Genomic DNA, 72,089 nt, shown 5'->3' on the forward strand with positions numbered 1-72,089 from the left:
GCTATAAATATGCTTCACTGTGCGCTTGATGCTACAGAATATAATAAGATATCAGGTTGTGAGTCAGCGCAAGAGATCTGGAAGAAGCTGGAGGTCACCTACGAAGGAACCAACAAAGTGAAGGAGTCCAAGGTGAACCAGCAGATGAGACTGTACGAGCTGTTCGAAATGAACGATGATGTAATTGCAACAGAAAGACGTGGTTAGGATTTGAGGAAGTAGAAGAAGGAGGGAGAGAGGGAGATATAAAATAAACTAAGAAGATAAATTTACCTCCTTTAACTATTACTATTTTAATACTATTACTATTTTTTCCCTTGTTTGCTAACAGTTTAAATCACAAGGTATCTATTTGTTAATTTTAAAACCACGTAATTTATGTCTAAAAATGATCTAAATCATAAGGTTTATTTTTATATTTTTCCTAAAAAATTATTATCATATCAATCATGTCTTGCTAGATTATTCTGAAAATTGTGTTATTGTATTAGAAAATATTATCTATAGAAACGTAATTCATATTGTAGTTTGACTATAAAGAAACTGTAATAAAATATAATTTCAAACACATTTAAAAGAATAAAGCATTTTTAATTTCTACTTAAAGGGTGTCTGATAAAAAGTTTGTCACGTATAAGTTAATCATATTTTTTTTTTGTCAAAATATCTGAAATATTTACTGTATTACTAATATAGTTACAAATAATTAACCAAAAACGTAATGTGATTATCAGAAATTGTAAAAACCTTAATTTAAACTGTAAAAAATATAATTTCAAACTCACATTTAAAAGAATAAAACATTTTAACGGAATTAGATGTTCACTACTAACTAATTTGATAAGAAAATATTTAATTAATGAGTTCAAAATTAAATAATTAAAGATTAAAATTTTATAAAGGATAAAAGAGTATTTCTGAAATTTTTGTTTAAAATTTTGAAAAGCCTATAACATTATCACCGAATGGAATAAAAAAGTGAAACCGGTAGACTAGCTACCTGTTTCACTTGAATTTAAAAAAAAAAATCGGTAGCTAATCTCCCGGGTTCTTTACCGGTTTCGATCTTAGTTAGTAGAAACCCACTGTGGATAATATGTTAAACCAATACCTATAATAAGAATAAATTTTCATAAAAGCCCCGAATGGGGGCAAAATCCTTGTTTGGTTACCAATTCCAATGAATTCCCATAAATAGTGATATTCCCTCTAATTTCATAATAATCAATTTTTATTCTCTTATTATATCATTAGGTTGATAAATGTATAGGAAAAAAAAGGAAACCTTCCAATAGAAAAGCAAAACATGAAATCCATCACATGTATAAAGCTTTGAGAAAACTAAGTATTCTTTTCTTTCTATTTTAATAGTTAAATTCAAATTGTTTTAATTTGAATATCATATAAAAATGTGATATGTACTAAATACTAGTGAATATATTTATTATGTAATTGGTTATAATTTTTTTTAAGAAATTATTATTATTGATGTTTTATTATTATTATCGTTATATTCATAAGTCTTGAAAATCATAAATCTTGATTTTGATTTCAACCTTTAAGAACCAAACACTTTGAAAAAACAAGATAAATAAATAATTATTCCAATTTTAATTTTAATTTCAAAGTCAAAATTTGAACCAAGTACCTTGTAATGATGGTTTATATAATGGAGAGAGGGAATAATAGTTTGCAGGTTTACTTAAAATTACATTTTATTTCATAGAAAAAAAAAATCACATTTGATTATATATATTATTGGTTGAAATCTGAGGGTTTTATTTTGGGTTGAAATTAGCTTAGTTGAAGAGTGGAACTTATTCTGAAAGTAGGCCTTTAGAGATTTCTAAAAGCTAATTCACCTCCTATTCACTCTTACTATTCGTTAATTAATAAATATAGAGGGTTTAGAGATTGATTGGAACATTACCTTCATTCACTCATACAGGGTAACGAACAGCAGATTTGTTAGCCAGTATACAGAATCCTTGTTAGCCATAATTTGCTATGATGTTCAAAATGGTTTAAGCTTTAATCGCTCATTTTTAGTGTAGTTTTGTTTTTTATTTCTAGGCTAGCCTCATCTAAAATAAAATAAAATAATATTCCATCCGTTCTACAATATATATTTTTCTTGAGATTTTTTTTATTTTATAATACATGACATAAGGATAGTAATTTTTTTTTTACTTAAAATTAATTATATATTTTAATTAATGTGTACTGACCTTAAAAGATGGGTATTGCCGACGGAGTAATATTATATGAAGAGCATATGCCAAACAAGGCTTCATCCCATTTTGGCCACATTATTGAGCCAATTATTTATCTATTAGTCTACTCCCAAACTTGCATCTTTCTTTCGAGATTCCCTCAACCGTTGCCCGGAAATGGCAACATCGTCGACTACTACCTGCGTGGCTGCTACTGCATCCCTCTTCATGAAAAGAATCAGTCCCTTCACTTCTCATCTGTTCCTCAATTCTTCGTTTTCGATTGAAGACGACGCTATAAAGAAGCACAAACTTACTTCTACTTCCCTCTCATCAATAACTTCTTCTTTGCGTCCAATTTCTGCATCCGCTGCTTCGCCTTTCGACCTTTCCCCTCCTCCTATCGATCATGACCTCCTTGTAACCTCCTCTCTCTCTCTCCTTTGTATATATTATTCCAGTAGTGCCTACTGTTTTGAGCTCATTTGATTCTTTTTATATATTTATTGCTTGATTCTTATGATGCTGATAGAATTCGCAAATTGAATTGATTACTTCACTACTTGCAGGAAACGGTGACGGCAGATGGGGCAAAGGTTTCAGAAGATGGGATTATTGAAACATTTGATAATGATGATGAAGCCTTAGATGCATTTGCTAATGGGGTTGTGGTAAGGAGCTGATCTTTTTACAACCAATGGATACTTTCAAATGGAAAAAAATAATTTATTTTCTTTTGGCTTTTCATTCAATGATATCCATTGGATTTGATTCTTGCTGTTTGGTCATGATAACATCCTTGTATATTAAATTAAAAATTTCTGTACATTGAAACAATAAATCACTTCTTTTATGGTTTCTGATGGTTTAGGTATTGGACCTTTCACATTTTGGACGAATAAGAGGTATTCTCTTTTGGGTCCTTAAACTTTTCATTCATTCTTTGACATCATTACGTCGGTTCTAGCTTTTAATTATATTTCACTGACTTCTGAAGCTTTCATCTCTCCAAAAGTGTGCTAAAAAGATGTAATTGCATTCTAAACTTCATTAATAATAAAGCAGAGTGCCAGTATGAATAGGCTGTAGTAAATTGTGATTCTTTCGTCCTTGATATTCTATTTTTTGAATTCTCCTTTTTCCCTAATTTAATAAGATGATAATCTTCTAGTAAAAGGAGATTCGCTTGATCTATGAGGTCTTTTAATATCCTATTCTACAACCATACAAACACCTCATGTTGACTGTGAAGAAGAAATTGCTCAAACATTATCCCTTTATTTGGAAACATTTATTTTGATGGATATTGGAGTGCGAATTCTATTTTCTCATGAAATCCATTGTTTGGAAGATATTAAACAAGAGAATTCAATAATTTTCTTTAGAAAATAATTTCATTGAAGGAATTGCAAATCATAAGGGAATTCTAATTGAATTCATTTCTTGTAAGAATTTGATTCCAAAAAGAGGGGACAGTTAAAAGAACTTAGGACAAAAGGGATTTGGAATGACTAGAATAGTTATCATGCCATGTATGCCACAAAATTTAGTATATAAGTTTGCCATAATGGTCTTTCACTTGATTAAAGATGATGCCATTTTTCTCATGTGAAGTTAGTGGAGATGATCGTATTCAGTTTCTTCACAACCAAACCACTGCAAATTTTGAATGTCTTCATGATGGACAGGTATAATGTGGTGGGATATGCTGCAATTATATTCCATTCATAAACTGTAGATTTTTTTACAATTTTGTTCTTACTTGATGCAATCATATTGGTAATTGATAGGTTTTGTTCGATTGAAATACATAGGGGTGCGATACTGCTTTTGTTACGCCAACAGCTCGGACAATAGACATTGCACATGCATGGATCATGGTAGTCTCTGTTACCATGCTTAATGCATGACTTTTGACTCTTTTAACCGTGCAGTCGTTCTTTAATAATGGTGACTAAATATAATTTTGTGCAATTTTGCAGCAAAATTCAATCATGTTGGTGGTCTCACCATTTGCCTCTGAAAACATAACTCAAATGTTGAATAAGTATGATTCCATTTCTTTTAGATGTTTTATCTATTTCCTTTGCATGACCGTTCTCTAATATTTGGTCCCAACCATTTACTTTGAGAGTTCACATATATGTCTCCTTCCTGGTTCTCATTTTTCTTTTGCATGCTCATATACCTGCTGTTAAAGTGCTTTTGAGTTATGCACGATCTCTTCTTTATCCTGCACAACTTGCCAGCATCTTTTGTTTATCTATATCATAAAGCATCTATCTGTATGTATCATTTTTAATATAAATTTGTTAGTACGTACCTATGTTGCATGGATATGGACACTGTAAATGTTATTTCTAAAACATAACCTTCATAAAATAGCCTTCAAATGATAATGGACACGGACACAAAAACGCAGAAACGCTACTAAAGAGGAGTATCCGTGCAACATAGGTTAGTACCATCCTATTTAGAAGTACCTTTTAAGTTTTAGGCTTTTGTTCTCCAAGTTCAACAATTCCCAAAAGTTTTACTTGGATTATCAATTTCTGTTATGGTATGCGCATTGATGTGGCAAATTTGATTGTAGGTGTTTAAATGAAACTCGTGTAAGTTGACACTAACATAGACTTTTTATAATTCTGTTCTTCTGTTTAGCGGCCTCATTGCCTCCCTACTATCTCTCTCTCTCTCTCCCGCTATCTCTCTCCTTTCTCTTGTTACTTTGTGATTTTCAATCCCCATTTGGGTAGAACATTGTATTATCTTGGTTACATTTTCTTGTGTTAGTATATTGCAATATTCAATAACTTCTTAAAACTGATTCAAGAGAAGTCATAACGGTGTTTCAAATGTATAGGCCAGATGTTGTTTGCTGAGCTAGAAATTCAGATTACTTATGGGGTTCAATAGACAAAGTGTTTGTTTTGTGCTTTGACTTGAGCAAAGATGAGAGACATGGTCTTTTTTACACAGGTTTACTGTATTTTGTAGGTATATATTCTTTGCTGACAAAGTAGAAATTAAAGATATAACCAAGAAAACTTCTTTCTTTATTCTGGCAGGACCACAGAGCAACCAAGTAAGGAACTCTCTTTTGACACTCACATTTTTCTTTGATGTATTATGTATATATTAAGCTTTGACTTCTTGTGCCATGCGAACAGGTGATGGTCAACTTGAACCTTGGTGATCTTGTTGGACAGCCATATGGCAGTCATCGACATTACAGTGTAAGATAACTCAATATTCTGATGTTTTTCCTTGCAATGTATGTTATCGTTTTCTCGACTGTAGGGAATGATTGAAATCTACTTTGTTTTGAGCTCTATTCAATAGTTATGAATCTTTATTCTCTCCTTTAAAAATGTGTTGAGTTGTGTCATGGAACCAATTGAACTAAAAGTTTAAGCTGATAGTTAAAGGTCCAATTCATATTAATATCCTGACACTTGGTCAAAGAGTCTCTCATACCATGTCATGGAACCAATAGATCTAAAAGCTTAAGCTTATAGTTAAAGGTCCAATTCATATTAATATCCGACAAATTGAATGCATACTTTTCTAACAACATACCAGTTATTGAATATGAAAATGTTAATGAACTAGGATTTGTCTTGGACCTTCATTTTAGAATTCTATGGCAAGCAATTATTTAGTTCCTCGGGTACAGTGAAATACACTCATTTGTAAAATACATTGCAATGCCCTTACTTTTGTCTTCATCAACTGTCAGATCCCTCCATTTGAACTATTTCAAATTTTTTGATAGTCAACTGTTCGTTAAAGCTAAAATTTCGAAAAATTATAAAATTGCCATTGTATGGACAAATTTTAAAATTCATAATAATTAGTGTATTTTGTAATAACCCAGGGACTAAATAATTATTTAACCATAATTCTATGTGTTTCTACCACTCTTTTGACTACACTATCCTACAGAATTTATTCTACCCGAACTTCACCTTCATATATCAGTCTTTATGCCAATTTACAGATAGGATGGATCAGTAACTTCTGTATCTAGTGATTTTGTTTGTCCAATTTAATAGTCTGCCTATATGAATGATGACCTGAAGTAAGTGCTCACCAAAGTACAAATTTTGGTTTGAAGCTTTTTTCCTGTTAACTTCTCTCAAAATATTTAAAGCTGTAAGTTATTCTTTTAAATAGCATAGGTAGTAAATTTCATACTTATAAATTTTAATGCATGCCTACCTAAGGAAAGCTAAAAAATGTGGATCTTTCCTGTCTAAAAGAAAAGCATAGTGTTTTATAATGCATTTTTTTTGGGTTGCATATTTCTGTTTACGGTGAAAAGATCTGACTTTTTGTTGTTGGTGGTGTTGTTTTTGTTCAGGTGAATGGAATGCCCATAACTGTGGGAGTGGGAAATATCATTTCAGAAGAAGGTTATTCCCTGTTGATGTCACCGGCTGCTGCTGAATCTGTGTGGAGAACTCTTCTATCCCAGGGGGCAATTCCAATGGGTTCTAATGCCTTGGAAAAACTAAGGATTATTCAAGGTAGACTTCCGGATTCTTAGTTTGCATGCAAATCTCAACTTGGTTATCGCATTTCATATTTACTGTCATTTCAGTCAAACATTTTCAAAAAATCTAGATTCAAATTTGACACTTAACTATACCTTGATAGTACTGTAACTGGGACAGTTGTAGTTCAGTATAGTTGTAGTTGAACATTTGTTCAATGTAAGTTTGGGAATCAGTAACCTTTCATGCCTGGATTCTGCAAGAGATGTGCACCAATCTGTTTCATTAAGCTCAGGAGTGGGGAAAAATAGAAGAAATTGAAAGATACTATTTCCACCTTTGTTTCGGAAAAGGGGAAACTAAGGGAATATTGAGGCGGAAATTTCAGAACCGATATTTTCTGGAAATTTCTTTTGAAACAAGTGGGTGTAGAAAATGTAAAAATTATCAATTTATTATGCCTTTGTAAAACAAAACATGAATAAAGTTGCCTATTACATTATAGAATAACACTTGACTATATATATGCCGTGACCTTTACGACATTGTAAAATAAAAGTTATAAATTTGTGCTTTTCCTAGCATATGTCCTTAGTTAGTGTCCTCACTTAACTAGAGAGAACAAATCTCGTTCTCCCTAATGTTCATTCTTCCAACTATCTCATTTGAATCCCATAATGTCTTTCAAACTTATGTTTCTGGTACTTGCATGCATATATGAACCTCAAATTTAATTTGCGCAGGAATACCTGCTCCCGGAAAGGAGCTCACTAATGAATTCAATGTCCTAGAGGCTGGTCTCTGGAACTGTATTTCTCAAAACAAGGGTACAACAATTCTTCACCCACAACTGGTTTCATCTCTTAAAAGTAAAATATCATCTGATCCAACTCTTAAGTTTCCAGGGTGTTACAAGGGGCAAGAGACGATTGCTAGACTCATAACATATGATGGGGTGAAGCAGAGATTATGGGGACTTCATCTATCAGCTCCAGCAGAACCTGGCAGCACCATTACAATTGATGGCAAAAAGGCAAGAGTAGTTTTCTTGTTCACCAAATCTATTTATGTTATACTGGACTTAGTTGTAAAACTTATGAAAAATCCGTGAAGGTGGGAAAACTAACAAGCTATACACCTGGAACTGGAAGAAACAAATCTGGACCTTTTGGCCTAGGCTACATCAAGAGACATACTGTTTCTGAAGGGAGCATTGTAATTGTTGGAGATGATATCGTGGGGACTGTGGTAGAAACTCCTTTTCTTGCTCGGCAATGTCCACCACCAAAGAAACCTAGTACTTGACCTCCGTTTACCGTTTAGTAAAGGTAAAATATGAATTCATTTTTGTTTCATCATTCATATGTTGACATGTGAGGGCGAGCCTTGGCGCAACGGTAAAACGTTGTTGTCGTGTGATCGAAGGTCATGGGTTCGAGTCTTAGGAGCGGCCTCTTGCCAAAAAAATTGGCAAGGGAATGCTTGCCCCCAGTACACCCTTGTGGTGGGACCCCTCCCCGGACCCTCGCTTAGCGGGGACGCGTAATGCACCGGGCCGCCCTTTTTTTTTTATTATTCGTATGTTGACATGTGCTTGTGTTTTTACAGTTTCTTGTAGTTAACATGTATAGGGAATAAGAAACATCTCTTAGAGCATCCCACTTTTTGTTTGTTACTTTAGAATATTAGTTGTAACCAAGGAGTAGAGAGTATGTCACTTTTATTGGTTTGTAACTTTTTTTTAGTTACAAACTTTCTCTTCCCAGCACAAAAAAATAAAATGGGCAGGTTTCTGGAAAGTAGACAACACGCAGGAAGTCAGACGCAGCTGTGTCAGGCGCGTGTCAGACACGCGCCAGAGATGGCGCGTCTGACTCCTGCAATTGTGCAAAAGTAGCACAATTGCCGCCTACACTTTTATGACAAAAGTTTCTTTTTTTATCCAGTTTTATTAATTAAATATTCTTTTTAACCCTACAAAATTTTATTAATTAAAGATACTCTAATGGATTGTTACTTTCTCCCTTTTACTTTCCTATGTGTCATAGTTGAAGTCACAAACTTCCTCACTTCACACTAAGGATGCTCTTATGAGGACTGAAACCATCTTTTATGGCACGTATTTTGTTTTTAAGGTCTTTTGAGATGAGTTAAAATGGTCTTTTGCACTGGCATTATGGACACACACAGGCTTTGTTGATTCCTTTACTCCATTTGCTGGATTTTTCAGCATTTTATTTTTTGTTGAAGAGTGATATGGAATCTATTATCATATACTATTCCCTTGTATAAGTCATTCTAGGGTATTTCACACAAATTAAGAAATATAATTAATATAGAATCAAATTAATATATTTACATTGGTTAACTAAAAAACACATATATCAAGACAAAAAATTTAATGCTCGGATCAAAAAACTAAACTAAAAATTCTTGTTTTAAAACTAGAATGACTTATATTTGGAGAAAATACTAATTTACTAGAATGACTTATATAAGGGAATGGAGGGAATACCATTCACAGACACATGAGATTTGTAAAATCTTTCATATTTCAACAGCTAAAAAAGTATAATTTTAATCCCTCAACTTACTTTAGTTTGGTGATATTTGTCCTCTTGGTTTTTGTTATAGTTTAGCCCTTTATGGATAGATAGATCAACAATACTTAAATGAAAGAATATATTTTTTGGGTAAATTACACCCATGACCCCTAAACTTTAGAACATGACATTATGGTCCTTGAATTTGCACTTTACTAACATAACGGTCGATTTTACCATTGCCCTAGTCAAAATAACCAATGACAATCTCAAATGAAAAAGTCTGGAATTGAAGTTTTTACCACCACATTTCTAATGGAACCACTGCTTTCGATTTTCAAGAGCTTCTCTTTAAATAATCATTTTTTCTTTCCTAACCAAATAACACCTAACACCTAGATGACTCTAAAACCAAAAAGTTCATAAATTAAAGCTGTTTAGAATGTTATTTTCATCAACTCAATAATGGAGGGTTATATGTTATTAAATTGGTCATCTCGATCAACGGTAGAAGGGACAATTTATGTTAGTAAAGTTCAAGGGTCATAATGAAAGTAAAGGCAAAGTTGAGGGGCCATGGGTGTAAGTTATCTTCTCTCTCTCTTTTTTTTTTTTTTGAATGGAGGAAAGCAATAGATATGCAGAGGGAGAGACATATAAGATGAGAATGATGAGCAATGTAATTGAATTGAATATTTACGCATATAAATGATGACTAACTCCACTATTGTACAACCTATCTATACTATACTATGCTATATTATATGTGCACATAACATGAAAATAGCTAGAAAGAGCAATCCTGTAAAACAGAGGAAGCTTGAGAACGTTGTTGGGGAGTTAAGTGGGTTGGAAATTGGATAAAAAAATTGAGACGAAGAGCACCTCTATTACCTTGTGTATTGATAGGCATACCTTGGCCTGGAAGGACCTTTTGGAATCCAGGATAAATAATATCAGAAAAGGTTAACCACATGGTTTCTTCTCCTAATAATGGGACTGAAATGGAGCAGCCAATAAGGGCCTCCATTAAAGGGATTTCAATCCCATACTCCAAGTCGTCACCTTCCCTTGTGAACAATGGATGTTGTATCTCATCAATCAAGAAAACTATATCTGCTGCTACATACCCTGGTTTTTCACTTCCCTTTGCCTCAAATCTTATCCTTGTTCCTTTTCTCCATCCTGGCTTCACATTTATCGTCAGCACCTCCTCTTCTTTCTTCATTAAACTATATTCACAAATTTCATTTCATTTAATTCCAAAAGTAGAAGTGATTTTTGTTCAATTTCTATCTATTATTATTATTTAAAGAACGGTTAAAATTTAGGTAAAGTAAAGAAACATGTTTATAGTTTGTTTGATTTAGGAACGCATACTTGTGATGTGAAAATTTGCAAATTCAGATAAATGGTTTGGTGCAGTTTGCTAATTCATACTAAAAATTAAAATAAAATTGTTATCATGGTATTAAGATTTGGAACAAATATAAAGAATGACTTTGCAAATTATCTCAATGATCTGAATTTGTAAATTAATTAAATTACGAGTATTTTTTATTTATCAAAAGTTGACTCATAAATTTGTAAATTGCACAAATTATAGGCTTGAGTTTGCTAACTAAACCCCAAGTCTGCATGCATTCTCAAATTTGACATACCACAAACATTTTATTTTTATAAATTACCCTAAAATTTATTTATGACTCAATATGACTGATTTAAAGTTTAAACCTCTAAAAGTTTAGCAAACCTCAAAATGTTTTTTTTAATAATAATAAGGGATAAGGTACCAAATGTTTAAAGTTTTTGGGAAAGTATCGATATAGGCTCCACGTATAAAATAACATCAATGTAAACTGAACGTTTAAAAAAGAGCACCAATTTAGACATTGATAACAATATGTAACGTTATTCATTTTATTCTCTCTCCACGTATAATTGACAGAACTTATCATAGTAATATGAATGATATATCACGTTCCGTTACTAAGAACTAAATTGATACTTTTTTTAAACGTTAAATCTATATTAATGTTATTTTCTACTTTTACAAAAACCATAGCCTATTTTAGTACCTTATCTCTAATAATAAAGCATAAGAAGGCCTTATCTCTAATAATAAAGCATAAGAACATTAGCCATTATTACTTGTCACCCTCATTTAGAGAGAAACAACTAGTTATCTATCTGTATGAAAAGCGTGACATGCAAAATGTCTCTCTCAAATGAATAACATGATTGTCATGACCCGTTTAAACACAATTATTTGGCACTAAACTCGTTTGAGTGTCTGATTTGATAATTAGATGAAATTAAATTTCAAGGGCTTAATGTCGTTTAATGAGTAAATCTCTCAAAATTGAGAGGTAGTCCCATGAATTATTAGAAACATACCCGTTTGAGATAACATCTCTACTGATGGCAATTTTCTTGACACATCCATGGCATAATTCCTCCAATGTGCAATCAAGCTTCATTTCGATAGCTTGAGGCGTTCTCCAAGTAGTGGATTGAGAATATAGAATAGGCGTAGGAGTTTTCAGGGTTGGATTAACTATCGTAGGAATTTCAGTCTCGGAGGCACTTCTTTTTCCAACTCCGTCATTTGATCGGCGGGATCCGCGCACCGATGACGGCGAGGTACTCCTCTTGCTTCCATTGGATGACAAGTAAGTCGGACTAACCGGAAGCGTTTGGCTCTTACTCCGTCTTCCAGTGCTTTTGGATCGTGATTTAGGAGCTGTGCTCCTCCGACTTCCATTGGATGATGAATCAGTCGGACTTGGAGGTGCCGTGTGACTCTTAATCCCTCTACCGGTGCTTTTCGACCGCAATGAATCAACCGGAGATGAGCTCCTCCGGCTTCCAAAATTAGACGATGATAAATGATTCTTTTTAGTTAAACTCTTTAACAGGATCGGAGGGCGAGAAAAGAAACTGTCGTCGAACTCCATTGACGACGGCGGCATGGTAGGCTCATTCCGATATTCAACATTTTTCTCGTTGGAAGCCTGAAATGACAATAACAAACAATGTAAGAAATTAGAAAAACATGGCAATTTGAATTTGGTGGATTTGCTATAGGTATACATAGACATACCTTTAAGGATTGATCAATTTGGCGCAATTTGCTCTGTTTCTTATCAGGATTCCATTTTGTAACGAGAGCTTTAAATCCAAAAATGCTGTAAAAGTCTAAAGTTGTGGAACGTGGTTGATCTCCCATGAGAGAGGGAGATGAATTGCAGAGAGGGAGATGGAAAAAGATGAAATTGAGGAAGAAATTGGGGGAAAGTAAAAAGGAATAAATTTGTTGAGAAGGCTTATATTGGGCAGATTTCTGTTCTGTTAAGAAAATGGATGACAATAATTCTATATTTAGAACGTTTTTAATTAATTTCTGTTATGCATAATATCCATCATTTATCCTCAACCTACTCATGTAAAAAAAAAAAAAAAAAAAAAAGCTCGTGCCATGTACTGCATGCATATATATATACACACACACAGTGGGGTTACAATGATAACTGCAGGATTTTAAGTAGTTAGATTTTAACGACTTTCTACTAATTATGGTTAGTTGGTTTTTAAAAAGATTTGTATTTATAAAGGTTATTTTGGGGGAAGTGATTTTGTTTCTATTATTATTTGTATGCCCTTTTGTGCTTCTTCTGTTGTTGTTGGATTTTCTGTGACTACATCTTAGAACTCACCACCTGTTTTCTTCTTCCCTTAACCAACTGTTCATCAGGGTTCAATAGAGACCATTCATGGATTCCATCTCAGGGTTTGAGGAGCAGATCCAGATCCAGCTTCAATAGATACCTACTCAAACCTCATCAATAACATTCTTGCAACATATTTCCTCATCAATAACTTGAACAAGCCCGATCTGGGCAGATTCTCATATGAAAAATGAATATCGAATCTCAACTTATGAAGAATGCATTTAGACGTCCCATGAACAAGAGTCAAGTCTTTGGATAAGTTGGCCATGCTCTCAAGAATTAAATTATTCAATATTCGCAGTTAATGCAATTTTATTTTTAACATCATAAATAAATAATAGTTTAATTATACGTCAGTTCCCTGAACTTGTCCATAATAGTAGATTGACTCTTTGAACTTTGCAAGTATCTCGCCAACTCCTTAAACTTGCTTATTTCATATCACCAGCTCCCGAAACTTATTCATAAAAATTGATTAGCTCCCTGAACTTTGCAAGTGTCTCACCAGCTGAGTAAATTACACCAATGGTACCTGAACTTTACCCTAATTCACACTTTGGTACCTAGATTACATTTTGTCTCAAAAATATACCCGAAGTAACAATGACCGGACAATTAAGTATATTTTACCGGTTAATGGCCGGTCAATGCGATTTTGACGAGTAAATTACACTGATGGTATCCGAACTTTACCCGAATTCACATTTTGGTACCTAGATTTCATTTTGTCCAAAAAATACACTTCAAGTAAAGATGATTCAATATTTTAGTATATTTGACTGATCAGTGATTGATCAACCCGAGTTTGACCATTTTAAATTAAAAATTGAGACCAATCATACACTCAATTAACATAAAATTATAATACTGTCATTCAGCTCATAATTGAGAATATTATAATTTTATGTTAATTGTGTATGATGAGTCCCAATGTTTAGTTCATGTTACCCAGTCACTAACCGATGAAATGAACTAAACCTTTCAGTCACCTTTACTTGTGTTATGTTTTTAGGATAAAATAAAATCCAGGTACCGAAGTGTGAATTATGGTAAAGTTCGGGTACCATTAATGTAATTAACTCATGAAACTCGCGTTGAACGGTCCTAACCAGTAAAAATATACTAAATTGTCCGGTCATCATTACTTCAGGTATATTTTTGGGACAAAATGTAATCTAGGTACCAAAGTGTAAACTATGTAAAGTTCAGGTACCATTGGTGTAGTTTACCCCTCACCAGCTCCCTAAACTTGCTTATTCTGTAACAACTAAATACACAAACCATAATACTAACTCGGATTAAGGTGCAAAAATAACCCTAACGTTTCGGGTCAGGAATAGTTTTACCACTAACATCTAAAATGGTGCAATTTTACCCCTAACTTTGGAAGCCAAAAGCAATTTTACTCATAACATTGATTAATTGGGTTAATTTGAGAAATAATTCATCAAACTGTCTTCTCGGTCATGAATCTTGTCATCTACACTTCACACGTGCATCATTTTATCAGTAACAAACCACAAACATATGTTGGGATTTGAAAAAAATAAAAAAAATACACTGACTTTTGTGCGAATTGGACAAAAAAAAATCAAAAAATTCACCAAATTTATAAATTTGTTGTTGACTACTAATGTTAGGAGTAAAATTACATCATTTTAGACGTTGGGGTAAAAATACTCGTGATCCAAAACGATGGGGGTATTTTTGCACCTTAATCCGAGTTAGTATTATGATTTTTGTATTTAGTTGTTACGGAATAAGCAAGTTTAGGGAGCTAATGAGACACTTGCAAAGTTCAGGGAGCTAATCAATTTTTATGGACAAATTTAGGGAGCTGGTGATACGAAATAAGCAAGTTTATGGAACTAGTGAGACACTTGCAAAGTTTAGGGAGTCAATCTTCTCCGGTTTTGATCACATAGACCTTAATGACCATGCAATATTTGATCATTCACCGTTTGATCTAGGCTTATTAGAATCCTAAGGTGGAGAATCGAAGCATCCTGCGGCTTAGATTTAATAAGTCTGGATCTAACGGTGAATGACCAAATTCGCTTGGTCATTAAGGTCCATGTGAATATTCCTGCAATCTACTATTATGGACAAGTTCATGGAGCTGGTGATGTATTAGACCTTAATTATATTTCAAAGTTTACAAGTCAGGTAAATTTTACCCTTAGGCGTAAATCTCGATATTTCTACTCCATTTGTATCCGTAACAAATTAAAAAATATATATACACATGGAAATAAAGTTAAAAAAAACTAATGTTTTGCATTTAATCAATAGCATTTGTACACATGATCTTTTTTCGAACTTCTTAATTTCTTTTCACAGTATATCTTTGATTTGTTATTGAAGAGTAAGTTGTCCAGAATCAGAATGCAAAGAGATGAAGAATTTGCAGGGAGAAAAGAGAGAAGAAGAGAAAATGACGATGATGATGAAACTTTTGCATATTATTTCATTGTCCAAAATAGTACATATAAAGGAAACAACAACACTATAGACAAAACTAAATAACTAACTTGATATGAAAAGATATAAAAGGACACTTAAATAGAAAAATATAATTTCTATATCCTTAATACTTTCCCTCAAGCTGAGTAGGAGAAACAAGGGAACTACTAGGCTTGCTTAAATGTTGCATATGTTGATGAACGGAAAGAACTTCAGTGAAGATGCCAGCCACTTGGTCTCGAGTAGAAATATAGCTACTTGGTAGATGACTTGATTTGAGTTGATCACATACATAATAACAATCTATCTCAACGTGCTTAGTTCGTTCATGTTAAAATTTGCAGCAATGGCCACTGCTGTCTGATTGTCACATTTAAGTAGAGTAGGAGGTAAGGAAGTGAGACCAAGATCTTTCAACAAATTAGATAACCAAGTTGCCTACCAGTTGTAAGAGTCATTGCTCTGTATTCTGCCTCAACAGATGAACGAGCTACTACTGTCTGTTTCTTGCCTTTCCAAGAAATAGGAGAACCACCGAGAAATATGCAGAAACCTGTAATGGAGTTGCGTGTTATAGAAAAACTTGCCCAATCACTATCACAGTATTCATTTAATCAAGTTGCAGACTTGGAAGCAAGAAGTATTTCTTGAGCACAAGTGCCAACAAGGTATCGAAAGAGTCTATTTGCAGCTTGCATGTGAACAGTTGTAGGAGAATGCATAAATTGGGTGAGTATTTGAATTGGGAAGCATAAGTCAGGTATTGTAATGGTTAAATAGATAAGTTGTCCGATGAGCCTTTGATATGATTGAGGTTTAGGAAGTAAATCTCCATTGTCAGGAGTAAGTTTTAGGTGACTATCCATAGGTAGTTTGACTGGTTTAGCCAGAGCCATGTTATTCTCTTTTAGTATGTCAAAGGTGTACTTTCTCTGTGATAAGAAGAATCCCAAACTAGATCTGTCTATTTCTATTCTCGGGAAATATCTCATGTTTCCCAAATCATTCATATGAAAAATCTTAGAAAGCATGTTTTCAAGTGTTCTATACTTGGCACACAATTTCCACAAATAAGAAGATCATCCACATAAATTAATACCACAATTATAGTATATGAAGTATGCAAAGTAAACAAGCAGAGTAGATGACAATTTGGAAAACCTTTGTCTATGTGCTTGTTTAAGTCCGTAAAGAGACTTTTAAAGTTTACATACCAGGTCAGTAGATGTAGCAATGTAAGTATTGGGATTTTCAACTTGAGAAATCTTGCTGCCCTGTTGAGTGTATCCTTATGGCATTGTCATATACACATTTTGCCAGTCTAGAATACCTGCCACTACAAGTAGAGTCCTTACAATTTTCATCTTGGCTATAGGAGCAAAAGTTTTTAAATATCTTCCCTTTACTTCTGCTTGTTGTCAAGTATCAAGGCTTGCTTTGTATCTTTCAATTGACCCATTAGGGTTATACTTGGTTTTGAACAACCATGTGCAACCTATAGATCTCTTCCCATGTGGAAGTGTGGTAACAATCCAGGCATTGTTAAGCTCTAAAGCTTCAAGTTCTATGCTCATAGCTTGAACCCGCTGGGAGTGTTTAACTACTACTTTAAAATGAGTAGGATCAGGTTCTTGGATAATGTGCTTAACAAGCATAAATATTCAGGGTTTGTATGAGCGAGAGCTAGATTGGAAATAGCAGGGGGCTTTCAGAACTTAGATCATAATCTTGATGCCAATTTGATGGGTGATGAGTTCTGGTGGATCTTCTTATATTAGGAGAAATGTACTGAGTAAAAGGGCTTTGGGAAATTCAAGATGAACTGGGAGAATTTCCAAGTGAATTCGCATTAGGATTGTAGACTAGGAGATCATCAGTGAAGGAAGTTATAGTGGAGTTGGTTGTAATGGTTGGAATGGTATTCATGTAGTTTTGCATAGAGGAAGCTTGAAAAAGGGAATATCTATTCATGAAACTGAACTTGAGATAAAGTCTTGCATATTGAGCAAGTTGACCTTTTTGAATGAATGGATATCCCATAAAGACACAAGGAACTCCTCTTAGAGAGAATGGATTGCAGGCAAATGCCAAACAACCAAAGACTTTCATATGTTCATAAGGGGTAGGTGTTGTATGTAATGTAGTGTAGTGTATGGTGTTTGGTTTTGTAAAACATGTGTTGAAAGACTATTAATTAGGGATGTGCATTGGTGCAAAACCGAACCGAACCGAAAAACTGAATACCGGAATGGTCAAAATAATTGATATCGACACCGAACCGAATAATAAGTACAACCGAAATAAAACCGAATCGAAATATTGAGTTTGGCTTGGTTTAAACCGAACCGAATTAAATAAAAAAATAAAAAGTTCTATATTTTCTAATTAAATTTCTTGGGCTAAAATATATAATGCAATTTCTTGGACTTGGTAAAGTACAGTATAAATATTTGAGTCTAATGTCAACAGCAAAAAAAAAAAAACAATAACATCTTGCATTGCTCAAAAACATTGCTAAAAATATGAGCAACGAGTATCAACTATGAAGCAAGTATAAAAGTACAGCATTGGGCATTAACTGAGGGATAGTAGTAGTACCAATTCAAATAACTAAGGGATAGTCATCAATTCAAACGCAGTAACAAAAGCATTTTGCTGACCTTTAAATGACAAATAATGTTCCATGTGTTGAACCCATATTCCCGAGTTTGTTCGATAGATGAATTGGTTTTAGTAACATTCAAATGATACAATGAATTCCTCACGTTCAATTCTGAAAACAAGCATCTAAACCAGGAAAAAAACACATGCCTCAAATCTAGATGTATGTTTATATATATAAGAATGAGTAAAATATGTATAATTCGATGTGGTTTTTTTATTTTTTATTTTTTTTTGTTAAACTGAACCGAACCGAACCGAATACCGAAATACACATAAAATTAAAACGATGCCGAACTGAAATTCAAAAAAACCGAACCGAAAAACCGAATTCAATCGGTTCGGTTCGTTATGCGATTTAAACCGAACTGATGCACACCCCTACTATTAATAATGTGTATAAAAGTTTGTATTTATTTAATATTTTTTTATAGAAATTGGGACGAGACAGAACTTGGACGGGGTGAGCACCCATGGTTCAAGAACTGACAAACCCGCAATATATAAAAAAAAGAAAAGAAAAAAGTGAGTGTTTAGAAGATAAAGACCCTGTTAGCTGTTAGTTGTTAGCTGATTACATTAGCTGTTAGCTGTTAGCTGATTACATTAGCTGATTTGACTAGCTGATTTGATTAGCTGTTTGTGTAGACCTGTTTGGTAAAAATTAGTTGATTGATAATAGCGGTTTGTGCAAAAAGACGAATAAGGGCATTAATTTTGGCGCAGGAGAAGAGGGAGTCTATCTATTACTATTAGGATTAAAGAAGTCCATTAATTTTAATATTGCAAAACGCTAATTGAAAAAAATCATTTTAAGAGCTTTTTCTAAATTAGCGTTTTCATCCCAAAACTATCTCCCAAACCTCTCTCCACCAAACACTCCAATTAGCGGTTTCAGTGGTCAAACCTCTAAAGTTGGTCAAAACCGCTCTTTTTATCCCAAAACGCTCTTTACCAAACAGGACTAAAGGAGAACAAACAAAAAGAAGGGTGAGGAGAAAAGATATGAAAAATCAAGAAAAACGCAAGTGTGAAATACTACAAATTTAGTTAATGTTGATAAAATTATGATTCTTATTTTCACAACATACATTTCGTTCTTAACGTTATTCCTATCTCTATAATATTTTTTAATTCTTTCAATAAATGATTAGTTTTAACTTTTAACTTTATTTGGATTATTTATTTTTTTTGGTGGGAAAGGGAAAGAAAAAACAAAAGAAAAAAAACCCCACAAACTAATCCGGAATTAACCTAGGAAAGCTAACCTCCACCATATCATCCGAAAGCAACGAAATAAGGAAGTCCGGAGGAGAAGAGAAAGTTGAGATTCCCAACGTCCTCGCATGACCCTCAGCAGCAAGGCGGTCTGCCACCCTATTCTGCTCCCTGAATACATGATCAAAATTGATGGTATCGAATGAAAAACACAATCTTTTGATCTCTTTAACTAAGTTTTGGCTACCTAAACACATAGCCTTATTATCAGCTATCATTTTGATCGCTTCAAGGTTGTCAGATTCCACGAGTAGTTTTTTCAAACCCAGATTTTTGGCGAGCCTAAGTCCAGAGAAGATCCCCTAGAGCTCAGCAGTAAAGGAAGAACCCACCCCCAGATTCTGAGCAAAGCCAGACACCCAAGTACCACCAGCATCTCTCAAAACCCCTCCAGCCGCAATTCTGCCGTCCACAAGACACGAGCCATCAGAATTTAACTTCACTATCCCTTCTCCAGGTCTACTCCAACCAAATAGATGCTCAACAGTTTTCTGGCTAGTACTAGATAAAATATCCTCCTTGAAGCTTTTAATAATAGTATTAATTTTCTTAGAGAAGTAAACAAGTAGATTAGGAATAACAGTAGCTCATTCTCCAAAGATATCAGCATTCCTCCATTGCCAAAGCTGGTGACAAACAACGACAAAGAGGATAGCACCATGCTCCAACTCAGGCAATAACAAACCTTTAGCACCATCTATAAACCAATCATACTCTGAATAGGCAAAGAAATCATGTAGCAAATGGACCGGAAGCACTTTCCTCCATACATTTTTACTCTTCGCACAATCCCTAAGAACATGTCATATGGTTTCCGCCTGAACTCTGCATCTACTACAAGTATCCACCTCCACTAAATGACGCCTTTTCCTTTCAACATTTGTAAGCAACCTATTCTTTGCACCCAGCCACATGAAGCTCCTAATGCGATAAGGAACTTTCAAGGCCCAAATATTCTTCCAAACGACTGAAGGAGGAGCATCCAAATTAAGACTGAAGGCCTCAAAAGCATATTTGCAAGAATAAGCACCGTTATTCGTAAGGGACCAACATTGACTATCCCCATCTTCCTCCTAACTACTAACTTTAACACCTCGAATCTTCAGGAGCGTCTCCAGACTAAGGTAAGCATCAAATCTTGACCAAACCCAATCTCCCTCCGAATCCACCACATCAGCGATACTCCAATTACGAATCTCCAGAGGTGGCAGAGAATTACAAACATCTAATAAAGGCTTCTCCCCAAGCCAGGAGTCATTCCAAAAACTAATTAATCTACCATTGCCCACCGACCAACCAATCCCAAAGCAAAACTCAAAGAACACAACATTAACCCCTTTCCATAAGAAAGAACAATTAATAACTCTCTCTTTAGGCCCCCCAAAAATCCTATCCTTTCTATATTTCCCGCACAATAACCGAACCCAAAGAGCACTCGTGGATTGCCACATCCTCCAAAGAAGCTTCATTAACAACACTTTATTATTTTCCCTGGCTTGTCTAATCCCCAATCCTCCCATATTCTTAGGTTGGCAAACCTCTTTCCACGGAACAAGATGAATTTTCTTCCCCTCTTCCGAGTCCCCCCACAGAAAACGACGATTGATTTTATCAAAGCCCATTAAGAACTGGCTCCGGCAACCTACACGCTTGCATTATGTGATTAGGAACCGCACAATTCACCGATTGAATCAAGGTAAGACGACCCGCAAGAGAAAGGGATTTAGCTTTCCAACTAGCACACTTACTATTAGATCTATCGAAGATCTCTTTAAAAGAAGTTTTAGAAACTCTATCACTATGGAGAGGAACCCCTAGATAGTTACCAAAAGCCTTGGTAAGAGGAATACCAGAAATCTCACTCATCCTTTTACAGACCCTTTGGTCCATATTATTAGAGCACAACATTCTAGACTTTTGGATATTAAGCTTTTGACCTGAAGCAGAGCAAAAGTTACTGATGATATCCATAATCACACCAATTTGCTACTCCCTTCCTTCAACAAATATCATAACATCATCAGCAAAGAACAAATGAGTGACCGGGGGACATAATTTATTAATGGAAACCGGATGAAGCCTCCCAGTGCTAACATCATCTTGGATAAGATGAGTTAACCTCTCCATAGCAATAACAAATAAGAACGGGCTTATAGGGTCCCCTTGGCGGATGCCCGGTGAAGGAGTAAACTCCTCGGACAAATACCCATTAATCAACACTTGGAAAACAGGAGAAGAAATACATACCTCAATTAATTTCCTCCAATTATCCGGAATCTCAGCTCTCATCAGACTATCAAGGAGAAAGCTCCAGTTAATCCGATCATAAGATTTCCCTATTCTATCCTAAAATCAAAAACTGTGACTATTTGATATAGACTGTAATAATATCTGTGTTGATTCAAAATGAGTTTGAGAAAGAAGGTGTGAAATTGTTCAACCGAATAATTTTCAATGAATCCTCAATTGAAGATTTTTGTTTAGAATGTAGACTCAAATGATGATTTTTAGCTAGTTCATGAATCTGATTGATGATTTTGATAGTTTAAGGTCCTAATTGACTTTGGAGCCATAGTTTAGGGACCCAAATGGATGTCATGCCATTAAGGTATAAGCTTTAGTTGGAGGAGTTAAATGGATGTTATGCTGGTAGAAATAAGAAAATATTGAGCGCGTGGAACAAAACCGAATCTCCATGGCGCATTTGATGTGGATCCCACCTCTGTGTACTGTGCAAGCAAGCAGCCAAAGCCATGAACCTATTACGTAGGAGAAAAAACTTTGACCAAACTGTTTCTTATTTACTCCTCAATTTCACTAAAAATAAAAAGTTTCTCCCTTTCTCGCCTTATGATTCGTTTCTATGTCTTATCGAAATCCACAACGCAGAATCAAACCATTTACATAACTTGAGAACAAAAGCTGTTGAGTAAATTGAGAGAATGGGCTTTCTTTTCTTATTAACAATCTTTCTCTGTGTTATCTTCCCTGCAAATGAAGCAGCAGCAGCAGCAGCAGCAGCAGCAGCCAGTAATGTTAATGTATCATCCACATCCACATGTCCTATGGACCTTAATTACGTGTTGAAAATTCCATGGAACAAAACTGCTTGCAAAAACTATCAACCTTCTTCAAACGACTCCTCCAATTCTCAAAACGACATCACCAATTTAGACCCTTGTTGCAGGACTCTTCTTTCCCTCTTTGGTGTAGGACTTGCCAAGCATCTCAGGAAAACTTCTCTCTTTCAGCTCCCTGATTTACCCACTTCTGTTTCTTGCCTTGAAGATTATCAAGCAAAACTCACCTCTCTTTCTCTTCCTGATCATGTATTATCCCATTGTTTTGATCCTACCCAGTTTGTTATAACTCCTAATATTTGTGCCCATGTGCAGACCTATCAGGATTGGGTTGCTATTTTGGGTAAGTCAACGGAGCTTGATTTGGCTTGCAAGCCTGATCTTGTTGATCTTACTGCTTGTAGTTCTTGTGTAGCAGCTGGATTTAAAGTTCAATCCCTGTTGATGTTGAAGGACGGTAATAAATCTCACGCTACGGATTGTTTTTATTATACAGTTTTGTATGCTGCTGGTTTTGTTAATGATTTTGGTCCTGAAAGTAATGGGGCTGTAACATGTATATTTGGGTTGGATTTGAATTCTGATTTGGGTTCAAATAGTAAAGGTCATTCTGCTAGGGTTTTTGGTTTTACTGGTGCTGGTGTTGCAGTTTTAGTTATGTCTAGTTTGTTAGGTTTGTATTACTGGTATGATAAGAAATGGAAGAAGAGAAAGAGTTCTGCTTCTGCTTCTTTTTCACCCTTTGATTTGGAGGAACAAGGGTCTAGGCCAAAACTGAGGCCGAATACCGGGTCAATTTGGTTCAAGATTCATGATCTTGAGAAAGCAACAGATAATTTCTCAAACAAGAATTTCATTGGGAGAGGAGGGTTTGGTTTTGTTTATAAGGGGGTTTTATCTGATGGGACAGTTGTTGCTGTTAAGAGGGTTATAGAGTCTGATTTTCAAGGAGATGCAGAATTTAGGAACGAGGTTGAGATTATTAGCAATTTGAAGCACCGCAATCTGGTGCCACTTAGAGGGTGTTGTGTAGTTGATGAAGGAGAGGATTATAATGAGAATGAGAGCCAAAGGTATCTAGTTTATGATTACATGCCTAATGGGAATCTTGATGATCATTTGTTTCCATCTTCTGATAATCGAATCGAAAAGAACCTATTAACTTGGCCTCAGAGGAAGAACATAATTTTAGATGTCGCAAAGGGATTAGCTTATTTGCATTATGGGGTGAAGCCTGCAATATATCATAGAGATATTAAAGCCACAAATATATTGCTAGATGCTGATATGAGAGCAAGAGTTGCTGATTTCGGGTTGGCAAAGCAGAGTAGGGAAGGGCAATCTCATCTCACCACAAGAGTTGCTGGAACTCATGGATACTTAGCTCCCGAATATGCACTTTATGGGCAGCTAACTGAGAGGAGTGATGTTTATAGCTTTGGTATAGTTGTGCTGGAGATAATGTGTGGGAGAAAAGCTCTTGATTTGTCATCATCTGGTTCCCCATATTCTTTTCTGATTACAGACTGGGTTTGGTCATTGGCGAAATCCGGGAAAACGGAAGCAGCTTTGGAGCCTTTTTTGTTGCAAGTTGGGGATTCTTCAACATCAAATCCAAAGGCTATAATGGAGAGATTTGTGCTTGTTGGAATTTTATGTGCTCATGTGATGGTGGCTTTAAGGCCTACTATACTTGAAGCTCTCAAAATGTTGGAAGGAGATACTGAAGTTCCAGCTATTCCTGATCGCCCGATTCCTCTTAGCCATCCATCCTCTTTTGGTGATGGAAGTACCTTCACCATCTCACCAGCCCTGAGTTTTCCGCAGTTGCATAGTGGAGAAATGCTCAGGTAAGTAAGTAAGAAGTTCGTCAATCTTTTGTTAAATGGATGTACACAAATCGAATGTTGTTTATATGAGATCTATTACTTCAGTTGATTCAAGAGAATGTTTGGTAGCAAAAACTGATATGATATTAGAATTCTTGAGCAAATGAACTCGATACCAGTTAGCATTCGGATGCTTCTCTTAGAACCTCAAGTTAAGAGTGCAAGAATTCGAACTTACCATTTTCGATGCAATATGTAATTAAACGCTTTATATTCTGGTGCATTAAAAGGAGCCTATACAAACACACGATGATGAGGACAAAGTTTTGACATCTAGGAGACGGACAGAAACAAAACTCTTGAACCAACAACCACCTGGTGATTGAGAATTTCTTAGTATTAATATTTTTTGTTTTTTATCTTAGATTATGTCTTGTTAGTTAATTATAGGACCAGATATAAGGGAAACAAATACAATAGGAAAATTACTATATAATTGAATGTAACATACACTTTGTATATTGAAATGTAAAGATCTTTTTCTTTATTCTTTTCATCAAGAGTTTTCTAATTGTCTTCTCTCTATACAGTGAATTACTTTCTGTTGTATGTGTCTAAAAACAAGGAGCTTGATGGCATGCATTTTTTGTTTTTCAGGGATTTTTAAGCATTGGAAACAGTTCCATAATACGACTAGTGTTTTACCTACTGAAGTACAGATATTTTCTGCAATAAGGAATTTTTTAATAAAACTTCATTGTGCTTTGCATACTACAGTGAAATTTCTGTGAAATTTTGTATTATTATATCGGACTGAGATTTTCCTTTTTTTTAATGGGGAAAATTGTAGAGAAAAATGGCCTACTTTTATAATGTGGCAGACACAGGAAGTTGCCAGAAAATTAACAAAATCCTTTTTATCTATTGCTGATGTATGCTGATTAGCGTTTACTTTATAGGAAGTAGGTAGAAATTTTCTAGTATGGCAACTGATGAATGAGTCAAATATGTTGATAAAGTTAGATAGCTCTTTCCTAGAATCTTATAAATTTAATCTTCTTTCCCATTTTTTCCACACATCATGGATTTCACTATCATTGAATACAAAAAATGCATACAAAATAGGCTTTGTCTACTTATAAGTTATAATAAGATCCTGTAGCTCTCTTGCATTGCAGTTGCCGTTTCATACTAGTACATGTACTACTACTTCCTGTTATCCGTGCATAAGGAATCTCAGATTTTTACTATATATATGTACATTCTCAATCGTGTTTCGTTTTGTTACTGTACACCCCCCAGATGCATATATTTTACACTAGCTCCTTTTTCGCCGATACATTTTCTGTTTTTCCTCATTTACCATTCAAATCCTAACCCATGGAACAGTTGAATACACAGATATTCGTAAAGATACTTGAAGTTACGGTCTTATAGATAGAAGAGAAATTCATGGAGATGCATACAGAGGCCTAACAGATGACTGTCTGTGTACATCTGAGTGTCTGAGCCTGATGTGCTTCTGCAGGAACATTAGCTTCTTCATAGGGTAGAGAAATCCGCTCGCAGTTCCAATAATAAATCCAAATACAAGTCCAGCAATGAGTCCAAATAAAAGTGTATCAGTTGAGGATTCTTCAGGAGTAATAGGACCGGTAGTCTCTGGTTGATAAGAACATGGACGCAGCAGAATTGAACCGCACAAACCTGGATTGTCCACGAAACTGGAGAGAGGAAAAGTATCAAACTGCCCTCCTGATGGTATAGGTCCTTGAAGATTGTTGTCTGCAATGCTAAACGAAGATAAGAAATGCAGTCCTTTCAACGATTGCGGAATTTGACCAGTAAGATGATTTCCGGAGAGATCCAATTTCTCTAAGTTGGTCAGGTTGGAGAATTCACTTGGAATTTCTCCGGAGAAGTTGTTGTTACTGAGATCCAGGACAAGAAGGAATTTCAATTGACCAATCTGAACAGGTATATTCCCGCTGAGGTGGTTGTTGCTAAGGTATATTGCTGGAGGTAAATTGGAAAGTTTAAGATATTGCTGATAATTTGAATTTTTTATCTTTACAAGGACAGGCATCTCTAGATAGCTCGTATTCACATGGTTGTTTGTGTTCTTCGTTGCCAATGCTGGAAGTAAGTTAATTGCTTCAGGAAATTCACCTGATATGAGGTTACTACTCAAATCTATGTAGAAAAGGCTTGGTAGACTTACTAACCAAGCGGGAATCGAGCCAGTGATCCAATTTAGTGACAAATCCAAGACCTGTAGCTTCTGGAGCTTAGCTAGCCAAGCAGGAATATGACCACTGAATTTGCAGCCACCTAATCCCAAAATTTGAAGATTTCGGAATCCATCCAATATTTCTATGTTATCATCAGATGGGATGGGTTCATTCCAAAAATTCTTCGAAAGGAGCAGAATTTGGAGGTTCTCTAGTCTCATCAGTATCTTGATTGCACCAGTGACATTGCTTAACTTGTTGTGAGAAAGTGATAGGAAAGATAATGATTTCAGAGCAATTATGTCAGTTGAAATGTCTCCTTGAAAATAATTGAAACTCAGTCTCAATGCAGTCAAAGAATGACATGAATAAAGTGTCTGTGGAATTGTACCAGTAAAATTATTGTTACCAAAATCAAGCATCCGAAGATTGGCGAGTTTAGAGAAATCAAATGCTGTAAGATCTCCTTCTAAGTAGTTGAAACCTAAATTCAAATCGACGAGTTTGCTGCAGTTTGCAAGAGATGCAGGCAAAGGACCAGTCAGATTGTTGAGATGGAGGAGCAACATTTGTAAGCTCAACATCTTGCCAATATCCGGAGAGATGATTCCGGTCAACTGATTACCGTAAAGCTCAAGACTTTTCAGGTTTGTGAGATTGCTAATGCCATGGCTGATGCGTCCAGAAAGGCCATTTGAATGCAAAGAAATTTCTTGCAGGGTAACAGCTTTGTAAATATCCTGAGGAAGTGCTCCTGATAGATTGTTAAAACCTGCCCGGAACACCTCGATTTCGGAACACTGTCCAATTTTGTCAGGTATTAGGCCAGTAAAATCATTGTAGGAAAAATCCAGGAGTTTGACAGGGAGAGAAGAATTGGAGCAGATAGAAGAAGGAATAAACCCTGTGAAGCTATTGTTGCTGACATTAAAACTTACTAAATTTTCTGCTAGCTCGAAGAATGTTGAAGGTATCTCTCCATCAAAAAAATTACTAGATAAATCTAGAAACTCAATATGCCTGGAAGGAAGGAATGATGGAAACTCACCATGGAGAAGATTGTAACTGAGATCAAGAGTCTCAAGTGCAATCAAAGACGAAAAGAATAATCCGCGGGAAAGAGGGCCCGAAAACCGGTTATGGGATAGGTTGAGTTGAGAAAGATGTGTGAGGTTCCATATAGCTTGTGGAAAAACACCAGTTAGACCTATTGAAGGCAGCCAAAGAGTGGTGACTCTACCATCGGAAGCACAACCAATTCCTTCCCATTTGCAGCAATCTTGAGATGACAACCAATTCAAGGGAATGGAAGATGAGATGTTGAGTGAGAATGACAAAAGGGATTCATGATCAAACTGGTTACAAGCTTGGTCAAGAGAGGCAAGGCAACATAGAAGAACTGATACAAAGGCGAAAACAGGGAATTGCATGGTCAAAGTAGATGAAGGATATGATCATGAATATTGGGTGGGTAGTTAGATGATAATTGTTTAGAAACTCAAGCTGATGAAAAATGCAGCAACTTGGATTAATATATATATATTCTGCTAATCGTTTACTTTTCTGAGGAACTTGTAGTTGCCAGATACGTAATTGTTTGCCACAATGTTTAATTAATAAATGGCATAAAGCCCATTAGGCCCCTTAAACTAATGACCCAAAATCAATTAACACCCTAAACTACTTGAATCAGCAATCAGGTCCCCAAGCCATTCTAAACTCTTCAATCTAGCACTCTTTAACCCCCAACTCTCTCTCTCTCTCTAACATCAGCTCTCTCTCAACGGTTATAATTCAGTATATGATAATTAATGTGTTTTCCCTTGCTTTCCTTCTTTCATCTCTTCCTTATTTCCCCTCTTAAACAATGATTGTAAATTTTGCAGAGATGGAATTATGATTTGTTTCCATCCTTGCAAGCCTTGACGAGTTATTCCTTTTTGCCCTTTTATAGTCCATCATGTTTGCAGGAGGTAAAATTAGTAGGTGTGATTTCATTGCATCATTCCTATTCATTTTTCATTCTAAATCTAATTATTCTTTCTTTTCCAACCTAGAACTCAGTGGCATTTGCATAGTTAAAAATTGCTTGCTAAATGTCTTTTTTTTTTTCATCTCAATTAGGAGATCTAGAGTGGAGGTACGATACGAGAGGGTGAAACACAATTTTTTTTTTTTTGTCATTAATGCACGTTAGATAGAGAAAGTTTGTGTTAAAAAGGGATGAATGACCAAATTCATTTGGTCATTAAGGTGTATATGAACATTCCTGCTGAAAAGAGAGAATGTCATAAGAATAAAGTATTTGATTTTTTTTTTATCTGGTTAATGGAGAAACAATTATATACTACAACACTAAGCATGCACTTTATTATAAGATTTAACTAGGGTAAAAACCCGTGATTTCGAATGCATTATATATTTATACAACAACAACAACAACAAAGCCTTAGTCCCGAAATGATTCGGGGTCGGCTAACATGAACCATCATATAAAACCGTGAAATCAAGTCGTGTCAGCAACACAAATTCGCTCCCTCCACTCCATCCTATCCACTACCATATTTTCCTCAATTCTCAGTAAACTCATATCACTCTCGATCACCCTCCTCCAAGTTTGCTTAGGTCTTCCCCTACCCCTCACCACTACATCCCTTTGCCACTCTTCGGTTCTCCTAACCGGCTCATCAAGCGCTCTACGTCTCACATGGCCAAACCACCTTAGTCGGTTTTCTCTCATTTTATTCTCAATAGATGTGACCCCTACTTTTGTCCTAATTATTTCGTTACTCACCCGATCCTTTCTCGTATGACCACACATCCATCTCAACATACGCATCTCCACCACCGACATCTTATGGATGTGGCAGTGTTTCACTGCCCAACACTCCGTACCATATAACAATGCTGGTCTAATTTCCGTCCGGTAGAATTTCCCCTTCAATCTATTAGGCATGCCGGGGTCACAAAGGAAACCCGTAGCACTCTTCCACTTCGACCAACCAGCTTTAATCCTATGAGCAACATCTCCATCTACTTCTCCATCCGTTTGGATAATAGATCCTAAATACCGGAAGCAATCCGAGGCCTGAACAACTCTCCCATCTAGGGTGATTGTCCCTGCCTCCCTACTCCTATGGCCGCTAAACTTACACTCCAAATATTCCGTCTTACTTCGGCTCAACTTAAAGCCTCTAGATTCTAGAGTTTGTCTCCATAGTTCCAACTTCCTCTCCACTCCTTCTTTCGTCTCATATTATATATTTATAATGAAAAAAAAAACTGGCTTAATAAATCAGTTGCACCCTGCATTTTCCCAAAAACATCTTTGATGCTGTTATGAACTTACACGGTGTCTTATTAGCTTTCTAAATTTGCTTAAATTGTCATTATTAAATCTCTAAATCTATAAAAACGCCATAAAAAACAGAAAGTTAATTTCTTTTAAAGACTTAAAACTACGAATTAAGCCTTTATTTTTTATGTTTTGATTTTTTTAAAAGATTTAGACAAATTGCAATTTATATCATTTTAAACAAGTTTAAGAGTCAAATGGATAATTGTAAGCAAGTTCAAGTGGCCAATAAATCACTTTAAACAAATTTAGGTGGCCAATAGGTTATTTTAATCAAATTAAAAGGGCTAACGAGACACCATATAAATTTAGGGGGCCAATCAGGTTTTTTGGACAAATTCATGGACCTTTTGATGTATTGGGTCAAAAAAAAATTGGATGATTTTACTAAAAAATATATAGTAAAAAGTAAATGTTGGGGCATGATTAGGAAAAATATAAATGTACCAAACACAGTAGTATGAGATGAGTCACTGATGAGCTCATATTCTTTAAGACGTTTGTAGAAATGCCTTCAGATGTGCAAGCAGTTGTATAATCCAGTTGCCTTTAGGATAAAACAACTCACTCAAGGAAAATATGAGTTCGTATTGCACAGTATAAATTTGGTCCAAAATATGCTCAAGAATTTTACTTAGTTCCGTTGTCAAAGAAAAAGGAATTTAAAAAAGGGAGCAAAAAATGCAGTATATAAAGAATGTGAATACCAAAGCTATTTATAGCTAAAAAAGAGTTGTTTGAGATATTAGTCAAGTGGAGCAAAACGGCAGCGACACACACGCGTTTGGTGGTCAAGCATTATGTAGATCCTCACCCTTTCATGAATGTGGGATACCCCTTGGGGCACATCTAAAAATGTGAGGAGCCTCTTAATATATTGTACTTTTAAGTGACATGAAGGGCAATTTGGATGCTTACACTACCTTTTATCCCTTTGAGGGCAAAAGAATTTTGATAAATTCATAAACCCAACAATTCCTCACTTGAATTTTTAAAAATATTTTACTGAGCAGTAACATAAGGTCGAGCACAGATAAAAGTATCTTTCGATTTAAACCTTTGCTTAATTAGTATAATTTAGATTATACTAGAATGACTCGTAGTTTTGAACTCTATCGCTGACATTGTACCACACCAAACCTTTTCAGAGTGTAGTTCAAGTAGCTCGTGGATTTATGGTTATGCACGTCTATCCCGGTATAGTGAATGCTCTAGAGTTTTACCTTTAAACTCACAGGAAGCGGCCCCACTTCCACATTCACATAGGCGAGTCTATCAGATAGAACTACTCACGGTAGCTATATACTTCAATCCAAATGGAGTATAAATCTCATTAAGAGTTTCTATTACCTCAACCTAATATCACTTTTGGAAATTCATGCTTCAAAATGTATGATCTAACTCACATGACATCACAACTTATTTTTACCGATTGAATCTATTTATTGGGATCTATGTAACTCATCAATATAAGGGGCATCAGTCCCACACTTTTTGAGGTACTTTAGGCTTTCTCTCTAGCTAATTCTTTCGTCAAAGGATCAACTAAATTCTCTCCAGAACGTATATGATCCACTATAACAACTCCTTAGAGAGAAGCTATCTAATATTGTTATGCTTACGACGTATTTATCATTTTTTACCATTATAATAACGGTTTTGAATCTTAGCAATAGCCGCAGTACAGTCGAAATGAATCAATACTGCTAGAATCAGAATTTCCCATAAATGAATCCTAGTTAACAGAATTCTAAACTAACCTACTTCTTCACTAGTTGTGGCTAGTGGTATAAGTTATGATTCCATAGTTGATTGAGCTAGAATGATCTATTTTTTAAGCTTCCATGAAACAACACCATCAGCTATACTAAAAATATAGCAGCTAATTGCATTGGAATCATCTAACAGGGTGTTCTAGCCAGCATCGCTATATCCCTCAAGGATTGCTGGAAACCTTTGGTAATGCAATCCATGTTTCATGGTTCTTTTAAGGTATGTTATGACCATTTCTATAGCATTCTAATTCTCAACATTGGGTCTAATAGTAAATCTGCATAATAATCCCATGACATAAGCTATGTCGGATCTAGTACAATCAGTGGTATAATAGAGGCTGTCAATTATGCTAGCATACGCTAATTGTCTTACACTGTCTCCGGTATGCTTAAAAAGCTTTATACTACGACCATAAGGTGTGTATGCAGGTTTACAGTCAAAGTAATTATATTTCTTTAGAATCTTTTCAATGTATGGGATTGATCTAAAGAAATTCCATTTTCAGACCTAGTTATCTTGATCCCAAGTATGACGTTTACTTTTCCTAGATCTTTCATGTCAAAGTTTCACATAACATATATTTCACAATATTCACAACATGAATATTAGATCCAAAAATCAGCAAGTCAATCAACATATAATAGTGCAAACACCATTTTCATTTTTATAGTAGATGCATTATCACTTTTATTCACCTTGAAGCCATTAGAAATAATCAGATTGTCAAATTTGCCATGCCACTGCTTAGGTGCTTGTTTTAAAGCATATAAAGACTTATTTAATTTACACATTTTATGGGCTTGATCGGAAACTATACAAAGCCCTCAGGTTGATCTATACTCTTCTTCTAATTCACGATTAAAAAATGCAGGTTTAACATCCATTTGGTGCACATTAAGATTGTGTGGCTTAGGTTAAGTTAATTATGCCTTATGGGCTTTTAAGTCCTTTCTAACCTATGATTTGAAAGGAATATAAACCTTTCTTTTTGTAATGTATGCATCTTTTATCTTTTGAAAAAAAAACACTCATTGAGAGTTAGGGTTCTACCCAATGGGGCTATTTTCTTCAAGTTTTAGCTTAGGAAGAGTTTGATTATTTATTAGTCTATGATTAAAACTATCATTTCACTATTGATCTGTATCAATATTTCGGGAATTATAATAGCTAATAAGTTGTGAAAATGAGATTGATAATTAATAAAGCATATGAGTTTGATGTTATATAAAATTAATCCAACTTCAACTAAACCTAACAAATGGAGAGCCGAAAATCCAAATTTTAGTTAGAGTTATCAATCGAAACCATTACACCTAGCAACATATACTAAAAAAGAATGCAAATATACAAAATCTTTATTTTAATCATTTTGAAAAAAAAAACATGAATAAGGTAGTGAGAGGTGTGGAACCTAGGTAATGACAGAAAATGAATTTCATATCTCAAAGATGGAACTATAACAACTATTGTTTTATAAAAATAAACAACAACACAATTGATAACAAAATAACTATTACATATGAAAAAAAATCGAATAATTACTTTTAGAAACATAATGATTTCCTGTAATTTTTGACACTTTTATGTTTTTCGATTTCAGTTGTCCATGCCTCTTCTATTTCCATCAAATTTCTTCAATTGGAGACAAAGAATTCTCCAAATTCTTGAAGAAAATGCTATTAATGCAGTTTATCAATGGAAACCGTTCCTAAATAGATCCAAATCTCTTAGTGAAGTAAAAATAAAAGGCCTAATGCTCCCCTAACCTCTTTAACTTGTCCAAATTGGTATTTTACAACCCAACTCATCAATTGGCCTATTACCCCCCTTAACTCCATAAAAGTGGTATTTCTCAACCCTCCATTTTCATTCTCGAATGTTAGAATTGTCCGGTATAAGGGACGTGCTTGAAGTCCAACTTCTCAAATGCCATGTGTCAAATTCGGTAATTTTTTTGACAGCTCAGCAGTTATATTTGAAAAGACAAGAATGACCCTATTATCGAGACTTTTACACTTCATCTTTTCACCGTGATTTACAATCTGCACTTCCTCTTTTCATTTGAAGCCCTAAATTCCTTTATCAAACTATTTGAAATAACCACAGAAATCGTCACCCTGCAATTAGAGATTGCATAGCTATCAATTACACATTAACAACATAAATCTTCACCCTATAAATGTTTCAATTAGATTAACTATCAATTAGAGATTAACCACATAATTACTTACCCCATAATTTGGACAACCAAAGAAACGTCTCCTAGGATATGGAGCTTTTCAGTGAAGCTTCAGATCAGCCGTTTCACCATAATAACATACCTTATCGCTTGCTATGACATGATTTAGAGCTGAAATTTCCAGATTAATGGAAAAGATTTGAATTGCAGATGAAGAACAAAACACGTAACCAATAAATTGAGTAATGAAGGAGATAGAACAAGAATGGAGAAGATTATATTCAACAGGAATGAAGAAGAAAGAAGAGGAATCGGGAAGGAAATATGAATTAGGGATTTGGATGTTAGATTTTAGGGAATTTTTTTTGTTACCGTTAGTGCCCAATTTTCCACATCCACGCTCTACATGCCTTTGTTGCGCGCACACACACACACACACACAACTTATTGCCACGTAAGATCATAAGGGGTGAAAAATACCACTTTATGGAGTTAAGGGGGTAAATAGGACATTCGATGTGTTGGGGGAGGGGGGGTAAAATGACCAATTTGGACAAGTTAAGGGGGTGAGAAATACCACTTTTATGGAGTTAAGAGGGTAAATAGGACATTTGATGAGTTGGGGGGGGTAAGATTACCAATTTGGACAAGTTAAGGGGGTTGGGGGAGCATTAGGCCAAAATAAAATTATAAAACTATATTATTTGAAGTAAGAACAAAATTATAAGACTATATTATAAGAGCATGAAGAACAAACCTAATATATCATTAAAATTAAAGATCGAGGAAAACTTTAATTTTTGGTGGCCTCAAAGAATATAATGGTGAACTACTATCTATCATGCTTTTATATATAGGTTTATTTATGATTTTTGAATTTCTTTCACTCAGTGTTTTTCCATCTTCTTGCAACTCTTACTTTTTTTATTACTTTGATTAATGGACTAGTAATTAATAATAAATAATGTGTTAATATAGAGAAAACCAAAATATCATTTTACTCAATGAGATCTTTTTATTCTTAAAGTGCCAAATCAGCTAAAAACATGTAAAACACTCTTTGCAAATTCTCTAAGCCTTTATTATTATATATAGTATATATTGTAATTTTACAATTAATTATGATATTTTATGTAAAACATGTTGGGGATTAGTCATTGAAAATTGACCTAGTGTAGTGGAAAACTACAGTTAGATTTTCTATAATCCAGTTAAGATCGTGTCAGACTGCTACGGAGTGAACTTCAAAACAAAATTAAAATAAAGATCCAGGAACTTACAGGTGATGTCTCTTCTAGAGACAACTGCAGGAATCCACAAGTCGAGTGAATCTCTTTAATCACGTGCACCAACCGTATCGAAACTGAACTGGTGCTAGCCGTAATCGATTCAGAATGATCTGAGCACGAAGAACACGAAGAACTTTGTGCAGGGACTGAAGGGGCCAAAATATGCAGTGGGGAGGCAAGTGATAATTAGTTTTCTAAACCTTGTGAATAAATACATGTATCAATTAGGTTTAGGTTAAGTGGCTAATGTCCAATTGGTCCCTCCTTGGTCCCTAACCATAAATATAACCGTACAGATTATATTTAATTCAATTAGGTCCAAATAGGCCCAATTTAATTACCCCACTTTAATTGGCTAATTTCTAATTAGTCTCTTCTTGATCCCTAATCATAAATATAACCTTATAGATTATATTTAATTCAATTAGGATCAAATAAGCCTAATTAAATTATCACACACACATATATATAAGGCCCAATAGTATTTAATTGCATTACGGTTCAATTAATAATTTATCCTATGCAATCTAATTAATCAATTGATTGATTGATTACATTTGGAAATTTAATTAACTAACCACAACCAAATTAAATATCAAATTGCTTAACTTGTTAAATAACAAATAATCAATTTATCCCTTTGTTAATTACTTAACAATTAATTAACATGTTCCATTCTGATTAAATACATAATGTGTATTTAAGATTATACCATTATTCAATTTTACGAGTTGTGTGTGCACGATCCTAAGGGTTCGTCATCAACTAGACATGGGCCTAAAGCCCAATGACCATAAGTTGGTTCTAGCAAACCATTAAGGCTATTGGCTGATACGAATTACTTCAGCCGCCTATTGAAGACATATGAAATCCAGTAGATGACCTTTCAGTATCTCTTACCATTTGCATATCCATATTATAAACCAGAGACATGGTGGCTGTCATTTTCTATACGGTTTATTATATTTCTTGATCTAAAGTGAACTGATGAATCATATAAGTAAACTACTTATCAGGGTGTGGCCACACACTTCTTCAGTTCCACTTATCAAGTGGCCGGTGATATCGGCTCACCGTTAGGTGAATGGTAATCCCATCACTTCATCTATCTGCAACAACGTGTTCAACGATCCACTCAACATACCCGTATTTGGAATCCTGTTACAGACCTGTTAGGCGCATATCAAAGTGAACCGCATCCCACGCCATTTACTATAATGAAATAGGTCTGGAGATAATAGAGTTCTACACTTAGAAAGATCAATGACATGTTAACCATGAATCTTTCTAGAACGGATCGGTCCAGTCCCACATTAAGCTACATCAATGCGTACCTGTATCCATATCTGACTATACAAGTGTTATCGTAGTGCTTCCTACACAACTACACAGATACTAGATGCATAGACCTTTAGTATATTCGTTCCTACGAATAGAACAGGTCTCAGATATTTCATGATTATCAATCAACGAATACTCCATACATGTTTTATAGCATAAGATATAAACATTATGAATTATTGCCTTTATTCATATAACACATATACAATGTATTCAAACAATATACAAAATGTCTAATACATATTGCATGACCAATGCCTACGAACTAGGGCACACCTAGGGGTGCACACGAGCCGAACCAAGACCGAACAGGGACAGGCTCGGCTCGAGAAGTGTGGAGATCGGGCTCGGCTCGAGCTCGAAGCTCATCGAACCTGAAAATTTAAAGCTCGGCTCGAGTTCGATATAAGTTCAGCTCGAGCTCGAAGCTCGTCAAGCGGGTCATTTTAAAAAATTTAATATACTTAATCCAATTATATATATTTAGAGTAAAAAATATCAACCCAATAAAAACTGGAATAAACTAATGAACCAATATTGAACTAGTAAATTAGAATAACTCCAATTACTTTACATTACACAATGAGTGCAACTAATTTATAGCAGGGTATTCCTTTCTTTCCTACTCCTTCAATTTATAGTAGAGTTTTCCTCTCCTACTCCTTCAAACTTTCGATGTGGGATAAATTTTCTCACTACATTCACCTTTTCTATGAAATGCATTGGGCTGGGCCAAACTTGTAAACAACTTATATTGTGGGCACGGGCCAAATTAGTTTATATTATACTAATTTTGCATATGTTACTTTAGGAATGGTTTTTTAATTTTTTTTATATATTGCGTATATTATATATTTTAATAACTTTGGTACTTTTTAATTTCATGGTAGTCAAGCAATTTATTATTCATTTGTGAATTTGATCATATATTATTTTGATTTTGATACTATAAAATAATAATTAAAAAAATTTATATACTTTAAATATAAAATATATTCATATGATACGTAATAATGTATCTTTATTTTTTTTTCATGATATATATATATATATAATATTAATAAAAAAACTCTCGAGCCTGCTCACGAGCTTCCGAACCGAAACCAATGAAGCTCAGACTCGGCTCATTGATGCTCGAGCTGATCTCGAACTCGAGCCGAGCCCAATCGATCCGAGCTTTGACCGAGCCGAACTCGAACAGTTTGCGAACTAGACAGGCTCGTTTGCACCCCTAGGTGAAGGAAAATAGGCAAATATTTGGCAGCGGAAATATAAAAATTTTACCTATTTCCTTTTCCCAAGATCCGTTAATCGTTATTTCATATAAGGAGGGATTGAACATAAATACCTTTATGACGATCAATCTACCGTTGCAAACGAAGTGCCCACAACTTCAAAAGAGATGGAAACTGTCTACCAATCTGCCCCTACCCGAACAGACTTTTCAGACCTCCGAACGACAATCCCAACGGTGGAAACGTGGAAGAATATGTCTAGAAGCTCCTGTCCAAAAATTACGGCGATCCGACGGTTCAATCTCCGGGAATCCGCGAAATCGTGAACTGGCCTGATGTAGGAGGAACAAGAACGAATTTCTCCCTTTTGTTTGTTTTCCTTCTTTCATGAACACAACAAAACAAACAAGTAAACGATTAGAAATCAACCGATAAATAGCAACCAAAATAGATTGCCTCTAATTAATCAACACAAGATCAAGGAGTAAAAAGAAAGAGATGAAATCAATTGATTCGGAAGCAAGCGGTGGAATTCCGTCCTCTACTGTAGGGTCAAAATTCTCAGTCTGCAGGGGAGACTAGGGTTGGCCGAAATTCACAGTTAAGGGGGTATATATAGCCTCTTCCATCTAAACCCTAGTTAGATAGAATTAGGTTACTGAATAAGAATTTAATTCGGAATAAAATTCTTATTGTTATTATCTATAATTATATTAAATATAAAGATAATAATAGAAGCAATTTAATCTTATTAAACCTAACTTGTTTATCCTATAATTAATTTAATTCATAATCATAATCTAATTATAATTGTTTAAATTAAATTAATTCCTTTATGTATTTATCATACATAAATCGCCCCCCTTATACTACTGGGCCTTAGTGGACTCAGTTGGGCTTCCATCAATTAATTAACATCTGTTTCTCTTTTGGGTTCCAAGTCTTATGTGTGACCCATTAGGTTCTTATTGCTTCTAGTCGTATACAACTATTAAATTAATTTTCTCAGAATTATATTTAATCTTTGTATAACGGAATGAGTATGCGAACTGTGATTGGCAGATCCGAAACATTCCCCCAGAGCTATAAGAAGACAGCTTGATTATGTCGTTGACCTTTCCGTATTAGTTACAGTATAATTCGATCCTTTGTCAACTACATCCCTGAACAGAATCTTATGACTATGGGCAATGTCAAGTCACATATAGCGAGACGTTCGTTTTACTTGTACAGGCCGAGTTAACTCCAATTAGATAGGTTAAGTGAAATCTGCATTTCAAGTCTTAAGCTAACACCTTGCAAGGATTTAGAGTTAAGTCTTCCACAATCGATCCTTGGACATATCTCCCATTTATCAGGAGTGACAAATGCTCAATCCAATGTATAACTATCCTGCAATTACTTCCTGTGATACCCAACGTCTGCCGTACACACACCCCAGAGTCATCCCTGTTATGGATCGTGTTACAACAGGATTAAAGCATCACATTCCATAATCCATAATCACTAATTAACATTCCTTTGAGTCTTAGGATTACTTATACCTATTAATACCAATGAGATGAACATGTGACAAGGATAAATCTGCCCATCTTGTTATCTCAAGTCGGGTCCTCAATCCTAATGAACCCCTTTCATTGGATCCATGTAACTGTCCAGATATCTGCATATCTGAAGCTTGTGAGATCAACTCTCTGTCTCAACAGAAAACATTGTTACATGCAAGTCTCAACAGTGTTATATCAATCCCTATTCAAAACATATCACTTGACTTGGGGTGGTTTTAAGTTTATTAGTTTATTATAATGTTTCGTCTCACTTCATGCTTGTATGAACACTTTATAATCACTTTAAATAAACTTAGGGATTTCCTTTTATTAGACTTATTTAGTTCTTTAAAAGAGGTTGCCTTTATACGGTTATGAAACCATATCTTATTAAAACAAATGACATAAAAAAAACAATTCATTTACATTAGGTTTATATCCTGGAACAATTGTCTATAGGACATTAAACCCCAACACTAGGCACACCAACAGTCTCCTACTTGACCTAGGTCCAAGTAGGCATTGCCCTAATTCCTATAGATCTAGCATGACCGTCATACTTTGTCTCTCGCAGGGCTTTGGTCAAAGATCAACGACATTGTCCTCTGTGTCTACCGTCTCCAAAGAAAGTTCACCTCTATTCATGATTTTCGGAATGGAGTGAAATTTCCTGAGTAATAATTCTGATCTCTTATGTGACTAAGGCTCCAGTGTTTGTGCTATGGCCCTGTTATTATCACAAAAAACATCAACCAATTAGGACAGTTTTACCAAGTTATAAATCGATTATGTACTTCTTGATCAAAATTGCTTCCCCTATAGTGTCGCATATAGTGATACACTCAGCTTCTTTGTAGAATCTGCAATAGTCAACTACTTTGTTCTTCTCTAACTAACGATGTCATCGTTCAGGAGAAAACGTATCCAGACTATGATTGGAATTCATCCTGACCAGACTGTAAGGTGTAGCTTGATATTGCCAGCTCATCTTGTCCTCCGAACACCAGGAATGCATCCTTTATTCGGTTAAGGTACTTCGGGATAGCCTTAACTGTCGTCCAATGCTCCCTGTTGGGACCCGACTAGTATTGACTTGTCATGCTTAATGTAATTGCAACATCAGGTCTCGTACATAACCTTGAATACATGATAGACCCTATAGCCGAAGCGTAAGGAATCTTCCGCATGCGTTCTCTGTCCTATTCTATTTAATGACTTTGTTCTTTACCCAATATCAACCCATGGAGCATAGGAAGGAATCCTTTCTTTGCTTGATCCATGCTGAACCGCTTAAGAACCTTATCTATGTATGAGGCTTGCCTCAAACCAAGAAGCCTTCAGGATCTATCTCTATAGATTCTGATCCTAAGGCCCCGTTTGTTTGAGGGAAAATATTGTGTTCTGGAAAATTTTATGCAGGGAAAATATTGTGCAGGAAAATAAAATATTTTTCTGTGTTTGGCAACAACACTGAAAAATATTTTACGGTGTTTGCCTACAACACTAGAAAATATTTTCCAACCACTAAAAACGTGAAAAAACACACAAAAAATGTGAAATTTTGTTAAAAACACAAAAAATGAAAAAATGCGGAAATCATGAAAAGTAAAAAAAAATATTAAAAACATGGAAAAAGGTGGGAAAAAACGAAAATGTGAAAAAAAATCAATATTAAAAACACGAAAAAGTTTTTTCACATTTTTGGCATTTTTTGTACGTTTTCTTGTGTTATTAACGTTATTATGTTTTTTGGATTTTTTCTTCATTTTTTCGTGTTTTCACGTTTAGTTTTTCGGTTTTTCACGTTTTCTTTTTTTTTTCACGTTTTTTATTTTTCACATTTTATTACTTTTTCGTGTTATTCACGTTTTCATGTTTTTCGTATTTTTCACGTTTTCATGTTTTGACGTTATTCATGTTATTCGTGTTTCATATTTTTGTATTTTTATATTTTTAATGTTTTTTCCATTTTTTTCTAGACATGTATGTTTTGGGGAAAATGTTTTACCCTTTTGAAAAGGGTAAAACATTTTCCCTTATTTCATCCTTCATTTTCCATTGACTTGCAACTTATTTTCCTTTGACTTATTTTCCTGCCCAAACAAACAGTGGAAAATTGGGAAAATATTTTCCTGCAGAATATTTTCCCCCAAACAAACGGGGCCTAAGTATTGTTTCAGCTTCTTTTAGGCCCTTCATTGTGAAGCACTTGTTCAACCACTGCTTTACTCTTTGCAGTGTTGCAACATCGCTTCCAATAAGGAGTATGTTGTCGAAATACAGCACCGAGAACATTCGCACGCTCCCACTCACTTTCATATACACGTAGGGATATCAAGATTCTACACGAATCCATACGCTATATAACCGTCACAACCTCCTCAAATTTCTTGTGGATCTGGTTCGGTTCCCACAACATCCTCAGCTCCAGCTGTAGGAGTTTGTGAGCTTTGAACTTTAGCGAGTTCAAAATTGCTCCCACTGTCTTCTTTGGAAAGGAATCCCTTCTTTAAGGAAACATCCGTTTTGGCTACGAATATTTATATTCTCAGCTAGGTTGTAGGAGTAATAACCCATAGTCTCCTTAGGGTAGCCCACAAAGTGGCATTTAGTAGATCTGGACTCTCGTTTGCCACCCATCAATCTCTTGACACGAGCTTCGCAGCCCCAAACCTTTATGAAAGATACATTGGGCTTATGCCCGGTCCACAATTCATGTGGCGTACTTTCAACTGCCTTACTAGGTGTATTATTTATAATGAAAGCAGCCGTTTCCAAAGCATATCCCCAGAAGGAGATTGGGAGAGACGCTTGACTCATCATTGAGCGAACCATGTCAAGCAGGGTTCTGTTCCTCCTCTCGGACACCCCATTCCATTGTGGAGTTCCAAGATGAGTGAGTTGGGATACAATCCCACACTCTCTCAAATATTCATCAAAATCTTGGCTTAGGTATTCACCCCTTTTATTAGACGGGAGTGATTTTATTTTCTTGCCAAGTTCGTTCTCAACTTCATCCTTAAAGTCTTTAAACCTTTGGAGGGTTTTAGACTTGTGCTTCATCAAATAAACATAACCATATCAGCCATAGTCATCCGTGAAGATGATGAAATAGAGATATCCCGTTCTAGCACTTGAGCTCATTGGTCCACATACGTCCGAATGTATTAGCCCCAATAGCTATGTTTCCTTTTCACCAGTTTTGATGAAAGGTGCTTTTGTCATCTTGCCACGTAAGTAAGATTCGCACGTATCATATGACTTTAAGTCGAATGACCCCAGCTCCATTAGAGTGGAGCCTAGCTATGCGTTTCCCATTTATATGCCCAAGATGATATTGCCAAACGAATGTAGGATTTTGTTTAATCTTTTTAGTATTTATGTTGTGGATATGCGCTTCTCGCCTTAAATCTAGGATATATATAACTCATTCTTAAGAATGTCATTCTCATAAACAATATTGCCACATTTTATAGATAAAACTCCATATCCAATATCAAATGAAAATATAGATTTATCTAATGTGGATATCGAAATAATATTCCTACTTATGGCAGGTACAAAACAATAATCTCTGAGCTCCAACATGAGCCCAGTAAGCATCTCCAAAGAGTGGTCTCCGATCTTCAATGCCTCTACATGAGCGCCATTGCCAACTCGAAGATCCACCTCGCCAGATCTCAGCAACCTTCCATTTCTAAGCCTCTGCACATTTGAACAAATGTGAGATCCACAACGAGTGTCAAAGACTCAAGATGTTGAAATAACTAGGTTTATTTCGATAACATAAATACCTGAAGTCGAGGGTACAACCTTGCTCTTCTGTTTCTCCCTTAGCTTTGGGCATGCACTTTTCCAGTGCCTTTTCTCCATACACTCATGGCAGAGGTCATTAGGGTTTGGTTTGAAAGCCTTCTTCGCTTTAGGATTCGGCTTTTGGGCATTGGCCTTAAACTTGGAATACCCCTTCTTAGCACCCTTAGCCCCGCTGCCCTTGCTAACCATCAGCACTTCCGGAGTCCTTTTCATGGATTGCTCAGCCTACTTCAGCATGCCATACAACTCCATGATAGTTCCATTCTGACCCTGCATATTGTAGTTCAGAATAAAATTGTTATAGGTTTTTGGGAGTGAGCCTAGAATGATGACCACCTGTGTCTCTACACTAACTGGGGCGCCCAACCTCGATAAACAATCGACGTAGCCCTTCATCTTGATCACATGCATGCTAACAGATGTTCCACCTTGCATAGTTATTGTCATTAAACCCTTGGTTGTCAGGTAGCGTTCCTGAAGTGCATGATCCTGGAACATCCTCTTCAAGGAGTCCATCATTTCAAAAGCATGCATGTCCATAAACTGCTTCTGTGGATCTGGGATCATCGTACCAAGCATGACACAGGTCACCTCTCTATCGTCCTTAACATGACACTCATACTGCGCTAGAGCTTCCTCTGTTGCGCCTCGACCCGTCGGACGAGCTCTTAGAAGAGCATCATTCAACACATATTCCCTTGCCTCGTGCCTAAGAACAATAAGCATGTTCCTAACCCAATCAAGGAAATTCGGGCCTGAAAGCCTCTCCTTTTCCAGCAGTGGTCTAAGTGAATTACTTGTTGTTGCCATTATGTCTTTGATTTAAATGATAGTTGATTTTACACATTGAAAAAATGGAGAGTTAGAATTAAGGTCTTTATCCAAATACTCAAATTATTAATATGTTACTAATTCGTTTTTGGTGATGTGATTTGACTATTTATACCAAGATCCACAACCCTTCTTTGACCGACCGAGCTAGGGCTCGCCAACCGGCCGTTGAACGATTAGGTAGGACAACCTATCCAATTCTCCAGCCTAGAGAACTCTTGGTTTGATGAGCGGATTGGCATTTAACTCATCATGCTTAGAGGCCTGCTCTGAGCTAAGACTACCCCATGTTAAGTCACACCTCCATTCACGTGTTAACTGCACTGAAGTACCTTAACACTCGATGGCCCACCAATCACTACAATGTACTCAGCTAGGGCATGCCGCACACTGCAGCCTTGCTTGGGAGGAAGTGCTGTGAATTAGGATAGCACTTTTAATCGACTCAATATTTTAATTTCCAGATTAAATTAGGTGATCGACTTAACATGTAAAGACGTGTGATGATCTGGTGATCATATTGCAAACTAATCATACTGGATATCTTACATAAATATAAATAAAGCATTAGACATCCTATGAGCCTTATAATACATCCTAAAATGATCTAAAATCATCTTGGGCTTGTCTGGTCGCTTCAGGGCTTCCACCATGGGCCTTGGCACATCTAGACTTCTTCCATGGGCTTCAGATTACAATTTGTAATTGAAAATACAAAGCCTAATCTAATTTACAAAATTAATGATGGCACGCATACCATATTTACCAAATGAAATTAAATTAAATTACAACCAAACTTCAATTAGGGTCCATAGAATTCTATGAATTAAAACACATTGCGGTAGGGTTAGCCAAATAAATAAAATGCATGATCATGGCAAACTCATCTACACTTAACCTTTTAATTTAGTTAAACCAAATTCCTTAGGGTGAAATCGCTTTCAATTTTACCAATTAATGACTAAGGCCTATGAAGGTCTAATTATGCAAAATTATCAATTCTGCTCCCACTGAAATTGAGTTGTCATTAACTCTAAAATTTAAGCACATTCAATGTCCGGTGTCACGGCCATTGAATTAATTTCAATGTTAACACCAATTTTATTTATTTCAGCATAAATATAAACTATATCTTATAACTAAATAAATAAAATGCATGTCAACCAAAATTCATTTTATTAAAATTATTCAACCTAAATAATTTTAATCTATGAATTTATCAATTAAAATTTATGAAATAGTTTTTCCAATCCATAAACTTTTAAATGGTTCAAATTTGACCTCAGGTACCACAAAAACATTTTAAAACAATTATTTTAAAAATCAACCCGGCCCAAATCAAAACCCTAGACCCGTTCCACATCTCAGCGGCTATCCGTCGCGGACAGCCACCTAGCCGGCAGCAGCCTCCGCCACGAGACGGCAGCGCGGCTGCTAAACTTCTCAATAGGGGCTGCGATTTCGCAGCCCAGAGAAAATCACTGGGGCTGCGTTTTATGCAGCCCCATTAGAGAATTGAACTGCTGTTCAATTAATTGAACAACATCTCAATTCGTTTTTATTCCATATGTATATGGAATAAAATTGGCTTCAACTTGCTGTTCAATTAATTTGAACAGCAAGTTCAATTCACCATATTATTATTATTTTTTTATTTCTTTTCTACATAAAATAAAATAAATAAAACTCCAGTCGTCTCGTGGTGAATACGAAGAACATGGATGAAAACCTTAGCCCTGACCCCGAATAAAATCAGTCCAGTCTAACCGTTTGAATCCAAAATAGAACATATATGTTTTGTTTAATAAATCCTTTTTCACAAAATAGAAAAACATATCATCAAACACAAACATATAAGGATTAATCTAAGTTTTAAAACTTTTAATTGGAAGCCAAACCACCCAATCCAACGAGCCTACGTTCTGATACCACGGTTGGGGATTAGTCATCGAAAATTGACCAAGTGCAACGGAAAACTACGGTTAGATCCAAGAACTTACGGTGATGTCTTTTCTAGAGACGGCTGCAGGAATCAACAAGTCGAGTGAATCTCCTTAATCATGTGCACCAATCGTATCGGAACTGAACCAGTGCTAGCCGTAATTGATTCAAAATAATCTGAGCACGAAGAACACCAGAAACTTTGTGTAGGACTGAGGGGGCCGAAATATGCAGTTGGGAGGCAAGTGATAATTAGCTTTCTATCAATTAGGTTTAGGTTAAGTGGCTAATGTCCTATTGGTCTCTCTTTGATCCCTAACCATAAATATAACCCTACAGATTATATTTAATTCAATTAGGTCCAAATAGGCCCAATTTAATTACCCCACTTTAATTGACTAATTTCTAATTAGTCCCTTATTGATCCCTAATCATAAATATAACCCTACAGATTATATTTAATTCAATTAGAATAAAATAGACCTAATTAAATTATCACATATATATATATATATAAAAGGCCCAATAGTATTTAATTGTATTATGGTTCAATTAATAATTTATCCTACACAATCTAATCAATCAATTGATTAATTAATTAAATTTGGAAATTTAATTAACTAACCACAACCAAATTAAATATCAAATTGATTAACTTGTTAAATAACAAATAATCAATTTATCCCTTTATTAATTAATTAACAATTAATTAACATGTTCCATTCTGATTAAATATATAACATGTATTTAAGATTTTACCATTATTCAATTACATGATTTGTGTGTGCACGATCCTAAGGGTTCGTCCTCAACCAAACATGGGCCTAAAGCCCAATGACCATAAGTGGGTTCTAGCAAACCATTAAGGCCCCTGGCTGATACGAATTACTTCAGCTGTCTATAGAAGACATGTGAAACCCAGTAGATGATCTCTCAGTATCTCTTACCATTTGTATATCCATATTATAAACTAGAGATATGGTCGCTTTCATTCTCTATACGGTTTATTATATTTCTTGATCTAAAGTGAACTGATGAATCAGATAAGTAAACTACTTATCTGGGTGTGGCCACACACTTCTTCAGTTCCACTTATCAAGTGGCCGGTGATATCGGCTCACCGTTAGGTGAGTGGTAATCCAATCACTTCATTTATCTGCAACAACGTGTTCAATGATGCACCCAACATACTCGTATTTGGCATCCTTTTACGGACCTGTTAGGCGCATATCAAAGTGAACCGCATCCCACGTCATTTACTATAATGAAATAGGTATGGAGATAATAAATTTCTACACTTAGAAAGATCAATGACATGTTCACCATGAATCTTTTTAGAGTGGATCGGTCTTGTCCCACATTGAGCTACATCACTGCGTACCTGTATCCATATCTGACTATACAAGTGTTGTAGTAGTGTTTCCTACACAACTACACAGATACTAGATGCATAGACCTTTAGTTATATTCGTTCCCACGAATAGAACAGGTCTCAGACGTTTCATGATTATCAATCAACGAATACTCCATACATGTTTCATAGCACAAGATATAAACATTATGAATTATTGCCTTTATTCATATAACACATATACAATGTATTCAAACAATATACAAAATGTCTAATACATATTACAGGACCGATGCCAACGAACTAGGGCACACCAACAAAACAACCGAAAAAGAAGGGAAAATTATAAAATTTGGTCAAATGGGAGACCCATTTACATATTTAGATCACTTACCCAACCTAATATATAAATAAACTATATTATTGCGACTTTCCCAAAATACCCAAGACCTTTCATCTTCCCCTTCCCCTTCCTCTTCATATCTTCGGTTTCCACTTTTCCAGATCTTTCATCTTCCTCTCTTCCTTTATATTGCGAAATCTGCACCAATTTCTTTATCACCGGTCTTTCTCTTATACCTCTATTTATCTCTTGATTCTTCATCTCTAGAAAATTAAGCTATGGTTCTTCATCTTTCTGTTTCTTTTCGTCTTTTGGTTTCTTTCTTCTTGTGCCAATCAAAGACATGGTTATTCTACGCTGTTCTGCTTGTTTTTCTGCGTTTATCATATGGTTATCGTCGATTTCAATGGTAAAAAACGAAAATAATGTAAGGCCCTGTTCTTTTTGGCCGAAATTAAATTAAATTAACTGAAATTAAATTAACTGAACTGAACTGAACTGAATGCTACTAAACTGAACTGAACTGAAATTAACTTAACTGAATTTAACTTAACTTAACTGAACTGCACCAAATAATTATAATTATAATAAATTATATATACAATAAAGCCTCTATATAGGAATAACCTTTATTTTGTTATAAAAAAAACTCGGTCCCAACTTGGTAATAACCTCTGTGACCAAACTCTATTTAGTAATGACCTCCAAATTGCTATACAAATAGTCCGGTCCCAAGTGTATTCCTATATAGAGGTTTTACTGTATAATGATATATTTTATATATAAATAATTATAATTACAATAAATAATGATAAATTATATATATATATATATATATATATATATATATATATATATATATATAAATAATATAATGATAAATGATATATTATATATAAATAATACTAAATACTAAATTATATAAATAATAATAAATTATATATAAATAATTATAAGTATAATAAATAATGATAATTAATGAAATTAACTGAACTGAATTGAACTGAATGCTGTTGAACTGAACTGAACTGAACTTAACTTAACTTAGCTTACTTATGCTGAAATTAAGTAAAAAAGAACATCAAATTCACTATTTTTTTTTGTTAAATTCACTAACACGGCTTATTTTCTGTGAATGTGGTTGAATAAAAAACATCAAATTCAAGTATCCCTTTTAGCTTGAATACAAGAGCAACAATCATAGTAGGTGGTGTACTGGGATGTAGGGGATGGTGTTCTGGGATTTAGGGGAGATGGAGTTCTAGGATGTAGGGGATGATGTTCTGGGATGGAGGGGAAGAAAATATAAATCATCATTATCATTCATTCCAAAAGGTCATTGATTCTGTAAAGCCTAGGGTTTAAGGTTTCACTATTGTTGCAATCTTGTTGTAAATTTTGATAATGTTATGATTTTTAATGTTAGAACTATTGTTGCAATCTTGTTGTAAATTTTGATAATGTTATGATTTTAATGTTAAAATTATTGTTGCACTCTTGTTGTCATGTTTTTTTTTGTTATATACCACTTCGCATATTTTGCAATTTGCGAAGCCTGCGAAGATAATACTGCTTAAGAACACGAGTTACTTCCCATATTGCGAAATCTGCGAAGTAAAAGTCATTCTGCAAATTAGTATTGCCTTCGCAGACTTCGTATATTGCAAAATATGCGAATTAAATTTCATGTTCTGAAGCAATATTATCTTCGCATATTTCATAAATTGCGAAATACGCGAAGTAAATTTCATGTTCTTAAGCAATTTTATCTTCGCATACTTCGTAATTTGCGAAGTCAGACGGAAGGGATAAAGAAGAAAGAATAAATTTTTTTAAGTGTTATATATATACAAAAGGTATTTTGAAAGTCACTAAAATATAGTCCAGATATACAATGAGTTAGGTAAATGGTCTAAATATGCAAATGAGACTTCCATTTGACCAGTTTTGTAATTTTCCTCAAAAAGAATTCCTCTCTTCTGCAATAAAAAAAAACCCCTTTCCTCTCCACTAACAAGCGTCCACGTTACCCAATGACGTGGCTATAATAAAATTACGAAACTATCCGAATCTTTACATAGAAAGACCAAAAGAGCCGTTGCAACTTGCAAGTCAGTTTCCCTTCGAAGTCGTCTCCTTCTTCAGTGATCCCCCTTTCCTATTTCCCTGCTAGCACTAAGAACACTGTGTCTGTCTCCCTTTGGCTTTCTTATTTATCTCTTGTTTTTCTCGTTTATGTCAATGCTCGATCCTTAAAAGCCCCGACCCGCTTCGACTTATTTAATGGAGCCTCGTTTTAGATCCCCTTTTTGTGTTTTCATCATTGTGCTTTGTGTAGGCTTTTCTGGTATTCTTTCTGTTTCTGCTCAGAATCGAAGACCTAAAAATGTTCAGGTTGCGCTTCAAGCTAAATGGGAGGGCACTCCAATTTTATTAGAAGCCGGGTATTCTCCAATTCTTTCTTTTTTTCTTATTTACTTGTTTTCATTGTTTTCCCCTCTGTCTTATTGTTAGTGTCTCTTGGTGATTTGATGAATTAGATTGGTTGTTTGCCACTTCCACATTGCTGTATTTTCAGGGTGATTTTTCTTGAAATGATGAAAGAATGGAATAGGAATAGATTATATAATAATAGGCCTCCAAGTTCCTAACACTTGAAGCAGCTTAGTTAGAAGAAACTGATAATTTTTAGCTTCAAATCGAATTTGTATTTTTAAGATTCTATAGTTCACAGGATGCAAAAAATGTATTGTGACGGTTGCCAATGAGAGTGCCTCAGTCTGTAATTGTGTGTAATTTATAGAAGCATCCTACTTGTATTTTCTTCAGCTATTATGCCTGACGGGGCAAGGAAGCTTTAGAGATTCTTTATCTGTAACCTCTGCATTATGTAATGTATGTAATTCTAATTTTAAAGATATGATATTTGAATATGCCCTCTGCGTGTCATTGTATTTCTCCTATAATTGATTTAGGTAGTTTAACTTGGCAACTAAACGTACATTTGCATTACTTTTATAGTCAAGCTTTGTATTATATTAATCTTGCTCTCCTTTGTATCCTCAACTTATTGTAGAACTTTGTTTCTTTAGTTAGTTTATGCGACTCTTCTCATTGACCAATTCGACCCAAATGAACAATTTAGGGATCTTAAAGTAATTGGGTGTGGCTGTGTAGATTGTTACCTCTATCATTAGTATGCATGATTCACACTTTTTATGTTGATAAGTGAAAAAATTAGCGTATTCACTATTTAATTCATTCTTTGTCGTTCATCATAACATGACAACTATTCTTGCATGAGAAAGTTTTGCTCATTCTTTGGAAATGTTAAAGTTGTTCAAGTTAATTGGAGATATCCTTTTTCTATTTACATTTTCTTTCACTTGGAGTTTACTTTTCCAGCTGAGCACAAATCAATTTTCAACTGCTGTTAGCAAATACAGTTTTTTATTTTTTATTTTCATTTTAACTTTCAGTTTTCTTTTAAATATAAAATCTTAAGCTTATAGATATTTTTTCCCTATGCATTGATGCTATTTTGTTTATTGTATATGAAATCGATGCCAATAGTCTTTTTTATGTTAAGTCTCTAAACAAGAAACTTCTCTATTTAAGTATGTAATTAACCATAAGAATGGATTTATCCATCAACGTTTTTCCTTAAGCTTCTAATTGTTCTTTTTACATTCAATAATTATTATTGTTATTGTCTTTCATTTCATGGTATAGTGAATTACTATCAAAAGAATGGGGAGACCATTATTGGAAGTTCATTGACGTCTGGCTTCAAGCTGAGAAGGATGAAACTGATTCTCATACAGCTAAAGGTTGCCTCAAAAGAATCTTAAAACATGGATATTCACTCTTAAGTGACCAACTGGCTTCACTTTTTGAGTTCTCTCTTATTCTTAGATCGGCATCCCCAAGATTGGTGCTTTATCGACAATTAGCAGAGGAATCTCTGTCTTCTTTTCCACTTTCTGATGATAGTATTTCAAGCAATGCTAGTGAAGGAATTGCAAAAACAAGTGAGAAAAATGTAACAAGAAAGTCAGAGCCTTTGCTCATTGGGCTCAATCCCAATGCCCCTGGTGGGAAATGTTGTTGGGTGGACACTGGTGGTGCATTGTTTTTTGATGTTCTAGAATTGCAATCGTGGCTTGACAGCCCTGCTAAACTGTTAGTATTACTCTCTCCATCTTTTGCGAGCTTTTAGTATCATATTTTAATTTGTTAATCCTTACTACAGTGAGGTTTTATTTGATTATTTCTCGGTTCCAGTGCAGAAGACTCATTTCAGCAACCTGAACTATTTGATTTTGATCATGTGCATTTTGATTCTCATACAAAAAGCACAGTTGCTATTCTGTATGGAGCTCTTGGAACTGATTGTTTTAAGAAATTTCATGTTACACTTGTTGAAGCTGCGAAAGAGGTACTACGGGTTATATTGTTTCCTTTACTATCCTTTCAATTATCTCATTTGTTTTCGTTGAGAATGGATTTGACTGAACTGATGCTGTTAATTTGCTACTTCTGTTATTAGAATGACATAGCATGCAACTTCACCATGATTGTGAAGATCCTTTTAATTTTACCAAATAGTTGCTTCATTTTTTATTGTATGACTTTTAAGGATTATCCATTTGTCATTTTTATATGACGTTTATATTATCTATGTACTTTTAGCAACTTTTTTCTCAAATATCCTTTATTTACTCTTAGAGAGAGGTTTAGTATTATTTTAAACAATCCTATACTGAAGCCATAATAGTTAAGCAGAAAGAGAATTTTGGTATGGAAAGTAGAATTTACAAGAGAAGTGTTAATGGTAAATTGGTCATTTTAATAGGCTAATTAATACTTCATTGTTTCTGACGGATAACATTAAGTGATATATAAGAAAGAACCGAGAGAGTATATGGGAAAGTTTTGTATAAGAAATATATAAATATTTGAGATTTTGATCAAAGAGTGGATCTAGCCTTTCAATCTAACTGATTCTTGTTCTTTATTGTGAAAGGCCCATAAGAGAGTCAGTTTGACTTGGCAATTTTGGATTTTTGTCATTAACAGTGGCATTTTTGGAGACATTCATTGTGCATGATTACCAGAAATTGATTTGGTGGAAGCTATATCAAATGAATCTTTGGTATCTTCCTCCGTTTACTGAAAAAGTGTGTAATTTTTCTTAAAATGAGACTTCTGAAAATGATATTAGGTTGTTTTAGTATTTATTTTTATTTGCAAATGATTTGATGGATTTTCTGGTAAATTAGAATTTGGACACATAGTTACAGTGTCAGAGAACAATAAAATATGTGTTACCAAAAATCTGCTTATTGAATTTGCAATTTGTTTCCTTTACCATGCACTTCAACAATCCTACTAATTTGACTTATCAAGCAGCTGAAGTAGTTTCTGATTTCTATGTTTTATTTTCTCTTTTTAGGTAATAATGCTGTTACATCTTTTTTCCTTATCAATAGCGGATAATGTCACAGTTTTTATGCTTTGAAACACATAATACTTCCAGTATTTCTCAATGGATACTAGAATAGTTTTAGAATGTAATTACATTTTTGCAATTTTGGAATATCTACATTTTACAACATTTATCTCGTGACATAGCATTGGATTGATAATTTGGATAATTATTTCTAGGGAAGAGTAAAATATGTGGTTAGACCTGTTTTACCCTCTGGTTGTGAGGCAAAAGTTGGTCATTGTGGTGCTGTTGGTGCCAAGGACTCCTTAAACTTGGGTGGTTATGGTGTTGAACTTGCATTGAAGAATATGGAATATAAAGCTATGGATGACAGTGCAATTAAGAAAGGTTAGAATTCTGACTTTTGCTTTCCCCTAATTTTTGTCCTGATTAGATTCTATAAGAGAAGTTTTGTTATTCATTATCGAACCTTGATTTATTTTGTCTCTTTTCTGCTTTTTAGTTGGGGATGTTCACCTTGAAGTCATTTCATAAAAAATAACTATCTACTTTCCTTTATTGATATGATAGCACTGCATTCTGGAAGTCTTTTTCCTCTATTATTGTTACTATCTCTTTGTATGTGAAAAAACTTAGAGAGGAGAGTGGATACAAGATAGAGGGTTCATTTTATGTGCAAGTCATGACCTGGAAAATTTACTGCACATATTGTATTGGCCATTGTATAATTGGGAAATGCGATACAACATGGCTGTTTTCTACAGCTAAACAAACCATGTTAACATGAAATTTCACAAATTTATGTCTTAATTTTGGTGTTTAATTATATTAATTTATGAAATAATTAAGCTTAATTTTGATTTTATATACGTTGTTGTCGTGTGACCAAGAGGTCACGGGTTCGAGTCTTAGGAGCGGCCTCTTGCCAAATAAATTGGTAGGGGAAGGCTTGCCCCCAGTACACCCTTGTGGTGGGACCCCTCCCCGGACCCTCGCTCAGCGGGGACGCGTAGTGCGACCGGGCCGCCCTTATACTTTTAACTCAATACTACCTTAGAAAACATTATTGCCGTTACATTTGTATATCAATGATAAAAACTATAATTTCTTAAGTTAATTAGTTTAGATATTTAAAATGTTCAAAATATTAATTTATTAAATCATATACATTAAAGAAAATTTTATGTTTTTCACTAAAGAAAAAAAAAGTGAGGTTTGACTAAAATTGTCCAACACAGTCCAATTTTGGGTCATGACATAGTCAAAAACCTTGATGCTAAGTAGAACCGATAAGATGAGCTCATGTCAAACTTAATCCCAAGATGTTAGAGTTCAAGATCAGCATATTCCTAAATCTCAATTTCCTTTTTCTTTTTGCATTAGAGCTCAAATTTATCTCCAATTAACTTTTAACTGCAAATTACGCTAAAATATGTAATATCCAATAAAAAAGAAATACTAAAAGCAATACAAATATATTTTTTTAACACTGTAAATTCTATTCTTATCACCAAGGCAGTGAAAAAGTCTTGAAGCATCCTAAAACATATTAGTTGGTAATTTGGCATATAGGGTCTTCTCCTTGAAGTTCCTTAAAATTATGCTTTGGGTATTTTTCATGATAATCACTGAAAACTTTTAAAGTTCCCCTTCGACAGAATTTTTCATATTACCCATTGCTTCTGGACTATGTAATGGTCCATAATTGCATGTCTGCTGGATAGAAGATCAACTATAGTTAGGGAGAGAATTTTTTACATTAGACAGATGAGCAACAAAGGAGAGTGTGTTTCATGGGTTAGAGCAATAAGATGCCATCCGAATGGAGGAAAAGAAATCTAATCCCGTTGTATAAGAACAAAGGCGATGTCCAAGATTGTGCCAACTATCGAGGAATCAAATTAATGAGTCACACTATGAAACTGTGGGAGCGAGTGATCGAACAAAGGCTAAGGAGGACGGTGAAGATCTCGGAAAACCAGTTTGGCTTTATGCCGGGAAGATCAACTATGGAAGCCATCCACCTAATGAGACAATTAATGGAGCACTATCGAAATAAGAAGAAAGACTTGCATATGGTTTTCATTGACTTGGAGAAGGCATATGATAAGGTACCAAGGGAAGTACTTTGGTGGGCCCTAATAAGGAAAGACATTTCGCGGAAATATGTTGACATCATAAAGGACATGTATGAGGGAGCATGCACGAGTGTACGCACCAGCGTTGAGAAGACTGAAGAGTTCCCTATTACGATTGGAGTGCATCAAGGTTCTGCACTAAGCCCTTTTCTTTTTGCCATCGTTATGGATGAACTAACGAGTTCACTTCAAGATGGTATACCATGGTGCATGTTGTTTGCAGATGATATTGTGTTGGTCGATGAGACGAAAGAAGGCGTGGAGAGGAAGTTGGAACTATGGAGACAAACTTTAGAATCTAGAGGCTTTAAGTTGAGCCGAAGTAAGACAGAATATTTGGAGTGTAAGTTTAGCGGCGATAGGAGTAGGGAGACAATCACACTAGATGGGAGAGTTGTTCAAGCATCGTATTGCTTTCGGTATTTAGGATCTATTATCCAAACGGATGGAGAAGTAGATGGAGATGTTGCTCATAGGATTAAATCTGGTTGGGCGAAGTGGAAGAGTGCTACGGGTTTCCTTTGTGACCCCGGCATGCCAAATAGATTGAAGGGAAAAATTCTACCGCACGGCAATCAAATCAGCACTATTATATGGTACGGAGTGTTGGGCAGTGAAACACTGTCACACCCATCAGATGTCGGTGGCGGAGATGCGTATGTTGAGATGGATGTGTGGTCATACGAGAAAGGATCGGGTGAGTAATGAAATAATTAGGACAAAAGTAGGGGTTACATCAATTGAGAATAAAATGAGGGAAAACCGACTAAGGTGGTTTGGCCATGTAAGACGAAGAGCGCTTGATGCGCCGGTTAGGAGGACTGAAGAGTGGCAAAGGGATGTAGTGGTGAGGGGTAGGGGAAGATCTAAGCAAACTTGGAGGAGGGTGATCGAGAGTGATATGAGTTTATTGGGGATTGCGGAAAATATGGTAGTGGATAGGAAAGAGTGGAGGGAGAGAATCTGTGTCATTGATTTCACGGTTTTATATGATGGTTCATGTTAGCCGACCCCGAATCATTTCGGGACTAAGGCTTTGTTGTTGTTGTTTTTGTAATAAACAGTCCTAGAACCTCTGTATATGTCAAGATAGGTAAAAAACGATCTACAGTTTCCTATTTTTATTAATGTATATGAACCTCTGTATATGTCGAGATAGGTAAAAAATGACCTACAGTTTTGTTTTCATTAATTTATATGATACCAACATAATGGTAGAAGAATCAAGTTTTCAGTTTTAAGAAAACTATCATGGGGAGTGGCAATGTGCAAGAGAGCTTCCTATCGAGATAAATTTTAACGCTATCACTTGACAAATAACTCTTTTTTCTCAAAATATTCTGTACTGAATTGTTTCTTCAGCTTAACTTGCTTATTCTTACATAGATGGTTGCAGTTGATCTCCTTTGTCGAAATCTTTCATTAAGTGGTCATATAAACAGTAAATTCTCATTCCAGAGTAAATTTTACATTCTTGTCCATCTTGTATGGCATATTGTCTTAAGAGTAGGATACCTGCATCTAGCACTCATCCATGAGTCAGCACCTTGCTTATTCCGACAATGACAGAGATCATCTGCCCATACTCCATTTTTCTTATCTTTCAAAAGCATCTTTGTTCCTGTGTTTGTATAGATTCAAGTGCCACATCTGTTAACCTGATTGAATACTTAAGCATTTTCCAAGCTTATTGGTGTAATCTGGATGACTTTGGTTATTTCTGTTATAGTTCATAAATGTAAATATTTTATTCTGAAAGTTGGTGATGATAGACGGTTTACTTTTATGGAATATTTTAGCAAATATCCATTATTGTTTCTAATGTATTACTGAAATCTTCATGGGCTTTTGATGTTAGAAAAAGAAAGTCCCACATGTATTCCATGTTTTAGTATCTTGTCACTAAAAGATATTTTTCTTAAATTAAAATCTTGAGTTTTGAGTTGCAGGTGTCACTTTGGAAGATCCACGAACTGAAGATCTTAGCCAAGAAGTTAGAGGGTTCATTTTCTCCAGAATACTGGTTTGTTAGTCTTAAAAGTTGTTTGCATTTATTTTTGTTTACCTTTTACTTGGTTGTACTATCTGTTTCATCTTTCATGTCATTGACAGCATTCCAGAATGTCTATTCCTTTCTTTTTGACTCTGTCCTCTTTTGAGTTATTTGCAAGATTCATTGAAATGGTTATCCCAATAAAAGGGAAAAAACTTGTGATTTTGGGTGATGAAGCTGTGAAGAATTTTAGAATAATAAATTAGTTCATATGAAGTCAATAAGTATGAGATGATTATTTTCTTCGTGAATTCTTAGAAAAAAATTACTTGAATAGATAGTTAGCTAGATGATGCTTTTGATTCTGCCTTTGGTTTTTGCTCTGAGCCCTAGTGCTCTAGGTAACCATGTTCATCTTGTCCTTATCCTTGTAGCCGGTATTTTTTTTCCCTTGCAAGAGAAGTTTATTTTCCCCAAGAAAGTTCTTCTTTACCTATTAACCTTCTTGTCATATTTTTAATTCAAAATTCATACTTTTGTACCTGAAGGTCAGTTGTGAAAGCAAGAAGTCAAAATGATTAATTTTTCATATTGAATGATTAGCAAGTATTTATTGTGTTCAGCTTGTTTTCCATGTCATAGAAATTGGCTTATTTACTGCAGATATCTTTATTTCTTTCATGTCCTATGCAGGAACGTAAGCCTGAGCTTACATCTGAGATAATGGCGTTCCGAGACTATCTGCTTTCATCAACAATATCTGATACACTTGATGTTTGGGAGCTAAAGGGTATTTGCAATTTAACGCATTTTCTTTGTTGTTTAAGCAATCTGCATTTTTCCTAATGTCCTTTCCAACAGATTTAGGACATCAAACAGCCCAAAGAATAGTTCGTGCTTCTGATCCTCTGCAGTCAATGCAGGATATCAACCAGAATTTTCCTAGTGTAGTTTCTTCTTTGTCTCGCATGAAGGTATACTATCATGTTTTACGCAATCGGTTTCAATAAATAACTGTTGAGTATTAACATTCTCCAAAATTTCAGTTGATTGTTCTGATGAAACTGTGTTTATCTTGATATTTTGCAGCTCGACGACTCTGTTAAAGATGAGATAACAGCAAACCAGAGAATGATTCCTCCTGGGAAGTCCTTGATGGCTTTAAATGGTGCTTTAATCAATATTGACGATATTGACCTCTCTTTGTAATTCTTCTTATCCCATTATAACTTCCCCTTTTCTTTGTGAAATTCTTACTCATTGTAATTGTGACCGTTTTTGTTGCATTAAAATCTGAAGTTCTCAAAGTTGTCAAACTAAAAATCGTACACTATTTCTGCAGCAACTTACAAACTATTGTGGTGTCTCTCTAATTTTAGCATAGTCTCATAGTTAACACTTAACAGCACGTTTTATGGCAATGAATGTCAGCCATAAGATTTTAGTGTGAAGGCTAATGCTTTGCATATACTATCAATTATGTGAGGGATGCATGTATCTGGCTGCTTTTCTTAATTGAATGGAGGGAGAAAGTTAGGATGTAGAAGCTACTTCTAAGTGATTCTGCTCACTACTGTTTTTCTTGCAATCGGCTTGAGCTCAAGCGATTTGAGTTGATTAGCCATATCGTTGTTTACCATATTAATTGGATTTCTATTGTCAGATTAGTTCTGTGTCACCTTAGAGTTTCATCTTCTAAATCTGTAGTTCCTAGAGAAATGATGCTTTTGGGCTATAATAACTGAAGTAGAAAAATTTAGAAACTTGAATATGAGAAGCCAAAACAATACCACTGTTGGTTTTTGTGATATGCACGAATGTTAGTTAATGGAGTTCTGCCCCTAAAAGTACATTCTCGGTCCTTGTTTGATGACCATTGAATTACTTGGCATTTTTTTTCATAAGGACGAGTATACTGTAATCCTAAGGGTCATTTATATGTTGTCCATTCTCCAATTCATGTATTTTTCCCTTCTTCTATAACCACTATTTTTAGTTCCTGGCATTAACTTTACCTTTCCTAGTTGTCGTCTGTACTTCGTCTAATAACAATACTTCTAATAATTTGCAATTAATGTTGATATTACTTTCCTTTTATTCTGTTTAGGTTGGTAGACGTGGTTCAGCAAGAGTTGTTATTGGCTGATCAATTTTCAAAGTTGAAGGTAAATGAGGCTTTATCTCTTTAATTGGCTGATATAATGATATAGAATGAATGAGAAGTTAACCCTAATGTTGTATATCATTTTGATAATTAACTATAATACACAACTCAATTAAGTGACAGTAGTCTACTTTGGTTGGTTATAAGGATCTTTTCCACCATCATTAGAGAATGCACTGCCTCCATCTTTCAAGTTCTGTTTTTTTATATTGTGCTAAATATGAGCATTACTGGATAGATGCAAATAAAATATAGCCATATACTTGTGCATAAAATTGGCATGATCCTCAATGTTAATGAAATATGCCTCATAATTATCCTTAATATGGCCTAGGAATCAACAAACATAAAATGTGTACTTGTATATCCGAATACTTGTGCTACATGTCATCTTTATGCAATAAGGGGAAAAAATAGAGCTAGATGGATGGAAAACAAATATACAAGTAATATTGTGGTGATTGGCATAAGTTTTGTGTTGGTAAAAAAAATAATCATCATCGATTTCCTAATAGCCATTAATATATTACATATTCCTTCAAATGGTGGGGAAGAAATGCTTGAATTTCTCGCATCTAGGTCTATTCTTAGAGAATCCCTATTCCACCATTTGGTTCATTATTTTTCCATAGAATAGCTATTCTATGGAATTTGTATTCCACAATTGGTGGAATAGGGATTCCTCAATTTAATGTAGGAATAACTATTCCATAACTAATATTTTATTTGATTCCAAAATTACCCCTACTTCATTTCACATGGAAACCACGAAAAATGGCAAAAACAAGAAAAACAGTAAAAACCTGAAAAACTTAAAAATATGAAAAATGTGAAAAACGGGAAAAACACAAAAAACGATAAAAACAGGAAAAATGAGAAAAAGGGTAGAAACGTAAAAAAAAACATCTTGATTTTCTTGAAAGTGTGATTTTATGGATTTGCCGGATTATTCTAACTGTGAGTTTAGGTATTTGCTTTATGGAAACTTTTCTTAATTATTTGATTTCGTTTTCATTTTAGTGATACATAATCATAATCATTTTGTTTGCTGATCTTTCAAACCCCAATTCGGTTTTCCTTCATTTGTTGTTTTCTTTTATGATTGATTTTCCATGAATTTGTAGAAACATTTCACCGTTTTTTGTGTTTTTACTATTTTCCACGTTTTTCCCCTTTTCGCATTTTTACTGTTTCTTTTTTAAGTTTTTTTTTTCCAATTTTCTGATAGGGATGTTGTTCCTACTCAGTGTACATTACACGATTTCTACCTAGTTAGAATTCGGTTGTACTAGGTAGAGTTTGTTTAGGTTTAGTTTTCCTTTCCCCTAAGGTTTAAAAACCAGATTTTCTCCCTTCCTCCAATCGCAATTCAGTTACAGTTTCGATCCAAGTTGTCCATTACAATTACGATTGTAGTTCTCTTTAGCGATCACGACTTCTGTTTCCAAATCGCAATTCCAGTTTCCAATTGCAGGTTATGATTGCAAGTTCTCTTTCATGATTTGCGATTACATTTGCAGTTTTTGCGATCACGACTTCTACTTCCAAATCTCAATTCCAGTTTCCATGGCAGGTTATGATTGCAAGTTCTTTTTCTTGATTTGCGATCATGATTTCTGTTTCCAAAATGCAATTCCAGTTTTTTATCGCAGAAAGGTACGATTATTCCAATCGCAATTTTCCAACTTAACACACAATCTATCAGTCAAGCTCGCCCCTCTAATTTTCTGTTATGGAAAAACCAACTGACCAATATCTTAAAAGGTGGCCGTTTATTCTCTCTATTTCGACCTTTTCTCCTCCAACATACATTAATGTTGATGATTGGGAAGTTCAGAATTCCCAAGTCCTTCCATCTATGGTTCTATCTCTAAGAATATGCTCCCACAGTTAGTGGGTTCTGAAAAATTGGGATGGAACTAACTAAGCATCCAGCCACCCCTAAGCTTATTCGCGACTTTAATAGACAGGGTAAGCTAAACTGGCAAAGAAGCATGAGACAAACTTCATACAATCTTTGCCGCAGGTATTCGTCCTCAAATTAGACAAATAAGGAATCAACTTCTCACCCTTCAGATAGATAATGATTCAGTCTCGCTAAAATTTTATTTGAACCCTATGGGTATGGATGACTTTGTTGACGGCATGATGGTAGACCTTGGTTGTACTTATAGACCTTTTGTCCTAGAAGCTCGAATCGAGCCTGTTTTTGTCAATGAAGAAATTCAACTTGCTCATGATACGACAATAGATTTAAATACATCCCTATTTGCTCATTATGTTTCTCGTGGGGGATTTAACAATCATGGACGAGGACGTGGATGTAAATCCCGGGGTGGATGGTCCAACGGCCAAGGCACATCCCGTGGATATGGAGAATCAGTGAAGAAATTCAACTTGCTCGTGATACGACAATAGATTTAAATACATCCTCATTTGCTCGTTATGTTTCTCATGGGGGATTTTACAATCGTGGACGAGGACATCGACGACAGTCCCGAGGTGTATAGTCCAATGGCCAAGGTACATCCCGTGGATATGGAGAACAATTTCAGCCTGGACGTGGCACTTCGAATTCAACAAACACCGATTATTCCACAATGATATGCTATAACCGTAACGAAAAAGGACATTATGCTCATACTTGTTTTTCACCAAGTTTTAGTCCGAATCAACGACAAAACTATTAGCATTCTGATTATCTGGCAAACACGAATCAAAGTCAACCTTGGGTCATGGATACCACTACTAATCATCTCACATCTGATTTGGGTCATGGATACCGCTACTAAGCCTGCAACGTCATCTGCCACACAACCTGGCAGCCCACAAACAGCCACCACATGCTGTCCATCGATCGGACTCCGACCACTCAATCTCAAACTCTATCTGCTATCCTATTGATCCTGAGATATCTGCTGGTACACAGAATAGCGACTCCTCTTCACCAACTGTTCAAGCTCTTCTTTGCTGGTATACAGAATAGTGACTCCTCTTCACCAATGGTTCAAGCTCTTCAAGAACCCCTCGATCCCAGGAATAGACTACTCCGACACTTTCAGTCTTGTGGTCAAACCTACTACTATTCGCCTCATCCTTACACTGGCGGTCTCTTTTGGATGGAAAATTACTCAACTAGACGTTTCAAATGCCTTCTTACACATTGAGTTACAAGAGGAGGTCTATATGACACAACCACTTGGGTTTGAGGATCCTACACGCCCGAATGGTCTCAAGCAATCACCACGCATGTGGCATGAAAAGTTTAACTTCTAAACTTCTTCAAAGGGTCCAAGACTGACAATTCCTTATATTATTTGCACCATGGTTTGACTGTTTTGTTTGATCTATGTCGATGATTTACTTGTTACTGGGAATGTTCCAAGTATGATTGCCAAGCTAGTTCAGTTTTGGAGTCCCAATTTCCAATTCAGAATTTGGGACGATTGCATTATTTCGAGTCTGGCAAACCCAACTGAGAAATTGAGCATCGAGAATGGGGCTTTGTTAGACGATCCAGGAATGTACAGAAGTATAGTGGGCATTCTTCAATATCTCACCTTCACCCGTCCTGTAAATAAAGTCTCTCAAAAAATGCATGCGCCACGTGAATCACACTGTTTAGCTGTCAAACGCAAAGCGTTATCTAAATGGGACTTGTATGTTTGGTTTCACACTACATCGAGGCGGCCAGCTTGGCCAATTACACTGTTTTTTGGGGGGAGGAGATCAAGATGATCGAAAATCCATCAGCGGGTATGCTATTTTTCTAGGCAGATGCCTTCTATCTTGGTTATCACGTTGGCAACATACAGTTTCAGGTTCCTCTACCGAGTGGGCAGTCTTCGATCGCATCTACTACGTCAGAGCTAAGCTGGATGCAAATGTTACTCCGCGAAGTTGGTTTTCCAGTAACTTCTCCTATCTTATGGTGTGATAATTTGATTTCCATTTTGTTTGGGATAAAGTTCGTTCTAGCGTTGATCAGACAACAAATGTTTCTATCAAACCACTGGATTGCAGAAGGTTCCAATTGCTTCAAGACAAGTTCACAGAGCAGTCCCGCCCAGTACAGCTTGAGGGGGTGATAAGGATGTTGTTCCTACTCCATCTACATTACACAATTTCTACCTAGCTAGAACTCTGTATAGTTCGGTTCTTCTAGGTAGAGTTAGTTTAGGTTTGGTTTTCCTTTTATTTGTTGATTTAGGTTTAGGACTCTCTGTCCTTACCAAACCGAAACTCAATATGTATTTATATTGGTATATTTCCATTGAGTAATGCAAGCAAGAATTATATCAGAAATATTCCTCTCATTTTTGCGTTTTTACTGTTTTTCATGTTTTAACCGTTTTTCGCGTTTTTACCATTTTTCTGTTTTTACTGTTTTCATGTTTTGCTGAAATAATATAAATTAATTATTTGAATAATTGATGCCAATAATTAGAATTTTAAAATAAATAAAAAATTACACGGGGTAAGGTCGTCTTTTGAGCTACAAAACTAGCTAGTCCATATCTCAACCAACTGTAAGGATAGTTATTTCTAAAAAATACCTATGCTATTCCTTAGTAATAGATATTCTATTCCATTCCATGAACCAAATGGCACCCTAGTGTTTTTCTTTTCTTACTTTTTTGTTTTCCTGGGTGTGTGTGGATCGTTTGACACGGCGAAACGTAGATTAAAGTGGATGATGGCTATCATTCACATAGTGCTCTTTTATTTCAAATTGTTGCATTTTTTGCTAGGTTAATAATACTGCTGACCTTGTAATGGCTATAGGATGAGTTTGCTATGGACTATAGGATTCTGTTATTGAAATTATGGGAAATTTGCACAAAAGCAACATATATTGAAAATATCCTTGTAAAATAAATGCATTTATTTCATTCAAATTCTTAAAACTTAGTGGTAAGAAAATAAGATGAATTTTGTTTACCTAAACCACCTCAAAATTCTCTTTACAGAAGCTTTATTAGGCTTTACGTTGCAAAACAAATTTACACTATGTAGGGCCTACTCGATCTGAGACAATTTAGTTTAGGTAAGTAGTATGTTGAATTGACTCTTGAATACATGATAACAAACTCAAAAGTATTGCTTTTGTCCTTGGCCCCATATTTGAAACAAACATGTTTTTGGTGAAAGAGGATTTTAAACTAGGTCCACAATTAAAGTATTGCCCCAAATAAGTTTCTTTTCCCTGAGGAACATGTGATTTCCTATAAAATTTCGTGTTACAATTCCCTCTAAATGCTTGAGGGTTTGAAGTGCATGCACTAGTTCCCAGTATTTAAGCTGTTTGCCATGATGGTTGCTGTTTCTAATAACAAAAGACATCTCACTCTGGCATTTCCCATTTCGCAGTTATCACCTGACTCAATTGTTTTCTTCTTATCCTCTGTATCCAGGATTGCATAAAAAGTTGTGTTTGTTACTAAAATTGTAGTTCTGTTTTTCCATAGCCATTTACTAGAGTGATTTGATTTGTGCTTCAATACCAGGGAACTTCCTGTTTTGGCAATGTTCATCTGCTTGTTTTCATTAGTGTATCTTGCTTTTCTTCTTCTTGCCCTCATCAGCAGCATTCAATGCATTAAGTTCGTTTTGTAATTGGATCCTACAAGATTTTGTTTTTTTTTACTTTTCATACATTTTGTGACTGCTACTTCACAAATCCCAATCTCATATCATATGTAGCAGCCTTATTGCTCTTTCAGTTGGTGCAGAGGATCTCTTATTGTCATGTGACTGTTCTGGTTTTGAACACATAATATCCTGTTCCCCAAGACAAGTTGTACTCAACAAGTGGCTGTTTCTTAATCAGTAACTATGGCAAGATGAAGTTATACATGATATATGCAATCTATCTTGCTATATAACATTACCTTTTTTTTTTTTTTTTTTTTTTTTTTTTGAGAAATGCTGTATAACATTATTGGTACTTCCTAAATGAATGAATTATTACATATGTGCAAGAACTGTAAAATTTAATGCCCATTCATAATAGAAAATTACATTATTTACTAGTCTAAGATGATTTTGCTTCTCTATCTCAAACAATTGGAGCTGATTCCCATTCTTTCATCCATGTAATTGGCGATGTTCTTCAATACTAAGAATGAACAAGAGAGCTATATTGCAATTTTTTTTTCTGAACTATATCATGGTGTCTAAGATTTACTCATTTCTGATGCATAACATTCTATGCATGTAACTTGAAGTTAGAGAAAAGGGAATATTGATTTTTAAATAAAATCAAAGATCTGGTGTTGCTCATTTATAGGTTCCTCGCTCTGCAATTCGGAAACTGTTATCATCAATGTCTCCTTCTGAGTCGAATACATTACGTGTTGATTTTCGATCAACTCATGTTCATTATCTCAATAACTTGGAGGAGGATGCGATGTATAAGCGATGGCGAAACAATATGCAAGAGGTATTTTTTTTCTCTGCATTTTTTTCCACGATATGATAGCTTCATTGGTCCAAAAAATATTGTGTTGTTATGTTCTCTGTAGATTTTGATGCCTGTATTCCCTGGACAACTACGTTACATCCGCAAGAACCTGTTCCATGCAGTTTATGTTCTAGATCCAGCCACCAGCTGTGGTCTTGAGGTAAGTGTTCTTTCTTTACAGCTTGCCATCAACAACTATTACCCTCAGTGCTGTCTGTTTTGCCAAATTGTTTATATTGTTTATTTCTCTGAGCCTGCAGTCCATTGATATGGTTATATCCTTGTATGAGAACAATTTTCCAATGAGATTCGGGTTGATGCTATATTCTTCCAATTTTATCAAGAAAATTGAAGTGAGTGGTGGTGACATAACCCTGATGGACAATGACAGTCAAGCTCAGGAGGATATATCCAGCTTGGTATGTGCATCCTTCCATTCTCGTATTCCTCTTTTTCTATATTGTTGTAATTTCCATAGTAATCTTTTTACTAGCTCTCGTATCGGTATAGTACTGACTGCTTATCAAAGCTAAGTTTTTGTTTGCTTTGCTTGCTGAATCCTCGACTCATTTTTTTTTTTTGCAGATCATACGTCTCTTCATTTATATTAAGGAGAACCATGGGGTTAAAACAGCTTTTCGCTTTCTAAGCAATGTAAGAGTTGTGCTCCAGTCTTTGACATGAAATCTTTTTCACCCTTCTTGAGTGGTGGCTTTTGATTGAGAAATTGAAAAGTAAACTTCTGGTTTGCTTTACTGATGAAAGGACAGAGCAATGAATAGAAAAGAAGTCTTATGATTTGCTATATTTCTGCATTTAGGGAGGACTCTGTTTTAGTCTGTTTAAAATCCTTAGCCGCTATTTAGCAAAAACAATTATTAATGAGCAAAACAATGTGTTTGTTTCATTACAATGTGATGTGACAAACTAGGGTTATTGTCATTGTTATGAACAACTCATCATCTAAATTTCATGCATCAATGCTGGAGGCTTCTGCTTCATCACAAAAAAGGAAAATCTGATAAATAAAGCTATTCTTGGGCCTTAACTATAAGCTTAAGCTTTTAGTTCAAATGGTTTGATGACATGCTATTGGAGCCTCTTAGACTAAGTGGTCGAGCATTCGAATCCTGACAACTCTATTTGTTGATTAAATTTCAAGACATGGTAAGATGGGCCTGTATTGTACCCTTCCAGTCCAGGGGGCATTCACGTGAGGGAGTGTGTCAGAGATAATAATAATATAAGCTATTCGTGGGCCTTAACCTTCAGCTTAAGCTTTTAATTCAATTGGTTCCATGACAATAATAAAATTTGTTTCACTGTGGCATATCCAGACTTCCTCTAAATTTCTGTTTATTTGAAATGATGTGAGAGGTTGTTTCAAATTGATGTTATTTCCATCTCCTTTGTATAGAGGTGGCTAGTATCTTGTTTGGTTTTTTTAAATAAATTTTATTCTGAAATCTGCAGATAAATAGATTACGCATGGAGTCAGTAGAGTCTGCAGATGATCTACCAGAGATGCACCATGTGGAAGGATCATTTGTAGAAACTATTTTGTAAGTTATGAAGGGGTAACTTATGTTGAAGTCCTGCTAGCTTTCTTCTTTGTAGGAGATTTTTGTTTCTATTGTCTTTGAGCCTTACAAGTTACAACCTTCTGTTGTCATTTTTCTTTCTGTAGACCAAAGGTTAAATCTCCACCTCAAGATATATTGCTGAAGCTGGAAAAGGAGCAAACGTTTAAGGAGTTGTCTCAAGAAAGCTCGATGTCTGTTTTTAAGTTGGGGTTGTACAAATTGCAGTGCTGCCTCTTGATGAATGGCCTTGTTTCGGATTCTAGTGAGGTAATGCTCAGCATTTTCAATTACACCTGCCTTTTTGTTTCCTAACAGTTAATTTATGTATTTAAAGTATTTGAAACTTGTATAGATAATTTTAAAGATTGCAATAGCAGGAATTTTTCAGTTTAATAATTTTAATTCAGAGTAAAATAATTTCAGGGATATAATCTTGTGCCGAAAATGAAATGCATTTTCCTTGAAGGTCTTATATGAAGATAAGATGTTAGTTGTCATTATTTTAGCCTATTATGAATTTTGTATCGTCTCTGTATCCTTTCAATGGATGCCATTTTGGTGCTGTTCTGTTTATCTCTTTTGTAGAAGACTTGTTTCTCTGCTGAGTAACAAATTTTTGTTATGCTCAACTCAGGAGGCGCTCATGAATGCCATGAATGATGAGCTCCCCAGAATACAAGAACAAGTTTACTATGGACACATAGATTCTCGAACTGATATATTGAACAAGTTTCTGTCTGAAAGCAGTATTAGCCGCTATAATCCTCAGGTAAAATTTTCCGGAGTTTTTTTTTATCAATTTTTTTTATGGTTGTTGATGATTTGTACATGAATTCTTTATAATACTTATCATTGATGTTTACAAGCAGATCATCGCTGAGGGCAAGGGCAAACCCAAGTTTACTTCCCTGAGTTCATCTCTTGTTGAAGGGAAATCAGCAATTCATGATATTGGCTACTTGCATTCTCCTGAAAGTAAGCAGAATTATTACAAGAACATTATATAATGCTGAGAATGTTTTATTATTTAACATGATTTTACTCACTTTTTTTGCATCCAACTTTGCAGCTAATGATGATTTGAAGCCTGTAACTCAACTTCTAGTTGTTGACATCACTTCAATGAAAGGGATAAAGTTACTTCATGAAGGAATCCACTATATGGTTATCCTCCATGCTTGAGATCCTAGATCTATTTATTAACCTTCTTATGTTATTGTTGTTTATTACTTTTTTTATTCATTGCCTTGTCCACCACCACTGATGTTCTTGGGATGTTTGCATTATGATGCAGTTACGTGGATCTAAAGTTGCTCGCTTGGGAGTTCTATTCAGCTCCAATCAAGATGCTCATTTACCTAGTCTCCTTTTCATGAAGGTTTTTGAGATTACCGTGCCATCATATAGGTTTGTAAAATTCTGTGAACTTTTTCTTGTTTATATTACAGATTCTGTTGACTGCACCTATCAAATATATGCTTGATTTTAACCATTTGGTTGCTTGCTTTATGGTGTCTTGCAGTCACAAGAAAAAAGTGCTGAACTTTTTGGAAAATCTGTGTTCATTCTATGAGCAAAATTATATCCTTGGCTCTTCTGTAGCTGTTGAAAGTGCTCAAGCATTTATAAACAAGGTCTATGAGCTCGCTGATGCAAATGAGTTATCACTGAATGCCTACAAATCTGCTCTTCCTGAATTTTCCACTGATACATTGAAAAAACATTTGGATGAGGTGCATTCTTTAACTTGCTGTTGTGCTGATGTTTGACTGCTTGTTGCAAACCCTTTTTTCCATTCATCTTGTATCTGTCATATTAATATATTTACTCTTATTAAAACACCACGCTATCATCTTTACTCTTCATGTTAATATTTTGTTTGTCTTTATTATTTTTATTTACTGGCTTGTCTAATTGACGGGTTAACTGCTGGCATTTTGCAATTGTAATCACTGATCATCCACAAGAGAATTGGTCTCTAACTGCTTGAACATATACAGGTTGCACACTTGTTGTACCGGCAACTAGGGCTTGAGACTGGTGTTAATGCAGTCATTACCAATGGAAGGGTGAGTCTTAATTATGCTCTGTAAAATAGTAGCATGTTGGTGGGACTAGTTTTACATTGCTTGTCGCACTATCATATTTCTAAATTCAATTCAACCGCCATGAGTAATTCTCTTTTACTTCTGTTCAAATCTAACATCATAATGTGACATTGCACAGGTGACTGTTCTGCGTGATGAGACCTTTTTGAGCCATGATTTGAATCTCCTGGAGTCTGTGGAATTCAAGCAACGAATAAAGCACATAGTGGAAATAATTGAAGAAGTCCAGTGGAATGACATAGACCCTGACTTGCAAACAAGGTATTTTTTGGTTTCCTTGTTGGTCATTTCTCTGTCTACCCTGAACATGAGGGCCCTGGATGCCTTTTTGTCTCTTTGCCTGTTCTCCTATACTGAAGTCGGTGGCTGAGGGGAGGGGGGGGGGGGGGGTGTTGTTGCAAATTTGGGGTTGTCAAATTTTGTAAGAAAACCAAATTGGGTGAAGAGAGTTGCTCTTGTAGCCATCTTGATCCTACAATTTGTAAGTCATGAAGGATACTATAGTTGAAATGCATCCATGACTACTTAATTTGATGGAACTTACTAGGTAAATTTATGCCTTCTTTGTTGGCAATCAGGGAATTATGGTAGCATTGATTAGGACAGATTTCATTGCACCAAAATTTTATGTGAAACCTACTTCAAGGAGAGTGGGTTTTTAGTATATTGAAGTTATTGCAATACTTTTTCTGAAGCATCATAACTGATAATGTTCTTCTCGCATTTATGTTGCTTATCTGCTAAACAGTTTCTCAGTTTGTCTTTTATCTTTCCTCTTCTTCTCACATATATGTTAGCATCTGCGAAACAGTTTCTCAATTTGTCTTTTATCTTTTATGTTCGTCTCAGTTGCTTCCATTTTTGTTGTTAGGATAAATGTTCACATAGCAAAATTGGCTCATCAGAATTCAAGTTTCTTGTTGCCTGGCACTTTTTTCTTTTGTTCTAGTACATCAAGTATACTTAGTTTAAGCCGATTCAAGGTTGATTTTTTTTTTTCCCTTTCTGCCTTCTTTGTTGGCAATCAGGGAATTATGGTAGCATTGATTAGGACAGATTTCATTGCACCAAAATTTTATGTGAAACCTACTTCAAGGAGAGTGGGTTTTTAGTATATTGAAGTTATTGCAATACTTATCTGAAGCATCATAACTGATAATGTTCTTCTCACATTTATGTTACTTATCTGCTAAACAGGTTCTCAGTTTGTCTTTTATCTTTCCTGTTCTTCTCACATTTATGTTAATCATCTGCGAAAGAGTTTCTCAATTTGTCTTTTATCTTTTCTGTTCTTCTCAGTTGCTTCCATTTTCGTTGTTAGGATAATGTTTCACATAGCAAAATTGGTTCATCAGAATCCAAGTTTCTTGTTGTCTTGACACCTTTTTCTTTTGTTCTAGTACATCAAGTATACTTAGTTAAGCCGATTCAAAGTTGGATTTTTTTTTCCCTTTCTGCTGTATTTGGCAGATAGAGGAGATGAGGTGTATAGGAAGTTGGCTAACTGGACAAGCTGACAAGGGTTTTGGTTGTTTCCTTTGTCCTAATTGCAAACAACTACTACTTCGTTTCGGGTCTCCTCTGTTCCATATCTTCTTGGTCTTTTATGTATTTCTGTATGTGATATCTCTTAATTCTAGACAAGAAAAGCTTTTAGTCTGTACGGAAGTTTAGTTGATGACAATTCTTCAGTTGACATTTTGTTGTTTTTTAACATCTTATCTTTTGATGTAACATGGGAAGTTTGTGCTATTTTTACTATTGTCATATGCAGCAACTTCGTTAGTGACATTATCATGTGTGTGTCATCTGCAATGGCAATGCGGGATAGAAGTTCTGAAAGTGCTCGCTTTGAGATATTGAGTGCAGAACATAGGTAATGGTTTGAAATCCCTCTCTTTCTTTTTGGGTTAGTTTGAGGTATCAACAATTGCAATGACAGTGGTCTACAAAGACCCAATATGAACATATTCTTTTCCTTGTTGTCATGTCAATTTTTATGTTTATGCATATTGTGAAAAGAAGACCTTGTTATGTCTGTTTTTCTTCTTCAGCTTTTGCATAATGCTAGTTACGGACTTCGCCCAATGTATTTTCCTTCTAGTCTAGATTTTTGTTTCGTTGGTCTCTTCTGAAGAATTCAACTGCTTTGTGATTTTACCATGTATATTACTGCAATGAGTTTGTTGATGCATCTATTTTTCCATTTACTACTGTGTTTGAATTAATATTTTTTTCATTACATTTATTAGAGGCAGAGATCAGCTAGAAGGATATAGATAATATGTTATTAAGCTGAAGTATTTGCATTATATGCTATCTTTCTAAATTTTGCTCAGGTGAAATGTTGTGCTGATCTTTTTGGTATGTTCATAATTATTTGTCTACTGTGCGTGTTTTACTGATTTTGGGATCTCTTGTTGACGACTTTCAGTTATTTCTTGCTCTTATATCTCATCTTTTTTTCTATTTTGTTGCAGTGCTGTTATCATAGAAAATGAGAATGCTAGTGTACACATTGATGCTGTAATTGATCCTTTAAGTCCAACCGGTCAGAAGGTGGCTTCATTGCTTAGAGTTCTAAGGCAATATGTTCAACCAAGCATGCGAATTGTACTAAACCCTATGGTGAGGCAAAATTTTCAGTATCGTAGTTTTT

General features: G+C 35.1%; 5 protein-coding genes across 10 annotated transcripts in view; 3 read left to right on the forward strand and 2 right to left on the reverse strand.

Moving 5' to 3' along the window:
- The first annotated feature begins 2,282 nt into the window (after positions 1 to 2,282).
- Positions 2,283 to 13,332, forward strand: LOC136225762 (putative transferase At1g60990, chloroplastic). 3 transcript variants are annotated; one of them, XR_010687291.1, is made up of 14 exons: positions 2,283 to 2,633; positions 2,783 to 2,884; positions 3,085 to 3,118; positions 3,828 to 3,901; positions 4,028 to 4,093; positions 4,196 to 4,260; positions 5,211 to 5,298; positions 5,384 to 5,449; positions 6,577 to 6,742; positions 7,453 to 7,536; positions 7,615 to 7,742; positions 7,823 to 8,037; positions 12,171 to 12,289; positions 12,403 to 12,652. XR_010687291.1 is itself a non-coding variant. In XM_066013871.1 (13 exons), the coding sequence occupies exons 1-12, from the start codon at positions 2,391 to 2,393 to the stop codon at positions 8,012 to 8,014; spliced, it is 1,308 nt and encodes a 435-aa protein (XP_065869943.1). In that variant the 5' UTR covers positions 2,283 to 2,390; the 3' UTR covers positions 8,015 to 8,037; positions 13,007 to 13,332. The 3 variants fall into 3 exon arrangements, 2 of the variants coding, with proteins under 2 accessions (XP_065869943.1, XP_065869944.1); XM_066013871.1 differs by lacking the exons at positions 12,171 to 12,289; positions 12,403 to 12,652 and adding an exon at positions 13,007 to 13,332; XM_066013872.1 differs by lacking the exons at positions 12,171 to 12,289; positions 12,403 to 12,652 and adding an exon at positions 8,318 to 9,513.
- LOC136227143 (uncharacterized) lies at positions 10,040 to 12,125 on the reverse strand (the record flags this gene model as incomplete). Its single annotated transcript, XM_066015838.1, has 2 exons — positions 10,040 to 10,484; positions 11,650 to 12,125. Coding segments are annotated over 2 exons (921 nt in total), but the record flags the coding sequence as incomplete, so codon positions are not given.
- Positions 13,333 to 22,192: 8,860 nt separating the features above from the next.
- LOC136225739 (probable receptor-like protein kinase At1g11050) lies at positions 22,193 to 27,518 on the forward strand. 3 transcript variants are annotated; one of them, XM_066013841.1, is made up of 2 exons: positions 22,193 to 24,315; positions 25,684 to 27,518. In XM_066013841.1, the coding sequence occupies exons 1-2, from the start codon at positions 22,328 to 22,330 to the stop codon at positions 25,685 to 25,687; spliced, it is 1,992 nt and encodes a 663-aa protein (XP_065869913.1). In that variant the 5' UTR covers positions 22,193 to 22,327; the 3' UTR covers positions 25,688 to 27,518. The 3 variants fall into 3 exon arrangements, with proteins under 3 accessions (XP_065869913.1, XP_065869910.1, XP_065869909.1); XM_066013838.1 differs by having other exon boundaries at positions 25,696 to 27,518; XM_066013837.1 differs by lacking the exon at positions 25,684 to 27,518 and adding an exon at positions 24,952 to 25,218.
- On the reverse strand, positions 25,636 to 27,955 carry LOC136227144 (receptor-like protein 3). The gene has a single exon (XM_066015839.1). The coding sequence runs from the start codon at positions 27,953 to 27,955 to the stop codon at positions 25,745 to 25,747; it is 2,211 nt and encodes a 736-aa protein (XP_065871911.1). The 3' UTR covers positions 25,636 to 25,744.
- A 21,694-nt stretch (positions 27,956 to 49,649) lies between these two features.
- The window catches only part of LOC136225472 (UDP-glucose:glycoprotein glucosyltransferase), a 30,247-nt gene continuing 7,807 nt past the window's right edge, over positions 49,650 to 72,089 (forward strand). For both annotated transcript variants that reach the window (XM_066013494.1, XM_066013495.1), the window contains exons 1-24: positions 49,650 to 49,973; positions 51,262 to 51,711; positions 51,814 to 51,967; positions 53,197 to 53,368; positions 57,069 to 57,142; positions 57,806 to 57,902; positions 57,974 to 58,086; positions 58,202 to 58,317; positions 59,220 to 59,277; positions 65,566 to 65,718; positions 65,801 to 65,899; positions 66,000 to 66,158; positions 66,325 to 66,393; positions 67,213 to 67,301; positions 67,427 to 67,589; positions 67,957 to 68,091; positions 68,192 to 68,297; positions 68,392 to 68,486; positions 68,617 to 68,729; positions 68,845 to 69,055; positions 69,323 to 69,391; positions 69,549 to 69,691; positions 71,205 to 71,306; positions 71,911 to 72,058. In XM_066013494.1, coding sequence (XP_065869566.1) covers positions 49,813 to 49,973; positions 51,262 to 51,711; positions 51,814 to 51,967; positions 53,197 to 53,368; positions 57,069 to 57,142; positions 57,806 to 57,902; positions 57,974 to 58,086; positions 58,202 to 58,317; positions 59,220 to 59,277; positions 65,566 to 65,718; positions 65,801 to 65,899; positions 66,000 to 66,158; positions 66,325 to 66,393; positions 67,213 to 67,301; positions 67,427 to 67,589; positions 67,957 to 68,091; positions 68,192 to 68,297; positions 68,392 to 68,486; positions 68,617 to 68,729; positions 68,845 to 69,055; positions 69,323 to 69,391; positions 69,549 to 69,691; positions 71,205 to 71,306; positions 71,911 to 72,058 — 3,249 coding nt within the window. In that variant the 5' untranslated portion in view covers positions 49,650 to 49,812. The remainder of the gene's footprint in view (positions 49,974 to 51,261; positions 51,712 to 51,813; positions 51,968 to 53,196; positions 53,369 to 57,068; positions 57,143 to 57,805; positions 57,903 to 57,973; positions 58,087 to 58,201; positions 58,318 to 59,219; positions 59,278 to 65,565; positions 65,719 to 65,800; positions 65,900 to 65,999; positions 66,159 to 66,324; positions 66,394 to 67,212; positions 67,302 to 67,426; positions 67,590 to 67,956; positions 68,092 to 68,191; positions 68,298 to 68,391; positions 68,487 to 68,616; positions 68,730 to 68,844; positions 69,056 to 69,322; positions 69,392 to 69,548; positions 69,692 to 71,204; positions 71,307 to 71,910; positions 72,059 to 72,089) is intronic.

The sequence above is a fragment of the Euphorbia lathyris genome, chromosome 4, assembly GCF_963576675.1.
Source record: "Euphorbia lathyris chromosome 4, ddEupLath1.1, whole genome shotgun sequence".
Classification (NCBI taxonomy): Eukaryota; Viridiplantae; Streptophyta; class Magnoliopsida; order Malpighiales; family Euphorbiaceae; genus Euphorbia; species Euphorbia lathyris.

Excerpts from the sequence above, each read along its gene's own strand:
- LOC136225762 (XM_066013871.1), top strand. The coding sequence starts at position 2,391 with ATGGCAACATCGTCGACTACTACCTGCGTGGCTGCTACTGCATCCCTC. Across the intron at positions 3,119-3,827 it reads ACATTTTGGACGAATAAGAG|TTAGTGGAGATGATCGTATT; the intron begins GTATTCTCTTTT and ends TCTCATGTGAAG. Across the intron at positions 4,261-5,210 it reads ATAACTCAAATGTTGAATAA|GTATATATTCTTTGCTGACA; the intron begins GTATGATTCCAT and ends TGTATTTTGTAG.
- LOC136225739 (XM_066013838.1), top strand. The coding sequence starts at position 22,328 with ATGGGCTTTCTTTTCTTATTAACAATCTTTCTCTGTGTTATCTTCCCT.
- LOC136227144 (XM_066015839.1), bottom strand. The coding sequence starts at position 27,955 with ATGCAATTCCCTGTTTTCGCCTTTGTATCAGTTCTTCTATGTTGCCTT.